Source organism: Pyrus communis, chromosome 15 (assembly GCF_963583255.1).
Source record: "Pyrus communis chromosome 15, drPyrComm1.1, whole genome shotgun sequence".
NCBI classification, from domain to species: domain Eukaryota; kingdom Viridiplantae; phylum Streptophyta; class Magnoliopsida; order Rosales; family Rosaceae; genus Pyrus; species Pyrus communis.
The window spans coordinates 18,401,468-18,472,722 of NC_084817.1; the positions used below are offsets into that span (position 1 = coordinate 18,401,468).

General features: G+C 36.8%; 7 protein-coding genes and 1 long non-coding RNA gene across 10 annotated transcripts in view; 4 read left to right on the forward strand and 4 right to left on the reverse strand.

The window, feature by feature from the left end:
• Positions 1-5,965: 5,965 nt before the first annotated feature.
• LOC137718458 (uncharacterized) lies at positions 5,966-9,286 on the forward strand. Its single transcript, XM_068458012.1, has 3 exons — positions 5,966-6,397; positions 7,662-8,413; positions 8,553-9,286. Exons 1-3 carry the CDS (start codon positions 6,110-6,112, stop codon positions 9,079-9,081), a joined length of 1,569 nt encoding a protein of 522 aa, XP_068314113.1. The 5' UTR covers positions 5,966-6,109; the 3' UTR covers positions 9,082-9,286.
• Positions 9,287-9,324: 38 nt separating this feature from the next.
• LOC137718459 (uncharacterized methyltransferase At1g78140, chloroplastic-like) lies at positions 9,325-12,925 on the reverse strand. Of its 2 annotated transcripts, none has more exons than XM_068458014.1 (8): positions 12,533-12,925; positions 12,158-12,261; positions 11,932-12,051; positions 11,355-11,439; positions 10,633-10,829; positions 10,377-10,488; positions 9,788-9,895; positions 9,325-9,645 (listed from the first exon to the last, which is right to left on the reverse strand). In XM_068458014.1, the coding sequence occupies exons 1-8, from the start codon at positions 12,710-12,712 to the stop codon at positions 9,505-9,507; spliced, it is 1,047 nt and encodes a 348-aa protein (XP_068314115.1). In that variant the 5' UTR covers positions 12,713-12,925; the 3' UTR covers positions 9,325-9,504. The 2 variants fall into 2 exon arrangements, with proteins under 2 accessions (XP_068314115.1, XP_068314114.1); XM_068458013.1 differs by having other exon boundaries at positions 11,932-12,072; positions 12,533-12,923.
• A 14,713-nt stretch (positions 12,926-27,638) lies between these two features.
• On the forward strand, positions 27,639-30,018 carry LOC137717906 (uncharacterized). The gene is made up of 5 exons (XM_068457410.1): positions 27,639-27,981; positions 28,096-28,169; positions 28,803-28,932; positions 29,056-29,376; positions 29,478-30,018. Exons 1-5 carry the CDS (start codon positions 27,865-27,867, stop codon positions 29,748-29,750), a joined length of 915 nt encoding a protein of 304 aa, XP_068313511.1. The 5' UTR covers positions 27,639-27,864; the 3' UTR covers positions 29,751-30,018.
• A 5,945-nt stretch (positions 30,019-35,963) lies between these two features.
• LOC137716877 (putative pumilio homolog 7, chloroplastic) lies at positions 35,964-39,724 on the forward strand. Its single transcript, XM_068456235.1, has 5 exons — positions 35,964-37,426; positions 37,525-37,687; positions 38,756-38,919; positions 39,282-39,537; positions 39,620-39,724. The coding sequence occupies exons 1-5, from the start codon at positions 35,964-35,966 to the stop codon at positions 39,722-39,724; spliced, it is 2,151 nt and encodes a 716-aa protein (XP_068312336.1).
• A 728-nt stretch (positions 39,725-40,452) lies between these two features.
• On the reverse strand, positions 40,453-41,199 carry LOC137717129 (annexin Gh1-like). The gene is given in 4 exon segments (XM_068456434.1): positions 40,453-40,746; positions 40,828-40,860; positions 40,862-41,014; positions 41,134-41,199. Coding segments are annotated over 4 exon segments (546 nt in total).
• A 157-nt stretch (positions 41,200-41,356) lies between these two features.
• LOC137716810 (uncharacterized) lies at positions 41,357-43,254 on the reverse strand. Its single transcript, XR_011065747.1, has 3 exons — positions 43,146-43,254; positions 42,854-42,937; positions 41,357-41,682 (listed from the first exon to the last, which is right to left on the reverse strand). It is a non-coding gene; the product is annotated as an uncharacterized lncRNA (long non-coding RNA).
• Positions 43,255-53,328: 10,074 nt separating this feature from the next.
• LOC137717603 (serine/arginine-rich splicing factor SC35-like) lies at positions 53,329-57,235 on the reverse strand. Of its 2 annotated transcripts, none has more exons than XM_068457018.1 (7): positions 57,048-57,235; positions 56,779-56,937; positions 56,632-56,698; positions 56,436-56,513; positions 55,089-55,280; positions 54,760-54,976; positions 53,329-54,647 (listed from the first exon to the last, which is right to left on the reverse strand). In XM_068457018.1, exons 1-7 carry the CDS (start codon positions 57,121-57,123, stop codon positions 54,642-54,644), a joined length of 795 nt encoding a protein of 264 aa, XP_068313119.1. In that variant the 5' UTR covers positions 57,124-57,235; the 3' UTR covers positions 53,329-54,641. The 2 variants fall into 2 exon arrangements, with proteins under 2 accessions (XP_068313119.1, XP_068313118.1); XM_068457017.1 differs by having other exon boundaries at positions 54,760-54,997.
• Positions 57,236-68,651: 11,416 nt separating this feature from the next.
• Positions 68,652-71,255, forward strand: part of LOC137718567 (sugar transport protein 5) — a 9,109-nt gene continuing 6,505 nt past the window's right edge. The window contains exon 1 of the mRNA XM_068458119.1: positions 68,652-68,947. Coding sequence (XP_068314220.1) covers positions 68,809-68,947 — 139 coding nt within the window. The 5' untranslated portion in view covers positions 68,652-68,808. The remainder of the gene's footprint in view (positions 68,948-71,255) is intronic.

Here is a 71,255-nt window from a genome sequence, read left to right on the forward strand (position 1 = left end):
GCGCTGCAGTTTTGTAGATTTTGGAAGTTCTAATTAGAAAAGTGGATTTTGATGACTAACTCGTTTCCTTGGCTCTAGAAAGTTTCAACTTGTGAACCACATAGCGGCCAACAGCTTTTTAGTCCATCCTGTTTTTTTTTTTGTTTTTTTTTTTTATTTGAAAGCTAGGAATTCACATTCCAAGGCTAAGAAGCAAAAACAGGTACAAGAAAGCCTACCACGAGGCAAACACCATGATAGACCAACCTGTTTTTTTTTTTTTTTTTTTTATTTGAAAGCTAGGAATTCACATTCCAAGGCTAAGAAGCGAAAACAGGTACAAGAAAGCCTACCACGAGGCAAACACCATGATAGACCAACCAAGAACAAGGCAGTGAAATGGGATACAACCAACAGACACTTCAACCAAGTAAAAGTGTCACCCCAAAACACCACCACAACAAAACTAATGAGGACACGAGAGACCATCATTACACAAGACATGAAGAGGTTGAAGTAAAAGTGTCACCTCAAAACACCATCACAATAAAACTAATGAGGACACGGAAGACCATCATTACACAAGACATGAAGAGCGACCACAAGCATTGGACACAAAAAACAATCAAATACAAATAGGCTAAGCCGGGATTTTAATTCATTGGGTACCCTCATCAAGCTAATTCGTGATACTAAATTGATTTAATAACATGCATGTCGACGTTTATTACCCAGAAAAAGAAAGAAAAAACTTGATATTTCTCATAATGAAAACCACGAGAAATTGTTATAGCAAATAAAATACGGTGTTGTGCATATGGCGTTTTACCACAATGGTGGAAAGTAATGATGTCTATGCACTCTAATGTAGATTTGATCCCGTTGATTCCCCTTATACGCAACATTTAACAATTTAACTCTTTAACGCTATTGTTAATAAATAAATAAAAAATAATATTATTTGCACTCTAAACTTTTTATCTATAGAAATAAAAATACATTTATGTGAGAAATGAGAATAAACATCTAGAATGAGGATAAAAGTTGTTTCTTGATTTACCATATCAATAAATAAATAAAAAACAAAAACTCTAATATTATAGGGAAAAAAAAAAAAAACAATCAATCGTCAACTACTCCAACTCTTTTTAACTTTTTCCCATTCTGATCAGAGGTAATCCCTCTTACTCGCTTCCCTCCCTTTTCCTTTTTGTTTTCCTTCTTGTCGCTCTTTGTTCTGCCGAAGATATCCGAGGATCATTTTCCTGAGGTCCCCGGGAATCCCATAATCAAAGTCGTTTATCGTGCATCGTGCGGTCAGTTTTCGTTAGATACTATTTATATTTAATTTTAAATTTTAAATTTCAAATTTCAAATGATTTATAACCGCACGATATACGATAAAGGACCATAATCACAGGATTTCCAGAAAAAAGATTCGGCGAGGATCCTTCTTGGTTGTAATCTCTCTCTCGCTTTGTCGATTAAAACTTTTTAAAAAAGTAAATCTAGAGACTACTACTTACTGCTCAACCTCAAATCTTAAAGCAACGATTGTTGTTCATATTCGACATTGTGGTTTTTTGTTAATTCTTGTGGTTTGTACGTCTGACTAATGACAATAAGGATGAAGCTCGATATTTTAAGGTTACTCATAACAGTGGCTTCTTTGTTGATGGTTACTCATGGTGCTTTTATGGTAGTTATTCAGCTTGCCTTATTTCTCATGAGTGTTATATTCTATGTTGGTTAGATATGGATCATTTATGGCTAAGAAATTGTATTTTATTTCTAATGAGCTTGTAATGTGGAGTTGCCGTGTTTATTTTGGCATATGTGGCTTCTTGTTCTTGTACCAAAGATTTCATGTGTTTTTTTCATAGGTTAGTTTTGCTCCAACTTCACATTTGGCATGCCTAATCCTATGAGTTCTTGATCGTTCTTAATGAAGTTTCATATTATCTTTATTAAAAAAAAAAAAAAAAAAAAAAACACTAGCTAGCTAAAACTCATTCATTCCAATATAAACATGACATTCCTAAAGAACAAAATACATTATGCAAACAAAGTAAACATCTTTTATCGTCAAAGACATTTGCCAGTTGGCACCTTATACAACAAATTGTTAACTATATGCTAAAACATATTTTTCGAGAAGTTAACAAAGTAACTGTATGCTAAAGCATATGATTTTACTTTGTTATGACACAAGTACAGCCAATCTAGTAGTTCAACAATCGTTTTCATAGAATAGTTTTTAGGTTAAAACTTTGACATGTTTGATAATAAAACCTGCAGAGGATTGTAGTTTTCCTTTTTCTTCAAAGAAAAAACAAAGTAAACTGAGAGAGAGAGAGAGAGAGAGAGAGAGAGAGAGCGATCACAGATGTTTTAATTTTGAATGCTTAATGAATGTCTCAAGAATATATGATATACAACTTGGGAGGTGTGGGGGTTTCAGTTTCAGTACTGCAGACATGGAGACATTATCCATGTCTGCCTCACCGGGTCTCAGGTAGTTTTCGTTAACCCCACATGTCCCCCACTACGTACATACATATTTCTCTTCTAGATTGTAGAAGATGCAAGGCCCTTGGCAACAATTAATAATCCCAATTGTAGTTCTCCTTCCTAGATTGGAATCGTTCGGACCTTTAGCGAGTATTCCTCCAAGAACAAGCACACTCGAAGGCACCATGGCCTCATCTGCAATTCGCAAGCTGTCTGTAAAACAGTGCGATATGATGTATTCAACTTTAATTTTATCAAATAACATCATAAGCTCTAAACACACAATAGGAACTAACTGAACCGACTAAATGAACCAAGAAAAAAATATTTGTTATATATTTTAGGGTAGGCTATAATTTTCTGGTAAGAGAATGGGAATCTAGTTCATGATTTCACCAACGTGACGCACAAAACGACGTCAGAGCCACTTCATACATCTTAATCATCATGGTTCACACTTGCAAATCCAAACGGTAAAGACGCAATTGGAGGCGTCGTAGGCGCTCCGGAGCCCAACAAAGAGGCGGGAACTAAGGAAGAGCCGTACACGTGTATGGTGAGATGTTGCACACCACGTGGGAAGGTGGTGAGAGTGGGTCTCCACCTTGTCACCTTGATGTGTGGGGCCGTGGGGGCGGTGCGGTAGGAGCCTATCAGCTAGGGCTTCGTCTCTCAGCTTGTTCACAGTACACCGTGAGAGACAGAGAGAGAGGGCAAGTTGTGGAAAAGGCAATCATTTGATGGGTGCTTTGCAGCGTCTGCTCACTAGTCCCCATGGAGATTATGTCTGATGCTGACACCTTTTGGTCATTCCTTGTTTGCACTCTGCAACCCCAGCACCATAGCTATCATGTTTACATATTCTTCCACTTCTGCAGTCGCTAAACTGGTTTTCTCGTTCAATACAAATCGTATTGAAGATGTTAGGATGCGGAGAACTTTCCCATTTCAGAAAGAAACTTTGCAACAACTTTATCACAAGGTGTTGGGTTATTGTCAATTTAATCAATTGGTCTTTTTGTTGTGCGAGTAGGTTATCACGCATGCTAAGCGCAATGACATGACTTAATATGTTTATCTCATTGTGTTGTTTAAACATTTAACTTGATGTCATTTTATTTTAAAATGTAAAATATTATCCATATAAAAAAGTTAAGAAATTCTATAGACTTATGAAAAGTTTAACTACTTAAAACTACAATTAATTTATAGTGCCGTAGTGAAACTTTAACTTCCTTTAGAATATTCACAACCAGAATTTTTTTTAATAAACGATATTATCAAAACTAAGGGGGTGGACTAAGCCTCACACTGAACTAGCAATAATATGGTTCAAGTTTACCTTTACGTGAGAATCAAATCTAAGACCTATCATTTGTAAGTGGATAGGAATATCACTAGACCGTAATACTAAGTAGCTATTCACATGCATAATTAATCGTCTTATAACTCACAACCACAAGTCAATCATTAGGCCATCTCTAATACTAAAATTATATTATCCTACTTATATTCTTTTATTGTGATTGAAAAGTAGTGGTGGGTTTAAGCTTTTAGTTTTCTATGCATATATTCATTTGGTGTTTTTATTCAACAATCAAGTTTGAGTTTTAATGGTTGAAGTTAAAACTCAAATGTTATTTTTCTTGTTGGTTTGTGTGTATCTCTTTCTCTCTCAATATGACTCAAAAGTTGTATATAAGTTTTCACTTTAAAAGAAGAATATTAAATTTGAACTCCAATATAATATTTGAGTAAACATTTGGGATGTGATATCCACACACTCCATTTTACTTCTTATATACCTTTTTAATTTTCGGCCGTCGAATCGGATGAATTGAAGAAGATCAATGGACAGAACTTATCAAGGGTGTATGAGAAGTAAAATAAGGTGTGTGGATAGCACACCCCAAACATTTATGTGCATGTTAGGTTGATTTTACATATACTTTCTACCTCTTTTGCCTATTATTTAGTTATGATTTCTGTTCGAGTTTTGCAGAAAATATGATTTGAGAACAAAACATGAATTTCATGGTTAATATACGAGAAAACAAAGGAATTCATGAGATGGGCTGCGTGAGGTTTGCTGGACTTGTGCAAGTCAGTCTAATATTGGGATATGGGGCAGCGAAAAATAGTCTAAATTGTGTACATTGGCAAGCCCAGGTTTCTAATCGAATTGGTGGGCGGTGCTGCTCTAATTTCCTAATCCAAATTAGTGCTTATAATGTTTGCCACAAGGATTGGTATTAATCTCCCTGTTGCGTCAGACAAAAGGAAGTAAAGAAGACAACATAAAAAGGACACCAGCGCCCAAATTGAAGGAACCTCCAAGCACATTCACTCGTATAATACAGAGAGGGAGAGAGAAGCCGAGAGCGAGGAAGGAATTGGAAAATTCAAGCTCTGTTGTGGAGCAGAGATTGGAATTCCGGCTTTTTGTTTTTTGTTTTTTTTTTTTTCCCTTTGTTTTTGAATTCCAGCGTTGTGTACTTTAATTTTATCATAAACTAAATTTCTTTTTGCTAAGGCTAAGATATGGCCTATCTTCGTTAGGTCAGGTCGGTGTTCTTGTATTTTGTCTATCTTGGTTATTTTCATTCATCTTTCATATTTCCTTGCATTTTGTTTCTTGGCAGATCTAATTTTGTCATCAAAATTCTTGTAATATTTTTATAATTTAAATTATCACAATTAGTAAATTTATATTAATCTGATCCTTGTTGGAACAACATTCTACTTGAAACATATTGTGCGCTTGCGATTATCACAACAATGCATTGAAGATGGCCTTATAATGAGATAGTGTTGTGTTACAAATTACAATACAATTGGTGTTTCATGAAAGGACATATTCGATTACTATACTTCAATGTTATTAGAAGTAATATGATCAATAATATTACAAACACACAACATATTGTGTGAGAGACCTCAATTTCGGTTCCGATAAAGAACAAAAAAAAGGTATTACCAAGAATGTACTACCATCAAGAGTGTACTACTACTTTAATATTTAATATTAAATTGTCATTTCAATGTTTTCACTTGTGTGAGAAGTCAGAAGTTCAATTCTAATAAATAATAGAGCTCGATACAATATATAACGTGTGGTATAGATAAGCCAAAATTCGTACTAGAAGAAAAAGAAAAAGATTTCCACTTTGGGCCCTTTTATTGGTTGGGAAACCCAAATAAGTGTCACCCATCTATTTAAACCCAAAGCCCATTCTAACCTAATCTGCCTACACAATATTCAAAAAATGTCAAACGAAGCCTGAGTAGGCTAGTAGTTCTTGCAGGACGCCGTGATCCATAAATTCAAATCCCGTCGTTAACTAATTCAATATTTAATCAGATAAAATCTAAACGGTTGACCCGACATACCCAGCCGGCACAAGCTTAATCTCCCTTACAAACCCTGCAACGTGTCAGTCACCCTCTTGCCCCAACGTCACGCCGTGGACTTGTCCATCGGTCGTCCCCTGCCCTTCTCACAAAACTCCGAAACGTAAAACATCAACTTCAGTTCTCACCATTTTTCTCTGAATTTCTGCGAATTTATTTCCAAAACCAAGAAAAATTAATATCCAAGAGATCCCAAGGAAATCGGAAAATGAAGGCGGAGGCTTTGACTCTGGTGCTGGTCAACTTGGCCGGTATCATGGAGCGAGCCGACGAGTCGTTGCTTCCCGGCGTCTACAAGGAGGTCGGCGCCGCTCTCCACACCGACCCGACCGGGCTTGGCTCGCTCACTCTCTTCCGGTCCATTGTGCAGTCCGCTTGCTACCCAATCGCGGCGTACCTGGCCGTGCGCCACAACCGTGCCCACGTCATTGCCTTCGGCGCCTTCCTCTGGGCCGCCGCTACTTTTCTCGTCGCGTTTTCCTCCACTTTCACCGAGGTAACTTGGACAGAATTGGTTCTGTTTGGCATCCCCCGTGTTGGATTTTGTTTTGTTTCTGAAATTTTCTCGGTTGCCAAACAGAAAGTTAGTGTCTTTATTGGGTCGTAGCTGCTGATTGTGATTTCAATTTGAGAAGTTGTGGATTGGGTTTTCCAGTAATGGTGGTTTGATGTGACTGTTGAAGATTAGACTTGGATTGCTATTTATAGTAGTAATGGGTTCTTTTTTTTGTCGAATTTAGAAGAACTGTTGAGAGAGTATATAAATGCATGAGATACTAGTATGATCGAATAATCGAACTTGGAGCAAAGAGTTTGGGGATGTTTTGTGTCAACTTCTAGTTATAAGTGAAGAACTGCTTGAAAAGCTTAGGGAGGCAAACAAAAGGAATTTAAACATAATGGTTGCTTGTTGCTTCGGTTTCTAGCTAAATGAATGGTTTACAGTACCTACGCAAGTAGTTGATTTAAATCTTGGTTTGTGTGTGATTGAGTAGTTGTGGTGGATGAATTTCACTTAACGGACATATTTGGCCGTTCTAGCAGAGACAGTGAGATTTGGTGATATTGGTCTTTTCATAGAAATTATGGTATCAATAGTTGAACTCGTATGCAATGCATGTGTTCTCTGAGTAACTCAAATATATAGGTATGGTTTCAATAGTTGAACTCAGATGCAATGCTTGTGTTCTTGAGTAACTCAAATATATAGATGTGCAATCACAAATTGTTTCTTGTGAAACAAGTAAAAGCCTTGTAGAAATGAACGCATAAGTTGACCCCAAGAGGAGTTTAAAATTTGGTGGAAGCTTGATTCTTTGGCTCAGATTTTGGATATATTGACATGATAAAAGAGGATTCGTTGGTAAAGTTTATATTTTTTTTGTTAAAATGATACCCAAAGTGTTGCTTCCTTATTGTCATGCACAACCGCTATTGACAGTTTCACTTCTATCCTGCCTCTTATTTGTTACTTATCGAATCAGAAAAGAACAGCCCATAGGTCATGCATGAGAATAAGTTATAGCCGTATAAAATCTTGTCACAGAAGATAGAAAAGTAAAGTGTTCGTTATGAAATAGGGCTTTGCCAAGTTAATTTATTATAATTGTCATTTTACAAAGCATGCATTTGAACTTAATCGATTAGAAAGGGAGTTATTTACTAAAGTTATCAAAACAAAAGGACAGAAGTATCATTAAGTTGAGCGCAATTCCAGCTTGTTATATCCGCTTTGAAGTCCTTCAGCTTTTATTGATCAGGTGGCTATATCCAGAGCTTTGAATGGGATTGGCCTTGCTCTAGTTGCTCCGGCTATGCAGTCCCTTGTAGCTGACTCAACTGATGACAACAACCGCGGTATGGCTTTTGGATGGCTTCAACTAACAGGCAATGTTGGTTCGATAATTGGTGGCCTTTGTTCGATATTGATAGCTCCAATAACAGTCATGGGCATCCCTGGATGGAGAATTTCCTTTCACCTTGTTGGATTAATTAGTGTTTTAGTTGGTGTTTTAGTCCGTCTGTATGCTACTGACCCACACTTTCCAGACGGCGAAACAAAAGATAGCAGTCAGAATTCCAGTAGTTCCTTGTGGTCACAAGTGAAGGAACTGGCCCTTGAAGCAAGGTCGGTTGTTAAAATTCCTTCTTTCCAGATTATTGTGGCGCAGGGCGTTACTGGTTCGTTTCCCTGGTCAGCATTGTCATTTGCACCCATGTGGTTGGAACTTACTGGCTTCTCTCATGGGAAATCCGCTTTCCTCATCGCCTTGTTCGTGATTGGAAGTTCCCTTGGTGGCTTGTTTGGGGGTAAAATGGGAGATATCCTTTCCACACGTCTTCCAAACGCAGGAAGGATTATACTAGCACAAATAAGCTCCGCATCTGCCATTCCTCTAGCAGCAATTCTTCTGCTTGCATTACCTGTGGATCCATCTACGCCTATCATCCATGGTTTCATGTTGTTCTTCATGGGATTCTTTATTTCATGGAATGCTCCAGCTACAAACAAGTAAGTATTTGAAATTTCTTTTTGACAATTAGATTAGATTTATATTTCGTAGTTCTGTCTGTCTTTAATGTCCCTTACTCTTTTGCAGAAAGTAATTGAAATGACTAATGTGTTAAATTTGATGTCATGGTCCATGCAGTCCGATTTTTGCGGAGATAGTTCCTGAGAGATCGCGAACAAATGTATATGCTTTGGACAGGTCTTTCGAGTCCATACTCTCATCATTCGCTCCTCCGGTAGTTGGGATATTGGCTCAACACATGTATGGTTACAAGCCAGTTCGTCAAGGGTCCAGTGCATCTGAAGAGATTACCACGGACAGAGGGAATGCTTTGTCGTTGGCAAAAGCACTATACACAGCAATAGGAATTCCAATGGCTCTCTGTTGTGTCATCTACTCATTCCTATACTGTACCTACCCAAGAGATAGGGAGCGCGCTCGGATGGAGGTTTTAATAGAAGCAGAGATGCAACAAATAGAATTAGAAGATTCGCCTGCTGGAGAAGAATATTCACGTGCTCGGTTTCCAGAGTCGGAAGAGCTGTATGTGAATGATGAAACTGTCATTGAAGTGGAGTATGAGGGTGAGGATGCTGCTGGTTCCGATACTGATGAACAGACACTGCTGTACCGCCAGTTAACGTTTGCCAATTTGAGCCCGGAGTAATCAAACCGCAATCTCACTGAACACTACAACTTCATTTATGGACATCCAAATACTATAAAATGTACAGAAGAATGGTACCCGTCCTGTTTTGACGTCCGACCGGAAAATGAGCTAGAGAAATGAGTCATTGATACTAACCAACTGCCTGAGTTTGACAACAGAATAGTTCTTGTTTTCTTTGTTAGCTTTCTTTCCATTGTAACCGCATACTTTCTCGAAAGAAATATTTGGATAAAACGGTCATACCACGTCAATTTTTGCGTATGTGATACAACAAATTGATAATGAAATGAAACAATCATTCGTAGTGAATCATGACATATGTATGTTTCTTTACATAGGAACAAATTCGAATGCTTACTCCCAAACCAACCCTATACAAAGCAGGGGAGATTGCTTGTGGCACAAGAATACTGTAATTAATTAAATGGGTTTCGTGGCAGAAATCATCACAAAACGCCTATTCCTCACTTTGGTAAAACCTACCAGTCCACATGCTTGGCAGATATCTTCTAATTCACTTTCTGACGTGAAGAGTTGGTTGCCCGACATTTGCTTTGTTCTCTACGAAACAAAGGGCATAAAATCAACACCCAGTGAGAGTGAGATAAAATAGAGTCGTAATTCCAAACCATTCACTACATAACACACATTCAGCGGAATCCCGAATCTGCAACAATGAAACTTTGGAGTGGAACAGAAGTACCTGTGCTATGTTCCCTTGAAATGGGATGAGTGAAAAAGGCCCGTCCCATATGAAAGTAGTTGCAACAAACATCCCGCCAGGTCGCAGGACTCGACTAATTTCAGCAACCTTCAAAACCACAGCTACCAAATTACTCAGGAGAAACTACCAGGTTAAACTAAAACTGGAAAACTGGGGACAAAACACATTTGATTCTACCAGATAATATTACATCTGCACTAACATAAGCACATTTATAATTAATCCATGCCAATTTGGAAATAACTAGTAAACCAGCGAGGAATGGAGGAATATGAAATTACTAACAAATTCTCTACCAGTATCAGAAAAATTAAAACATGCAACGCATACTATGTTTTTATCCTCCAAAGCCAGGCTGGCTATTTTCTTATTTTTCTTTAAGAAATCTTAAAGGTATGTTGTTGAATGTGCCCAAAATGCAAAATGTTTCATTAACTTATTAGAAACAAATTTATTAGCATCAAGGACATGTAAATACTTTTCACCGCTGCTAATATGTTAAGATTTGTGCCTTACAGGTAGTCAAAACAAGCAGCACAGTTAGCTCTAACACCATATATATACTTACAGCTGATGATGGTGAAGGCCAACAGTGTATGGCAGCACCAGCATGCACTGCATCGACAGAACTAGTAGCAAAGGGAAGCCTAGAAATATCAGCTCTGACCAGGATCATGTTTCTAATAAAAAAACAAACTTAATCAGGCAAAAAACAAAATTGATAACAAAATTTCTGAAACATCCCTAAGAAGTTCAAACCGGATAGTATTTTAAACTTTGAGCTTTATCATCTAAATTTGAATGAAAATTTCAAGGTTCTGTACTCTTTGGGAAGGTTCTCCTCCTGCTGAATGAATCGATAGCACTCCTTCAACATGTTCTCTGAGTAGTCCAAAGCAACAACAAGAGAAAACAATCCGCTCTTAGCGAAAAGTCTAGAAAACATCCCACTCCCGCAACTTGCATCAATGACATTTCCACCACCCAAGACTGGCTTTAAGAAATCCTTAATCAACTCAAACTGCAGTCAAAACTATACCACGGTTAGCAACTCAACAACCTCCTTTGGCAAGACAAATGAGTACACACTGGTAAAATATGACTTTTTTTTCAGTTTTTCAAACAACTACATTGCAACACAATGATTTTATCTGTTTTTCGATGCCGTGATCAGAATAAAGCACTTTTTCTACCCTTTCTTTTCTTTTCAAGAGAAACATTAACTGGCGGTCATTGGCGGTGGAGCTTCTTAGTTTAAGTAAATACTATCCTAACTTAGGCCCGAAATAAAATACTTCAATAGAAAATTGATTTTCACTTCATAATTCATATGTAACCAAACAAAATGGACTATGTCGTTCCCTGTCCAAAACTCCAATATTGTATGAAATATTCTCCGTCGGCACACTTCATAACTTTCTAAAGGTTGTATGACTGTATGAGTTACAACGCAACCTATCAAATACTCTATTTTGAAATTTAGAAAGGACATTTGATACTCCATTGAGATGAAAAAAATCTGAAATAAAGTAACTAATCATGTTACCTCTTTCTCTGGGCCAGGAAATCCACCCCATACAGTAAAGCTTTGACGCCAGCCCCTCTCATAGAGGTACGATACCAATGGAGTCCTGATGCAACAAAAAGTCACTAATCACCATATAGAGATGCATAGTTTCAACATATTCATGAGGTGTTAGGAAGTACTATTGGTAATGCTTTGAAAATTGTAATTTGGTAGATGCAATCAGTTCAACTAGGTTCATGCCCCATCTATGCCAGAGAGAATAAAATTGACCACAACGGGTCTATGAGAACAGAAAGAATCTCATTCACATAATAAGAGTCAAAGAAGATACATGATCTCCGAACATATGTACCAAATCAAGCCGTAAAAGATCAATATACTAAACATCAGATGTTATTCTGCACAGGAAGCCCATAACTAGAGCCTAATTTTGTTATTCCTATGCGAGTATATTCCAAGAGATGGAGAAACTAAAAGGATTCAGGTCCGACTCTACTTCAGCCATGTTTATTCACCATCCCCATTTAAAAATCATTGCATAACCATGATTACCACATACGATTTGTACAATTAAACCTAAATACAATTTCAATACCTAAACATTTCTGTGGAAATGGGCTTTGATTCCCCATAGTCCTTGGCGCCACTTGCTGTTGTCAGGTCAATATGTGTTTCGTTGCCAAAGTAAGTCTTCTTACAAGTCCTACATTGAAAACTAGACCCAGAAACAGACTCACTGCAAAAGCATGCACTCCCAAAATGAACGAAAAGTGAATCAAAAATATACAATGCAACCTCAAGTAATTATAAATACAGCTTACACAGATAAGCCCGGATCACCGGAACTGGAAAATGGATCGTAGCATATCGGACAAGCTAAAATGTTCTTGGTGCTGATGCCATCATTTTGCACCACAACTGGTTCCTATTGTTTATGAAGCAAACAATTTCAAACCTTAATCTCAAAAATAAACATTAACTCAATCAAAATTAAGGCTTTTCAAAAGATTTTAACTCTTACTGAAGGCAATATAGTACCAGGACAATAAAAGCTCTAAACTTTTACACTTTCCTACCGTTTCTCGGCAACCAAACAGACGAAACTACAATTGGGTTTTCAATTTTCTATTCCATGAACTGATTCGATTAATTGAAATGATGAAATAAAGCAAGAAAACAAGCTAAATGCAACGTACGGTTGGCTCGACTCCGACGCTGGCGGAGTAAGCAGCAGCTCGAACTTTGATTGCCGCCGCGAAAGAGCGCTTGAAAACCGGTGAAGCGGCAGAAGTCCTGAGCTTTAGAAGACAAGGCCTCGAATTACCGAGTTGAATCAGAAGAAACGGTGAGCAAAGGTTGCCGACCACCGTCTTCATGACCGCTCTGTTTTGGTTTGTGGTGGTGAGTCCGAGTCTGAGTACTAATGTTACAACTTTCGATTTTTTTTAATTTTTAATTTTTGTTAATTTGGTTGGAATTATTACAGCTTTTGGTTTTGTTTGTTCGAACTTCGGAAAGATAATTAGCATGAGCCGACAAAAGCCCAGGATTATTTAACAGGGCTGCTGGTCTCGTCTGGATTATTTTACTTTGATGATGGACCGTCAGGAGAATAGATCCATATGCCGAATGAGCGCTGGTTCTCGGTAGGGAATCTGAGTGGCGATCTAAACAGTATAACAACAACAAAGTCTTATTTTATTAAGTAGAATCAGTTGTATAAATTTTAAATATTACTGTGCTCAATTTTGTGTCAAATTTTTTGTTAGCTTCAAGTAGTCTTATGTTTTTTTCCTTAAAAGCAAGTTCTTCCCTCCCAACTACAAGAGGGGATTGGGTGATTCAACCAACAAAAACCAACAAAATGAGCTCCAGCCAATGCCAAATAAGTCGAACTACAATAAAAAGGAGAAGGCATGACTGCTCAATCGGGACAAATCGCCCAACTCAGCGCCTAAGGCAGTGTGACGACAAGGTGATGTCACCCATGTTTTAATTTTTTTTTGCGCTAGGCGTGTGGGCTTCAAGCGCTCGTGAGCGCAAGTGGACTGATCAACCATGTAGCAATAAGGCTTGCACTGCAGATGCTCTCACGCCTCGGTCATTCTATCCTATGGTTCATATTTTTCAACAAAAATGTTTTCTTTTTAAAGAAAGAAAAATCTGAAGAAAAAAAATAGTAATTAACTATTATGGCCCATGTGGCACAATATGGGGTGGAGAAGCACTTAGCCAGTTAAAGTCAATTGCCCGGGCAATTTCTTTATGGGGTGGAGAAACACTCAGCCAATTACTATTTGCTAAGGCAGTAATTGCCTTTGCTAAATTGCCCGGACAATTTATTTTACGGTGTGGAGATGCACTTGGCGAGTTACTGTTCACCAAGACAGTAATTGCCCTTACTCAATAATTGCCTTAGTTGGTTGAAGTTGCTCTAAAGTCTATTTCCAAGTTTTCCTCTACCCTTTTCACCCTAAGGTTCTATTACATAATCACTTTTTCTCACCGGATCATATGTGAATCATTGTTTCATATGTCCAAACAACCTTAACCTACTTTTTCTCATCTTATCTTCAAATGCGACCACTTGTACTTTACTTTGGATCTCGTTCTTAATTTTGTAATTCTCATATGCCCACACATCCAACGAAATATTATGCCTGACCGATCAACGTTCCGTGTAATAAAGTATTGTAAGCCTTATTGCCATATGATAAAAATTTTCCTTGACCTTTAGTGTCATACAATGATTGTACAATACACCCTATGCACTCTTACACTTCATCCAACTTGTATTTTATGGTTTAGATCTGTATCCAATTCCCCGTTCTTTTGCAAGATAGATCCAAGATAATGAAAGCGCTCACTTTTTTATACTTCCCGATCTCTAATCCTCACCCCAATCTCATTTGGACCTCATCCCACTGAACTTGTACTCATGAACTCTATTTTTGACCTACATAGGCGAAGCATTTAGATTCCAACACTTCCCGCCAAAGGTTAAACTTCACATTTACTCTATCTCGCTTTTTAGTCTATCAACACTAAATCCTCTACGAAAAGCAAACACCGTTAACTCATCCATTACCAATGAAAAAAGGTAAGAATTTATAGTTGAGTCTTGCTCTATCATACATGTCTTTTATTGTTTGAATAATGCTACTCGTACTCCTTTCTTCTCTAGAATCCTTCAAAGAATTTCTCTTAGGACGATATTAGATGCATATTCTAGGTCTATAAAGACCATGTGCAAATCCTTTTGCATATCTTTATATCAATCTATCAATCTCTGTAAGACATATTTTGCCTCCATAGTGGATGCCTTGACATGAACTTGAATTGATTGTTTGAGACTCATGTCTTTGGATGGCAACGGTTCGGGTTGGGGATGATATACAATCCTTATAACCACGAAAATTAAATATTCATAACTACAAATTAACCATCGGGGATTATCCATAACCATACTAATCGGGTAACGGATTCCTCATTGGTTAACGGGTATAGCCTTCTATGCTTATGCAAAAAAAATTATTTGTTCAACTGACACATTATATTTTAATAGATAATAATTATATTACTTAATATCCACATCCAAATCTTCAAAACCACAACAATAAATTTTGGAGATGTTCATGATAAGCCAAATATAATAGCAAATTAAGGCAAATTGGTTGCATGAAAAACAGAAAGGGATGACAAAAACAAATACATAAGCGACTAAGGAAAAAAGACAAAACAAATTATCAAATAATTTCAATACTTGTGGATATACATTTATATATATATATATATATATATATATATATATATATATATATATTATCGGAGTTGATTCGAGGACAGAGATGGATCTGAGACCTTATAACCATATCCAAAACAGTAATCGAATAATATCGGTTTTTCCCCTTATCTAAAAAGTACCCGGATGTTCATACCCAAATCCGCCCCATTCGGACGGTTATCCATGGTTATCGTGTTTAACGGTTGAATTGCCATCTCTACCTATGTCCTTTTGCGTCTATGCTCACTTAATCTTTCCCAAGCTTCATTGTACGACTCTTTAACTTAATACCCATATAGTTAATGCAAAGTATGTCGCCCTTTTTTTTTTTTTTTTTTTTTGTCAAACTAAGTTACTTTCATTAAATACAAGACTAGTACAAGGAGAAGAGAGCCCAAAAATAAAAATGAGAGGAAACCAGCATCCACCACCAAGTTAGTCGACACGCCTTCATCGCAAAGCCACCATCACCAAGAGAAAGAACCAAACAGAACAACTAGATCAACGGAAAATGGGGGTGAGCAAGCCACCCGCGCAGTGAGCGGTTCCATAATCCTACCAAATAGTGCTAAATGCACTTTAACAGCCACAGAAAACGCAAGCACATTCCAATCAGATTGGATTATCTCAATCCCTATTGATAGACAATAGATGTAGGAAGTTGCTCAAATGATAAACTTCAAATGAAGGGACAATTCCAATCAGATTGGGAAATTGCTCTTCTAAAAGGGAATGTACCCTTTTGACTCCCAAAGAAGCATAATGTGTAAATAGAATCTTTTATGCATACACAAAAAGATGATTTACGTATTTCATATTGTATGAAAAACGTTGATATGAGTTGTGCCAAGATCAGTACAAGATGATATCAATGCAAGCCCAGGATCAGAACCATGACAACTGTCAAATGAGTCTTTATGTACTTAAGAAATACTAAAGGATAGATTCCTCAAGAATGAGGAAGAATTAAAGTAATGCGGTGGAAGCATAAATGTATTAGATTATGAATCTAATATCGTATCCTTAATTGGATGTCTCTTCATTATGAAAGAAGAGATAATTGGATATCTCTTTATTATGACTAAAGAGATGTTTGGGTGGAAACGTTAAAAGTAATGACTTTTGTGTGATCCATCATGCAAAATATACCGCCATATAGAAGCTTACAACAATGTTGTTTAGATGGGAAAGTTCATTTATGAACTCTCCATTCGGTTCCAACCAGAAAGTGTCTTTAGTATGCCGACACTACGACACGAATGGGGCGATAGCTCAACCTAGGGAATCAAGGTCTCATCAAGATTCGAACTCAAATGAGAGACCGAACCACATGATTGAGAATCATGTATAATGGTGACGTTATTCTCAAAGTTACTTCTATGGATAACATATGGATATCCATCATCTAGGCCTACTACTCAGCCTTTTTTTAAATGAATTCAGAAGAGGTATCATCACTGATGACTAAGCTGATTAGCTCTAGTGCAAGTGGGAGATTGTTGGAAATGTGCCCTAAAACCAATCATATGATGATACTTTACGAACATTTCACATGTTAAACTAATCTAGTTTAATATAAAGAGTAAAGATTATTGTTTTAAGTCGTCTCATATAAATGTTATATGCTTAAACAATAAGTCCAAGGAATATGCAATTGGGAGAATGTGATCTAAAGAAGTTAGATTCAAGAGACCATTCTCTTTCATTTGCATATCCTAAACGTTCCTGATGTGCACTAAACTGGATCTTAGTTAACTAGGAACTTATTAGTAAACTAAGCTTTAATTTGACTTCTTTTGATGTGAGTAAACTAACATATATGAGCTTAGTTGAGTGTTGCTGACTAGTCAAACAAGCACGTATATAAATTTTACATTGACATGCATGACTCTGTTAAATTGGAAAATACGGAGCTAATCAAAAAGGTGTCTAAGCTACAAGAAGTTGAGTCTCTCCGTCTAGTTAGAACAAAGTTGAATGAGAAAGTTACTTTTCTTGAAGCTCAACTTTATGGACTGAATGAAATGGTTTCTATTTGCATTGGTAAAGAAGAAAGAGATGATTTTATTACCTCTTTTAAAGCTCAAGTTCAGGAATTATGATATCTCAAGAAAGATTACTACAACAAGTTTATGAGTTAAAGGTCAATAACAAAATGCTTCATGAGGTCAACTTGGAGCTATCATTTGAGTTGAATGAGACTATGCACAAAGTGGATTATTTGACTCTTGATGGTAAAAGATTCAACAAAGTTGTATGTGTTGGAAGTCCATATGATGCCAATAATGCTCTTGTTTTTGTGGAAAGTGGTTCATGTTCAAAGAGCATAAACTCTCAGGTTATAGAGGAATCTTTGTCTATGACTCATATGGTCAGTACCTCTTCAAAGACAATTTTTTATTCCCACGTGTCATCACTGTGGTGAATTTGGTCATATTCGACCTAAGTGCAAAAAACTATATTCCTGAAAAGAAGAATGACTTGAAAAGTAAAGTTGATCGACTTGCTGTGGAAGTCAATACAATGGCTTAATTGGTTGATTCTTCTAGCTATACTCATGTCCAAGTCGTCTTCAAAGGGTTTATGATAAATGTCTGGTAATTCATTGTGCCATTTATGTTTCTAAACTAGATGTTTGGTACTTTGATAGTGGGTGCTTCTGTCGTATGACTAGTGACAAAGAGGCATTCCTATCATTTGCATATGCTAATGGTAATATGATTAAGTTTGGTGGAGGTTGCATGGCCTACATTACTGGAAATGATGTTGTCAAGATTCCTAACCTTCCCCAACTTGAAAAAGTCTGTTATGTGGCTGGGTTAACAATAAACCTTATTAGCATAAGCAATTGTGTGATAATGTTACTAATGAAATTTGTTTCTCAAGAATGTTGCAGAGTTATTGGTAAAGATGGAAAGAACATGCTAGTTTTTTCAAGATCAATGGGTAATTGCTACTCTCTTATCATTCCTAAAGGTGGTAAGCATACACATTGGAATAAAGAAACTAATATATCATGGCTTCAAATGGGGCAATCACATCTCTCATTCTCTTAATGTTGTTTATGTGAATCATGCAACTTGGAAGACTACTCTCTAATGTCTCACATAGGAGTCACTTACTTTGGAATCCCAAAACCCCTCATCTAGCTGAAATTATCTCAACTGATCAAACTTTAATGTTACTACATGGAAAAATGAAGACAATCTCTATTGCCAATTGCATTGAAAAACAAAGATATGTTTCTCTCTATCATGCAATTGTGAATTGTGACATTGTCTTATTTCCTTGTGATATTCTGTTGTGGTTATTGTATATGTTGAATAATTCTGGTGTAAAACTATTGGCTACTTGCTTTCACTGTGATCGTATGTATGAAATTGCTTTTTGGAATGGCCCCATCTTGCATTTAACAATAAATCATTTTGGAACTTAATTACATTTCATTGGTGAGTTTATGGGAAAAAAGGCGTGTGCTTAATCTTAGTGTCACTTGAGAAACAACTAACTATCTCACAAGCACTTTGGACCATCGATGGCATAAAAATCTTCGATGGTCTGTTGCTCTTTATGCCATCAACTGAATAGGTTGAACAACTATACTTCCAATTTTCTTTATTGCATGTGTAGTTTAATCAGTTGTATGTGACCAGACAACCTTCTCATCAATCAATTTTGTTGTTCTCATTTGGCACCTCTCAAATGACATACATGGGTGATATTTTGCGAATTAACCTTGAATAATATTTCCACTGTGATGTCATAGGTTCTCCCTTGTATGGTTGATGGTCTCTAAAAAATCATTCTTTCATTTAGCAAAAACTTATGTTGATTTTGGGATTAGGCTTACTTTGGTGTTGATTGGGTTATAATGACAATTTGCTCCGTAAATTGAGTTTTAGGTAGTAATTCCAATGCAAAACACCACTAGTTTCTCTTTTGCTATCTTGGTAAATGCTCCTCAAAAGAAAATCATTTGTTTGAGCATCAATATCACCACTTATGGTTAACATACTCAATTTGCCAAAAAGGAAATCTCAATCATTCATCCTTACAAATATGTTCTCACATGTAATGTCATGTTCATCATATCATTCACACTTGTCATAAAAAATTCAAAGTGTTTTTGGGTGCTTCAAATACATCTTGCACCAACCATATCAAAGGACTTGGGTTTCTTATTTCCTTATGCCATCTTAAAGTTTCATTTGGCTTTGACTTTCCATTGTGTGTAATTTTTTTTATTTGCTCATTTGCTCAATTTATGTTCCAAGTGTTGTTTCTTGAATTTAATGGATTATTAAAAGTTTGATTAGCTTTCAAATTAACCTTGAGCCTAGTGGAATGAAGTTTTGATTTAAAGATGGCTATCTCCATTCTCATTCTCATACCTTGACACATCATGGATGCTATATGAACTTGGTATGCTTTATTGTCCATGCATCACTTTGAAGACTTGTTTCTATAGTACTGCATATCATATTTTTCTTCAAGTATTTAGTTAAGGTTAACTCTTTTGCTTGAAAGCATAGATATTAGACCTGTTTTCATCTTGGATCTCCTTGAGAATTGTTTAGATAATTGTAGCTTAATGGTGTCAAGATTATGCTTATCTTATGTGTTCCTCTAGTCCTAAGTGTGATTCTTTCTCAAGTTATTGCTTTTAGCACCAAATTGTGTTCAAACTAGGTGTTTTCTCTTTTTGTCTAGTGTCAGGTAATCTTCAGAAAAGATATGCTCATTAAGTGTTTTTCTGTCCTTGCATTTTATGTGTTCACCTCCAAATCTCAACCGCTAATGTCAACTCTAAGGCCCATATTAATCTCACAGTATCTTAGGCTTTTTACCTTCTAACATTTCTAGGTTCTCACTTTCACGTTATTTCATCCGGGTGGTTTCTCTTACTAGGTCCTTCCCTTGTTTGAACTTTATATTCTCTGTGCTGCAAACCCTAATCAAGTATGTGAGAAATGCTTCCTCCCAGCATTCCAGTTCAATCTCTCTACCTACTTGTAGGCGCACACGGTCTTAATCTGCCAAGGCTATTGTAGATGAATCTGTTGTCGTCGATCCTCAAATTTTTCCAACTACCAAACCTTGAATTTCTATAAAGTTGTTGATCATAAGAAAGTGGTTCCTGAAAGAAGAATCATCTGGGATGATCTTCCTCTTCAAGATGCAATGCTCTCTGATGATCTCATCAATGATTATCGTTTGCAGAAGGTGAACTATCCACCTCCCTCTTTCAATCTTTCGGTTGTTCAAGAATTTTATGCACATGTTCCTTCAAATTTCCCCGACTCTAGAGGTAAAGTCTTTGTTTGAGGCATTTATGTATCTTTTGATTCCCGTGTTATTTGTGATATCCTAGGTCTAGATTTATCAAATGCTTCTAGTATTCATGTCTTTGACTTTATCACATGTTACTATGACAGCCTATCATCGTGAAGCTTATTTAGACCTCTCCATTCATTTGATACAAAATCAAGCATCCACGTCTCGCCTTAAGCTTTTCCATAGGAATTGGTCTAATTTCCTTCGTGGAAATGTTCTAGGTACATTCAATAATGGAAATCCCACCTTAGAGTCAACCAAAGTTTTACATGCTATGTTGAGCCTTTCTAATGTCCCATTTGGATACTTAATCTTTCATTCAATTATGTCCAAGATCAATTGTCCCGTAAAAGAACAGTGTGTCCATTATCCATCCTTGTCTAATTACATTCATTTATGAAAGTGTTAGGGTTCCATTTCAATCGGATGATGTCTAGCCTCGATCCATTAAAAACTTGGGCAAAGGTTTCATTGACCTAATCATTATGATGTGTGTCGTTGCTTATAGTGATCATAGTGATCCTCGTCCTTCTCAACCACCAAATGTCTCTCAAGAAAGAAAAATTATTTATCTCGAATCTGAACTTAATTCTCTCCATAAGCAATTTGTGGATTTTCAATCCAAGTTGGGCCAATCCTCATCCTCACCTCGTTTAAGTCACTTATCTTCACCACAATCCTTAAGTCAGTCATATGGGTCTATCTTCGTTTGTACCTCAATCGTCAGTCTGTCCATCTAAACTTGCACCCCAACGTCTTGTGGCCCCATCATCTGCTTCTTATTCCTCTACTGCTACATCTGATCATTCTGGTGTTGTTGCTGTAAAAATGGTTGTCATCTTTGCTGCCAAGGGTAAATGAACCTTTCATGAAGTTCATCAATTTCCCTCTCATCCAATTCTCATGGCAAAGCATGTGAGGTTTACATACTCAAATAATGAGGAGAATGAAGTTGAAGAAAACCCTGAAGAAGACTTTGCTGAGGAAACCGAGGCTACTGGTTCACCACTTCACTCGAATGCATCGTCTTAATCTAAGGAGTTATAGCGTATGAGGAATGAACCAATGGGGGGAATGTAGTTTGTGAGTGTAGGTTGTTAGAAGAGCACATCTTATGGGGGGGTTCATTTTTTTGCTGCTAAGTTGTTAGATTTATGTGCTTAAGTTGTAATTTGAAACTCCCTTTTTTTTTGGATAATGTGGTTGTGCTACTCTTGGGTTTTGTTGTTGTTGGTAATCCTGAACATATCCCTTAAATGGTAATCCTGAACATATCCCTTAAATTGATTAGTGCACTACATGTTTTGGTACTGAGAATTGTATCGTGTGCTTAAACTTCGTTATGTTATGTTTTAGTTGATAATTCTTGTATATTTCTGGTTGTGGTGGTGGTTATTTATTTGTTGAACGCAGTTGATATATCAATTTCTTTTGTTTAATGAAACTGGCATATCATTCATTTTACATCCTTTGTCTTTGCCATGACTAAATTGGGGAGAAAAATAGAATTTAAAATTTTGTGTTGTGTTGCAATCATATACAATATGCTATACAATTTACTTTCTTGCAATTGGTTTAACCATGATAACTTTTCACTTGTTCTTTGTTAAGAGTACTTCTTTGCAAAATTCATCATTTGTGTTCTCTTGAGTGAGGTTAAGTGAATTTAGATATAGTGTTTGGGTTATTTTGTCAAGAAAAGCCAAATGGGGAGATTGTGAAGTCTAGTTTTAATGTTTTGGCTTTCCTGGTCAAATGTTGTAAATTGAACTACACATGTTCTAGTTAGATTTTGGGTTAAATTACTACTTTTGGGATCATGCTGCTGGAAATATCACTTTAAGAGCTTAACTTCTCATATCAAAAGTTTGTTTATAGATATGCACTTCATGTCATTATTTTCAGTACATTCTGTCTAGTGGTTCTGTCTCGTCAAAACTTCTTACTACTTTCACGCGAACTGGGCACCCACTTTAAGACAATCCACATGGGCCATTAGACAACTTTTTTTCTAAGAGCTTTTTTTTTTTTTTTTTTTTTTTTTTTTTAACCCTAGATCTTTTCTGATTGCCTTTGCACATGACACATGGCCTTTTCATCCCCTCTCTTTGTCTAAAACATCAGCCCACTATAAAAGCACAATCTAGGGTTTCATTTTAGATTGGCTAGAAGATTTATATTTTCTAATAAGGATTGTTTTTAGTTGTGAGCTACCCCTTAGTTTTTACTTGAAGACTCTAGCCACAAAATTACACTCATGCACTAAGTAGCCACATCATTGCATATTAGGGTAGCATTGATTTTGTGATTTTGATCTTTGTTTTAGGTCAAGTTTTTCTAAGTTTCAAATCTTTGAACTGACCTCTTTTTGGATTCGTTTCAGTTCCATCTTTTAAGTATTTGATAGGTGAAACTGACTAGACATTGAATACAGATTTGCATCAACTTCATCATAACATCATTTGCATAAGTTGAATAGATTTCAGTGCCACAAAGTGATGAGCTCAGGAGGAGTTGCCACTTCGTGTAGACCGAAGGAATTCATCTCGTGAAAGGCAACGTTGCACAAAGGTACAAGCTACTCCATAGATTAGGATTTAGGAATTAAGCTTGTGTGGTTACTTTGTAAGAATCTTGATTTCACTAACAGATTGGACTTAGTGGAAAGTCTCCGGTTTTTCAATCCAGAGGTGGGTTTTTTCCGGCCAAAAACATCTTATGCAATTTATCGTTTTACTAGTTTACTCATCTTCCTTTTGCTTGTGATATATGCTCATCATTATCCACAAATAGATAAGTCATTGCAACTAAACTTGTTAGTATTAAAATGTGCACTAAACTGTATCTTAGTTAACTAGGAACTTTTTAGTAAACTGAACTTTAATTTGACTTCTTATATTGTGAGTAAACTAACATATCTGAGCTTAGTTGGTAAGTGTTGCTAACTAGTTAGTCAAGCATGCATATAGATTTTAAATTGTAGGTTATTCCACTTGGTACCAATTTGAATTGAGAATTATTTTAGAACTTTATCATAGTAGGCAACATCGCAACAAATTCGTAGCACTATTTAGAATATTTTTTTTTTCCGGTGCATAATACATTAAAGTAAAAAAAATAAAATATTAGTAATAAATTAATTTACATCGTAAAAATATTCTAAAAGTTGATACAGACTCATTAAGACACTTCCTACATATCTTAGGCTATAAATCATTATTTTGGTGTTTTAAAAAAATAATCTAGTTTCCCCAAACTTGAATTTCAATACGTAGGATTAATGGTCATTTGCTACTACAGTCTAGTAATATTCATTTTCACTGGTAAATAAGATGTCCTATGTTCAATTTTCGCCAAATACGAATTTGAACCATATTATTGCTAGCCCATTTTAAGGCTAAGTCTACCTCCTTCCTTTAGTGTAGATAATATTATTTATTAAAAAAAAAAAAGTAGGACTAACTATATCATAACTTAATTAAACTTCCTCGCCCCTATAACGCTTCTTTCAATTCTAACTTTTTATACTTGATTAAAAATTATTTTAGGACTTTTTCATAGTAAAAAAATCGCAACAAGTTCATAGCACTTTTCAGAATATTTTTCCGACATGCAGAACGTATTTATTATCAATTTTTATGAAAAACAAAAGAAAGTATTAATAATAAATCCATTATATGTCGAAAACTTTCCTGAAAGTTGCTACGGACTCGTTGAGACGTTTTTCACTTCTCTAAAGCTCTAAATTAATCATGATTTTGGTGTGTAAATATTAATATATTTCCCAAAACTCGAATTTCAAAATATAGGACTAAGGGCTGGTTTGGTATTGCTGTGCTTTGAAAAAAAACTACTTCTGCTGTGCTGTGAGAATAAGCAGTTGTGAAATAAAGCAACAAAGTGTTTGGTAAACTTTTTTGTAAAAGTGCTTTTGAAAAAAAAAATAGTATTATAGTGTTTGATTAACTTTTATGTAAAACAGATGTGAAAAAAAGCTGGTTTTTCAAAGCTGGGTTTTACAGCTTTGTGTTTTTGGTTTTTTTTCATCCAAAACTGTGAAAAAAAGTTGAAGCTGAATGTTTACTAAACATAAAAGCTTTTTTTGATAGCCATTTTTTTCAGAATCACCTCAGTACCAAACTAGGGCTAAGTGTTTCGTAACTTAATTTATAAACTTCCTTGCCCTGTAACGCTTCTTTCAATTCCATTTTTTTTTACTTGATTAAAATTATTTTAGGAATTTATCATAGTAGACAATATCGCAACGAATTCTTAGCACTTTTCAAAATATTTTCCCGGCGTATTATGTATTTATTGTGTAAAAAGAAGGTAAATATCAATATTAAGCTCATGCATCGGAAAAATATTCTGAAAGTTGCTATGGAAAAATTAGGATTGAAAGAAGCGTTGTAGGGCGATTAAGTTTAATTAAGTTACGAAACAGTTAGTCCTACGTTCTGAAATTCGAGTTTGGTGAACTAGATTAAATTTTTAAAACACCAAAATCATGATTTAGAGCCTTAGAGATATAGATAATGTCCCAACGAGTTTGTATCAAATTCTAAAATAAATTTTTTATTTGTGAAAAATTTGGTGTGACCAAGTAAAATCAATGATCAGAACTGTTCAATTTATAAATCTTCATTTGAAGATCAATCCTACAATAAATCATTCGAATTGGAGATCGTTTAATCATCAAAATATATCAAATAAATGAACGGTTCATCATTAATATTTTACTTAGTACTTACACTGTTGAATTTTTTTTTATACATTTGAATGACTCAATGATCTTCAATTGAAATGATATTTTGGAGGAGTGATCTTCAAATGAAGATTAAGAAATTTAATGGTTCCAATTATGAAACTTGTACTATCAAGATACATTATTTGCAAGAAGGGAATGAGCCCTGACAGGAAATGCAAGTATTATCCTTTTAGAATTCTCTCTAAAATTTTAGTCGAAATTTTCTAGGGGGCTCCTAAAGTAACTTTATAGTCTTTTAGATAAATTTTGACTTAAAAATAGAAAGCATGGTCGGAGATGCACCCCTACCTTCATTTTTATTTGTTATTAGTTATTTTTATTTCTTGAAACGTAATTTTTCATTAATAGTGCATAACACTGAGTGGTATGGAAAATGAATGACTAAGATTAAAAATGAAATATCTAATAGTTGTGGAAATCCAATCTATAGACTCTATAGACTAAAACATTGAAACCACACCCTTTAAAATGTGAATGAGTACCGCTATACGTACGGTGAAATTAGTCAATTATAACAGTTTAGTTCACGAGAAAATCTGCCAAAATAAAAGTTCAAGAAAAAAATCATACGTCGATAGAAGAGAGGGGCAAATTACTATAAAAAGAAAAAGAAAAAAAGAAAGGAGAATTCTCAGACGAAAGAGAAACCGGGAGAGAATGAGAGAAGCTTTACGCGGGATTTAGAGTACACGTGAAACACTGGCCGGCAATACACATGACATTGCCCCACGAATGAGACCGAGATTTTGCACTTCTGGGTCACGCACTCACAACTCAAAATACACATGGAGGGAGGTGGAGACCTCTCAATCATGCAGTTTTTCCTAGTTCTTGCAGAACAACTCAATAGTGTTCAACAAGCTTTTTGACTTTGTTTACATAATGATATTACATACATAGAGTTCACGAGGATTTCATCGAAAAGAATCTTATTGCGTCATTTAGATATTGTACATACAATAATTACATTACCATATCATCGAGAATTCTCTGCAAATGTGAAGATGTCAAAGAGTCTTCTTACTTCCCAAACGAATATTCCTATATTTGTGTACATAATTTTAATCGAGAAGGTTCCATGAGTCGAGTCTTTCCAAATGTATTTATCATCGTCGAAATTAATAAAATCGAGTATTTCCAAATGTATCTATCATCGTTGAAATCAATAAGGCCCATCCCTGTCTTACTACGGCTACTAGAACGAAGTTAGCCGGGGGCATCTTCCTCGAGTCCTATCATAATCGTGCACTTGACAAAAGAGCTTCACAATTGACATTGCCCTAATTCACTCACGCGATATTGCTAAAACGGGCTTCCATCTACAGGACGATTTGTCTCATTTAGATATTCACGACCAAAAAGTACTGAATTCTGCTCTGAAAGGAGTAGGAAGACTGTAATACCATTCGATTACAAGACATATTGTCTCGTTTTCAAGAAGAATGTAGTAGACCCTCCTACTTGTGCACATGATCCTTGAGTGATGGTAATTTTAACTTTCTTTTTAAGGATATCTACTGTATTTCTCAACTGACATGACATCATCTAAGTTTGGTAATATGCTTCAAGTATCTTATGCTTAAAACCATGAGTTTTGACATAAGGGACTTGAACTCAAATTAAAGCCCAAAATACATCATCCCGCACAGGATTAAACCCACCTGTGTTCAAATAATTGGATAATGCGTTTCAAATCCTTCGCACACTGGGGACGTCATCTCGATCCGACCGTTGATAACATTATCTCCTACACCCACGCAACCAAGGGCCGGATTTCAAAATTTCAAAAACCAACCTTTCCTAATCAAACCATAAGCAGCTGAATCGCGGAAGTCTAAAATACCAAGGACATTTTTTAAAAAATCTTTATTAAATAAGGATTAGAACGATAAAAATATTCTTAATTTTTATTTGATAAAAATTAAGGATATTTTTATCGTTTTATCTTTATTTAACATAATTTCTCACAAAATAATTCAAATAATTAATGATAAACAAACATATACTACTTCTATTAATTTCAAATCAAATCAAATTAACTTAACCACTACGTGCCTGTACAACGGGTGGTTATATCTTAGGAGAGAGGATCCTCGCTGGATTCTTTTTGTAAGGATTCCGGGGATCCTCAAATCACATTCGTTAATTGTACATCATGAGTTCATAAATCATTGTAAATTTTTTTATTTAAAATTAAATATAAAAAATATCTGATAAAAACTAACCACACGATATATAATGAACAAATATAATTAAAAGATTCTCGTAATTCTCACAAAAATAATCCGACCAGAATCTCTTTCATATCTTTGTACGCGGTACAAGTTTTCAAATATTTTTGCGTATAAATAAAACCCGACCCACATTAATCCTTTCGTTTTAAGAAAAAGAATAAAAAAAGGGAAATTAGAAAAAAAGGAAGAGTCAGTGGCTCACTCCAAGTCACCTCCTCCTACTCTCCCTTCAACTCCACCCTTTCCAAAAAGGCCATTAAAATACCCCCCACTATACTCCGTGCCCCAGAGCAGACACAGAAGAACGTTCCGGAACGAGGTTAGTACCGTCATTTTGTCAGCAAGCTCCGGCGACAGTGGTGGTGGTGGTGAATCGGACGGTGTGAGAATCCGAAGGCACGACCCGAAATGGAGAGGAGCACTCCGGTGAGGAAACCCCATACATCCACCGCGGATCTGCTCACCTGGTCCGAGACTCCCCCTGCTAATTCTCCTCTTCCCTCCTCCGCCTCTCGGCCTCACCAGGTGACATTCCAAATTCTCCCTCCCTCTCTCTCTCTCTCTCTCTCTCTCTCTCGTTTTGTTCTCTGATTTGATGATTCATTGTTTGTTTGGTGTTGTTTTGGGGATTGATCGTAGCCGTCGGATGGGATCAGAAAGGTGGTGTTTGGAGGGCAGGTGACGGACGAAGAGGTCGAGAGCTTGAACAAACGGTCAGATCTGCTTCTTCCTGCTTCTGCTTTTCCAATTCTCCTTCGCATTTTATTTTCTGGGATTTGTGTTTTTCCAAATTTTGTTTCTTTGTTCTCGTTGTTTGTGGCCATTAGAAATCTACCTGCAACAGATATTTCTCCTTCAATGCTTATGAATTTGAAAAAAAACGAAATTAAGGATTTTTTTTTTTAAATATTGCTTTTTATTAAATATATATATTTTTTGTTATTTGGATATTCTATTGGAACTTTTACTTGGTATTTTCCAGTAAGTTTCCCCTTCTTAATATGGAAATTGGATTTTTAAACTTGAAGATTGATTGAGTCAATGATCTGTGATCGATCTACATTAATTGGCCTATGAATCCACATAAATAATTCAAATTTCCATATTGTATAAATTTTGCAAATTTCACCCAAAAAAAATTGTATTTTTTAATCACTGAGTTATAATTTTGAATTTATGTATGGATTTATGATGGGTTTTGTAATTTTCGTAAAATGTTAAATTTGTTTTGTTTTGGGGAAAGTTTGAATCACGTTATGCAGTGAAAATATACAGGATGTAGTAAAAATATGTAATGGAATGTAATATGGAAGACCTCTAACATTGTTTAACTATGAAATTTCCAGCAAACCTTGTTCAGCGCATAAGATGAAGGAGATCACCGGGAGCGGCATTTTTACACCGAAAGCAGAAAACGATGCCGCGGAAGCTGATGGTGCGAACCCTACCCCAAAGCCCGGAATTCGTATGTACCAGGTACCAATCAATATGTGGTCAAGTTTTATGTTCATTATTAAAACACAGATGTTATAGCGTGGTATGTCTGTTTAGCACAAAACCCTCTTGCTGAATTTTTCTTCTGATGGTCGGAAATGGCAGCAAGCGGTTGCTGGAATCAGTCATATCTCGTTTGGTGATGAAGAGGGTGTTTCTCCTAAAAAGCCTACCACCATTCCCGAAGTTGCAAAGCAGCGCGAGCTAAGCGGGACCTTGGAAACTGAAGCAGAGAGAGAGGCAAGGCTGAAGAAGCAGCTCTCTGAGTCTAAATTCAAGGAGCTTAGTGGGCATGACATATTTGCGCCCCCTCCTGAAATTTTACCCAGGACTACTACTGCCCCGCGTGCATTGGCCTTGAAAGGAAGCATCGAGATAGGAGAACCTACTTCACCCAACGGTCGCACATCTGTTAAGGTTTCTAATGTAAGTGAACTGCATTACTTTACGCCTGATACATATCATTATCTGTTACCATTATGTGGTAGTTAAGCATCTGACTTGTGAATTTGGTTTTTATGCAATAGCCTGGTGGGGGTCAGAGCAATATAACATCCATCGAGGAACCAGTGCCCAAGACGGCCAAGAAGATATATGACAAGAAATTTTCGGAGCTCTCAGGAAATGATATATTCAAGGGTAATGTTCCTCCGTCGTCAGCTGAAAAGCCACTGAGTTCGGCAAAACTACGAGAGATGAGTGGCAGCAACATCTTTGCGGATGGGAAAAAGGAGGCTCGAGACTACTTAGGAGGCGTACGCAAACCCCCAGGTGGAGAGAGCAGCATTGCCTTGGTTTAACATCATGTTAGGTCTAACTTGGTTATTTTATTTGATCACATGGTGTCTGGTTTTGTTTCTGGTTTTCTCCTAGTGCCGGGAGGACGTGATACTATATTATTTGACCTTTTCTTTTGTTCATTGTGGGTTTTGGGAGTTATGTTTTAGGTTATAACGGGGTCGACCAGAGCTATGGACTATCTGCTAATTGGGTTGTCTATGTCCATATTTTGTGTTCTTTCAGTGTTTTTCTTAATGAAATGCTTGGGCTGTTTTACTGGGTTTTAATCTATGGATTAGTAGCTCTAAATTGATTACTGGTATCGTTTTGGCTATTTTGCGTTGTTTGTGTTTGTACTTTGAACTCCGAAGAACCCTAGATTAAGTGGCATTAAAACGGAGTTAGGCTAGTGGTGATAGGTCAAGAAGTGGAGATGATGGATCATCGGTTCAAATCTTCTTGTATGTCAGAAAGATGAAGTATTTCGGAGGAAACCGCTTCTCGGAAATATATTTTGGAATCTGCTTGTGAGCTTGTGCTTGAGGAAGGTTGCCAGAACTGATGTGAATTGAGTGTTTATGGAGCTCTGGATTCCCCATAGAAAACCAACCTCGTTTCGGATAAGCTTGCTTCTTGTACTTGTTGAAGTTGCTTCAATCTGTGAAACATATCTGTGAAGAGCACAACGGACCATTTTGATCCGACCGGTAACTGGAGGAGTTTAAGACTTAGCAGCTGTAGCCTGTACTGGCAGTAGTGGAACGGCTCAGGTTCATCCGTTAAATTTACATTAAGGGGAGGGGGAGTTTGGCTAAGGTACACAATGGACAATCTATTTGGGTATTGAATTCGCCATCCACAAGATTCGAACCTAAGACCTCTCATTTTTAAGTGAAGAGGAATACTATCAGATTGTAGTACTAAGTGGATCAATTGTTAAATTTAGCAATGTATTGTATACACAAGCATAAGCTGAAATCTCTATTTTCCTCAATTCCACAATCCCTGTATCTGTAATTAATAAAGGGATGTGCTATCCACACACTTCATTTTACTTGTCACACATCGCTTGATAATTTCTATCTGTTGATCTTCTTCAATTCATGCAATCCGACGGCCGAAAATTCAAAAGATGTGTGAAAAGTAAAATGAGGTGTGTGGATATCACACTAGGGGTGGGCATGAGCCGAGCTGGGCCAGGCCCAAAATTGAAGGAACCGAACCAGATCCGTTCGTAAATACAACGGGGCGGGGCGAGGCGGGTTTTGGATTTTTCAAAATAGGATCTGGACCTAACCCGACCCTTTTGAAACAGGCCGATTCTTACGGGTCCCCACGGGTCCAAATCTTTCACTCACGCCTCAAGTCTGGTGGTCTTTCCTCTTTGTTTTCCTCATTTGAAGATTCACTTCTTCGAACAACATCGTTATCGGCGGTTCCATCAAAACAACCACCGCAATATCTGCACTCTCAAGGCAAATTTGGGATTAAATTAGGGTTTTCACATAACTCTTTCATACAAACCCACGAATCCAATTTCCCTTCTCATCGGCTATGAATTCAAAAAATAAAAGAAGGGGAATACCTTAGGGTTTCTGAATCTAAGCAATTTCAATCAATTCCCTTGTGATTTCCTCTTCCTACTCATCGACCAAAAGGTTTTGCAATTAGGGAAAAAAAAAAGAAGCATTGATCTATATTTCAAGTCCCAAATAAAACATAAAATTTCAAGTTCACAAAACCTAAATAATTTCACCTTGTGATTGGGTTGCAGATGCTCTCCAATTCCATCTTGTCTTCGAACTCATTGGCATCTGACAACTGGTTGTTGTCCAACCACTGGATGGCAGTCTCTTGATTGAGTCCTCAATCTTCTTGTCCTTAATGGAGTTTGGGGTTCGTGGGTCTCTTGGGATGGAGAAGAAGAGGGTCTGAGTGGGAAAAAAAAGGAAATAAATAAAAGTGAAATGAGTGAAAAAAATAAAATAAAAATAAAGAAAGAAAGAGTGAAAAAAAAAAGGTGAAATGAGTGAAAAAAACTAAGTGAAATGCAGTACAAGTACTAGTGTACTACACAAAACCAACGCAGTACTTGGACTTTTGGATCGGAAAATTGAGTGGGCTTGGGAGAAATGGGTTTGGTCGGGGCCCTATTTCTTGGGCCTTTTGGACCCGCCCCGCCCCATTAATTTATTGAACCTGCCCCGACCCGTTCTGTTTGTGTTTTACAATTTTAAGATCCGCTCCGTACCTGTCCTGAACCGCATGTACCCGACCCGCCCCGCGGATCTAGTACCCGTTTGCCCACCCCTATATCACACCCCTTAATAAATCTCTAATTCCATAATACAAATAAACAAAATAAAGAATTTTTGTTTGGGGTTGGTTTGAATGGGTTGGGTTTGGATTAAGTGGGGTGGGCTTGATGGGCCTACTATAACGAGCTTTCTGCACTGGACACTCTTCGGTTGGGGTTGAGCTCACCTCAGCCACGTTCTGGGGCCGCGCCTGCAAATTATAACGGACGAGTTAGTTCAGTTTCGGGGAGCCTCAACGGTGCTTGGGAAGGCGAGGGGTGTGCAGGTGCCGATTGATTGAAATTGAACGCTAAAAAAATAAGAAGGCAATTAGTAAGAATAATCAATTTTTGATATTTAGTTGCAGAAATGATTAAGTGTTGTTATGTTATCGTTGTGTTGTCGATATATAATCAATATGTCACGTTATTAAAAATGATTATTTCTGCAACCAAATGTCAAAAAATGATAATTTCCCAAAATAAAATAATGTGTAGTGCACAAGCCGGACCACTGATTTGGTACAATACAATGAACTATGTAATTAGTGACAAATATTTGAACTAATAACTATATAGAATCAAAAGGATATTAGCAGACCATGGAATTAGTGACATATATTTGAATATTTAAGGAGGTTCTTTTCTCATCTAGTTGATTTAGGTAAAACAAATTGTTGGGGACTTTTGAGTAATCGGGAAATCTAAGGTGAAAATTAACTCTTGAAATCAAACAGTAAGGATTGTTTAAAATATCGGACTATTTGATAAGTTGGATTACCGAAGACAAACTTAAATTGAGTTCAAATCTTTATGTTTTACACACTGTACTAGAAATCCCCGACTAGCGCTGCCTAGGCCTAGGCGGTTGGTCATCGTTTTGATTAATGCTTAGGCGTTTGAAAATTAAAAAAATGGCGCCTAGACCCACTGAGGCACCCGCCTAGCCCGCCTATACCTGCCTAGGCACCCAATTAGATTGCGACTCACTTGGATAGAAAATAAACTTTCATTTTGCATTTTATTTTTTTAAATAAATTGTAAAGACTTGTTGAATACTTAAATGAACACACATTATATGCTTGTTTCCTATGTTTTCATTATGTTCCAATATTTCATAAAATATATGTCATTCTATTTTGTATTTTATGATGAAATTATATATATTTTAATTATAAACAAGACACTTCTTTACATGAAATATAATATATTTATCTAAATCCGCCTAGGCCCCAACCCGCCATCCGACTAGTGCCTAGCGTCTTTTAGAGCATACCCAATAAAGGCTCTATCCTCCATGAGACTACTACAGTTCAAGCTTTAGCGAGAAATTTCATCCCCAATGAGCTGAAAAATGGGGCTAGATCCGCCAATGGGGCTAGCAACTTCCTTTTTTTGTAGCATAAAATCGGGTTACATCTAGCCCCAAAAAATAGTGGGTCCCCCAAAAAAGTAGCAACTCATGTGAGTAAAATTCTATCACCCTCTCTTACTTGCGAATGCACTTATACTCTCCTTTCATTATTTTCTTAATTTCTTTTTTGTTACTTTTTTTTTCTTGCAATTTGGCTAATTAATGATTGTTTTAAATTTCATAAGAATTAAAATTTCAAATTGATTTAACGTTCATGGGCACTAGTGGGTGAAATTTTCAAATACATTTTTTTCAAAATTGTATGATACTAATTTACCAATTGGTGCTAGGTAAATTGTTGTGTTATACGTGAAAATCAAATTATTTCAGAGGGCGAAGTAAGGGTTTATTTGTTTCAATAGATGAGATTGAGAAAAGAGAATCTAATCCAACGAACGATTCATAAGTAATGAAATCTAACTTTATCACAATTTGAACTTTTTAGGTTGAAAGGTTCATAAAATAAAAAAAAATTAAGATATTACGTCAAAAAATCAACTTAAGAAAAGCTAACACAAAAAAAAAAAAAAAATCGCTTAATCAAATTACTATATAAATAAATATATATAGTCTCATATAAAGCCTGAAAGATATAGCCCCAAAGATTCTTCGAAATTCTAAAATGAGCTATATTCACCATTTTTCCAGCATCATATAAAAACCCTTACTGAGAATGCTCTTAGAACCTTGATTACATCGAATGAACCATTTATTCATGTGCCAAGTAACATACAATCAATGATAATTTCCGAACAACTCCCAATTCCAATTTGGGAGAAAAAATTAATACAGTTCCAATTTGGAGGTGCCCTACCCCCTAGGTGCCTGGTCCCTATGGCACCAGCCCCCTATACCCTCGGAAGCTGGAAAGACAATTTGTTGGGCTACCAACAAATTCCTGGGCCAATCATGGATTAGCTTCTGAACACTTTATTTTTAAACGCGGGGCCCACTTGCATTTGGGTCTTTAGTTTATTAACTTTTCTGAATTATTTTGTGTTTATAAAAAACAAAAAATGAAATAAATTGCAGCAGCCAATAGGAAGAAGCGATTCCATTGCTTAAATTGTGCTCCAATCCAATGGCAAACATTGACCTGGACTGAAAGTTGCTTTTTCTAATTTTGGTATAAGACTTGGCCAGAAAGGTAACGCAGCGCAGGCAGGCAGTAGGAAACAACTGTAAAAAATTAAAAAGAATTATCATAAATAAATCTATTAATTAAGATTAATTGATTAATTACTTTTTTTTTCTTCTTCTAACAATGTGCATATATGTGTTTTTTTTTTTTTTTTAAATTCTGGAAATCAGCTGCAAATATGTTTTTGTAAGAGAATATAATGGCATTTGATTCGAGAAATCTCCTGATAATAGGTGATTTGTTATTAATGGATAACATTAACATGTGATGTAGATGTGAGATTTTTTTTTCTCTTTTGGTTGGGTTGAATTCTGGAGAAAGATTTTTATCGAGGTCTATGTGAGAGGCTCTCTACCACAGTGGTGGAAAATAGTTTTATCATTGCACTACGGTGTAGGTTCGAACCATGTTGGCTTCCTAATCTAACAAATCTATTGTTTACAAAAAATGAACACTATTATTCTATTGTACTTATTCATTTACTCTTTTGTAAGTAGTGAATTGTCTTGATGAATATGATAGACCTTTCCTCTTACTCTTAGGTTTTTTTTTGTTCGACTCTTACTCTTAGTTTACTTGTAATTAAAAAAATACATTCACCCTATTAATATGGTACTTCAATAAAAAAAATGAATATAGTACACACTCTAAAAATAAAATAATTAATTTAGATTCAGAAACAAAATCGAATCGGATTAAGTTAAGAGGAAACAATAACAAACTAAACTTTGAGACGACAGAAAATCAAGCCGATTTGTTAGAACAATTTCAAAGCTCTGTTTACGAAGTAGATACTGTTTAATAAAAAAGATCAAATATTAAAAAAACTTGATTAATTAAGGAACAACAATACAAGAAATAAATTAAATATTCTTTCGGGCCCGAAAATTAGAAAAAAAAGAAAAAGACTGAAAAATAGCCTTTGCCTAGTTCCTAGTCAGACTCTCAGACTTTCTCCCTCTCCTCTTTCCCTCTCTCTCTCTTCTCTCTCTGTTTTTTTTTTCTGAGTTGTAGTGAGTTGTGGGCGGTGAGCGCTGTAGTGCGACTCTTCATTTTAGGGTCTAATGGCGTGAGTGTGCGAGGCGGTCGCAGACTGTACTACCACATACACTCACAGAAAAACCCAAAATTCGAAACCCTCTCTCTCTAGAAACCCCATTGCCGAAAATCCAATCCCCAAAACGACATTGACATACAAGCAGTGATCGTCCTTCACTGATCGTTTTCCGTGCTTCCGAATCGTTTTCCGACGTGGGGTTTCGGATTCTGAATCTGGGTTCTCGTTGTTTTCCTCTGAAAAAGTATATATATTTATATATTTCTTGTTCTCTCACGTGTATTTTATATTAGATATATATAATATATTGTATGTTGTGTGTTGTATGATGTTCAAAATATCTGAGGAGGACAAGAGGGTTTTACAGAGGGAAGGAGGAGAGCTGGAAAAGCTCTGGAATGAGAATCCCACTAGGAATCAACATTATTCCAGTCTTTTCCACCTCCTTCATCCTCCGCACCAACACCACTTTCTCGGCGACTCTCCGGTGAGCAGAGCCTCTCTGCCGTCGGAGTTCTCTCCGTCGAGCTCTTTCTCAAATGGGTTCTATTCCTCCGGCGACGGTTCTCCGTCTCCGTATTCAACCCCATTTGAAGGGGCAAAGTATCAAACACCTTACGTGAACGGGTTGTGCCTGGACTCTAAGCCGCCCCCGGATGATCTGGGTTTGGCTGAGCGTTTCTATAGGATGCATATTGGGGAAGAACAGGAAAATGGGACTAAAAGGTGGGGATTTGAGAGAGGCCCAGATGGGATTGGACTCGGTGGTGGGTTTTTTGGGGGGACTAGTCCTTGGAATGCTGAAAACTATGGCCTATTTGAGAGTTCTAAGAACAATGTTTCGGATTTTGATGGGTTTCAATCTGCGGGTTTGGGAAGTAGAGGGAGATTTGGTAGGACTATGGAGTCAGCAATACTTGGATTGCAGCCGAAATGCACTGTTGGCGATTCAATGGGGTCTTTTCGCAATCATATGCAACCCAATGCTTTGTATTCTGGGCCTAGTTGTGTTAAAAGAATGGAACAGGGAGATGGCTGGTATCAGAGGAACCCATCTAGTGCTAGGTCTTACCCAGATGAGGACTATTTTTGCTTACAGCCACGTGAATCGGGTTCTAGTGACGGAAAGGGTCTTATGTATCCGATGAGTTCCCCTCAGTTCCCCTCGGCTGCTAAGTTGAATGTGGACAATCTTTCACATAACCATTCAATGATAAAACAAAGGACTAGAGTGAATCCAACTAGTGGGCTTCCTGAATCTTTCAAGTCCATGAATTGTGCACGGGACTTTGAGGGTTATGGTTGCGAGGATAGTTCCATCATGCAAGGAAACCATTTGAATCACACCACCAGTAAAGGTAGCAAGTCTTCAAGGGGCTACAAGAAGAACTCTTGCTCTAAGATGGCAATGTCGACAGTAGAGAAAAGCTCCAGACTTGATTCCGATTCATATGATGGTGGAAATGAATGGGGCCAGAGTGACAATAACTCATTTTGGTCAGTTCTAAGTTTGAGTTCATTGGCTGAGGAATATATATATTTCATTGCAAAGGATCAGTACGGCTGTCGGTTCTTACAAAGGATGCTTGATGAGGGGACTAGCCAAGATTTGCAACTAATATTTGACAAAATAATCAACCATGTTTTCGAACTTATGACAAACCCATTTGGCAATTACCTTATGCAGAAGTTGTTGGATGTTTGCAATGAACAACAAAGAATGCAATTTGTAATCAAGGTGATAAAAGAACCAGGACAGCTTGTCAGAGTTTCCTTAGACACACATGGGTATATTCTTCATACTGTATTCATTTGTTGTCACTAAATTTGTATTGTTCTTTCTTTACTGATATCATGTTCCTGAATACAATTGGCTATGGTTTCAGGACTCGTGTGGTACAGAAATTGATTGAGACTGTGAAACCTGGGAAACAGATAGCGTTAGTTAAATCGTCCCTTGAATGCGGTTTTCTTGATCTTATTAAGGATCCAAATGGCAATCATGTAGTACAACGTTGCTTGGATTGCTTTAGCAACGAAGACAATAAGGTATGATTCTACTCAAATATATTTCTTGTTAAATTGACCAGGTTCAAATAGGCTCTTAAGAATAAATATCTTCTGAATGAATACCGTCTGATTCATGTTTTCTTCTTTTTCTTTTGTGTTTTCTCACAAGTTTTATGTGGTAACCATGCAAATGCTAATGATAGTCAAGCAAAATTATGTTGATCATTACTATTATGCAAAATTGCAAATACAATATTTTGTAAAGTCATGTATTTGCCATAGGTAATGCACTGTTTTAGTACATTATTTCCATAAACCTTCACATGTTCGCCGTATAATTTATTCTAATGCAACAAATAATGTGAACCTTAATGATGTTCTTACTCATTACTTGGGTAGCTGTAGAGTGTTTTTGTATAATACTGCTGGAAGTGCATATTCAAGGTGTGAACTGTTTAATCTGATGTGTTCTGAAATCCGTTGGTGAGTTTCTACGCTAAAAAGTCAGCGGGGCGGGTTAGATGTATGCAAGAAATTTTCATATATACTACTCTCCGTAGTATTGAAGACGTCAGTCTGAATTTAAGGACCACAACCGAAGACTCAGTTTTCAGTAGCAGTGCTAAAACTATATGAATCACTTGTTACCTAGCTGTATATGGGAACAATGAGAAGAACCAGAAAATATCAACGCAAAGAGATAAACTGGGGCGTTGTTACCAACATGTTTTGTGCAAATCTAGTGTTCTATGGATTAGCCAAATTGCAAATTTGCTTCTGAAAACCTTAATGAAAAGGAAAGAAACAGAGCTTCTGATTGCAGAGCAATGAGACACTTCTAAAGAATGCTTGATCAGATTCAATATGAGACTGTAAGCCTGCTCTTAACGATCCTACTTGTTAGAATTGCATCACAAGATTGGCGGGATGGACTGGAATATATGTTTACTTTACAAGCATTTTACAGACAGATATGAGATTAAACTACTGAAATTCCAAACAAAGCTTTAAGGACTGGTTATGTGCTTTCTGTAGGATCTACTTTGTTTTTTGTTGAAAAGACTCTGAACTTATTCTGTTCATCTTTCTGTTAATCATCTCTTGTAGTTTATTTTTGATGCTGCTGCAAGATATTGTGTCGAGATTGCAACTCAACGCCATGGATGCTGTGTACTACAAAAATGCATTGCACATGCCATTGGGAGACATCGAGATAAGCTGATCATTGAAATTTCAAGAAATGGACTTCTCCTTTCACAAGATCCTTATGGGTAATCATTTACGAGCATCTTCAAACTCCCATAATTTCTGTTCTTTGCTGGCCCATAAACCCCTAATATGATATTGTTTGATAAATTTTGTTTCTCGAGTAACCAAAAGTTTTCCAGTCAGCAATTTCTTTGATCCACTTCAATGCAAACATAAGGCTGATCTCTTATATATTTACATCACCTTTCCAACCATTGTGTTACTTCATTCGTTTCCTCACTTTTCTAATCTAACTTTCAGTTTAGTATTTTACAAACTTCTATTCAAAATCTATCGAAATGACTAACGATTTATCCTTATGCAAACTATGTGATTCGGCTTTATGACTGAAGTGAGGGTTTGTTTTGTTCCATTTGCTCCGCAGGAATTATGTTGTTCAATATGTGATAGAACTGAAGATCCCATCTGCCATGGCCAAACTGACTACTCAGTTAAAAGGAAATTTTGTACGCCTCTCCATGCAGAAGTGCAGTAGTCATGTTGTTGAAAAGTGCCTCAAGTATTTTGAAGAGAGCCGACCTAAAATCATCCACGAATTGCTCTCATTTCCGCGTTTTGATCAGTTGCTACAAGACCCTTATGCGAACTACGTGATTCAATCTGCTCTTGGAGTTACAAAGGTTTAGAAATTAATCTCTCTCTCTCTCTCTCTCTCTCTCTCTCTCATGTACACACGTCCTAATCGTTTTGTTTCGTTGGCAGGGCCCTCTTCATGCTGCTCTGGTCGAAGCAGTGAAGCCTCATACAATCTTACGCACCAGTCCATACTGCAAGAGGATTTTCTCAAGGGACCTTCTGAAGAAGTGATGTGTTTTAGTCTATATTGGATTGTTTGTTGTTGTTCTCTATGTTAATTGCTAATAACTGCTCTCTTTTTGGCCCTAGCTAAGATACGGGATGTTCGTCTAAATCTCTTACCGATCCTCAGATGAAGAGTGCAATTTTGGTTTTATGGATGGCATTAAGAAGTCTGAAGGAGTTAAAACAGAGTTTTGATTCGTTGATGCGGTTGCTTCTTGTAATATTCTGTTGTTTTTGTGTCTTGATCTGAACTTTGGATGTATGATATTCCACTGTCAAAACTGTGGATTTCTGATTCGATGTTGTATAAATTTGATGCCGGGATTTCTTTCTTGAGGTCGAGATAGTTTATATATGACCGGACAATCATCTCTTTCAGGTTATATACATAAACCGCTGGGTATTCCTCTCACGTTCAACTCCTCTTGTGCTGCTTGTAAGTGACAGGTCTTGTGGGCTGAAAGTTGTACACAGCGATTCTATCCAGGAATTTCTTGTCTCTAAGAAACCCTTCGAGGTGTACTAATAAAACACTAATGGTTTTGGTGCTATGAACAAGAATGTTTAACTTGAGCTACAAGAAAGATGCATTGAAATAGTGAAAAAAAGACATGCTCTTCAATTGTAAAACAAAAACAAGCTTCCACTATTACTAACTGTCGTAAGTAGAACATATTGGATTCAAAAATATTGCCTTCCTCGGAAAAGAAGTACAACCGTTAGACCGGAACGGATCAAGCATCCTCATGCCCAACCAGGGCCAGAAGCATTTTTTCATATTCTCCATTAGTGTCTTCTTTAATGGCCTGATACAGAGGGACGCTGTTGCTTTTGTGGTACAGGTCCTTGATAATCTTCACGTCAACCTCAGCCCTCGTATCGACAACTCCAGTGAGGGCTCCTTCATCTGTTCCTCGTTTGTTAAATGCCAGACGAAGAGACTTTTCAAAATACTTGTTAGGGCGGACCAATCACTTTTTCGTGGCGCTTAGTATTGCAAGGTACTCGTTGGGGTCAGCTTTCAGATCCTGGGCATAGAAACACTCATCAAATCCAAGCCTCAGAGGATTCCGGTCAAAAATGGGATTGCGTAAAACTCAACTGCATACCTTGTTGATGTCACTTCCGAATTCTTTTTTTGCAGTGATCGAGAGTTGCATTGGTCTGTGCTTTGCTCCGCGTAGCCAGAATCCTGATGATATCGTCATCATTGTAGGCCTTGTTGTCTGAGATCTTTTCATTGAGCAGCTTAGCCGCTGATTTTGAAGGTGTGAGGTTCACCTTATCTCCCTCATACTGTTTGAACTAACAAGAGGGGCCAAAAGCTGGAATTCCGCTATCATTTCTGACGTTGATTCGCCGAAAAAAATAATCATTCGGAAAGGATATTAACTGCTCATGCACATTGCATGCACAAAAGATGCACATGTCATGCGCATTGCATCCTCGTCATGTACATTGCATGCTCCTGTGTATGTCATGCACATTGCATGATCAACACATGCACATAATATGCACACTACATGTTGAAAACATGCACATCCCAAGACGAACACCATTCCGCTAAGTATAAACACTGTGAAGTGTGAAACACAACCTTTTAGACTTGAACTAAGATAATTTACCCCTTGACAAATCAAAATACCTGTATTTAATTAAACTATCAAGTTTAGGAGTGTTATTTACGTACATCAAGCATCCAAAAGATCACAGCTATCACATTCCATTTATTAACCGAATGGAATACACAACACAATATAGCCGATTTTTTTCAAGTTTGAGCACGCACGTGTCATAGAAACTACTCGCTCCTTCTTGGCTGGTTCCCAAGTTTAGTATGTGGTCCGGTCTCTCCGCCCTGGATTGAGGCTGTGCCCTTTGGAATGGTAAATAAATTCATCACCTTCCACGGTGGAATTTTCTTTGTGTACAATGTCGCACCTCTTTGGTTTTAGCATCAAAAGCTGCAAGAGAATTTGAAGAAGAACGTCGTCGTTGAAATTGTACTGAATTTGAAGGGGGGAAATGTAGAAAACACTAAGCATATTAAGTGTTAAGCTTCTCATAATATTTATTGCCAACACTATCAACACCTACAAGCCTTGGTCCAATATTGTAGATCTTAATTTGCCTAAAGCAATCAAATAAAATTTGTTAGATACACTAGAGAAATAAGAATGACAAATGCACCACTCGAATTCACAAAAATACTTACCCTACAAATGCACCCGACGTTTTCTTGTCAAATGCACGTTCTCATTTTACTAGCGTAACCATGCTTAATAGCCAACACTGGACATTTCATAATCAGGTAACAAAATATCATTTCTCTAAGGCCCAGGACAGATGCACCCTAACGGGAAATATGAATGTAATTGAAGTTACAAATCCAAGACCTAACATGCATATGGAAGTTGAAAGGTCAGTTATATACATTGTAAAACCAAAACAAAACAGAATCACTGAAAACAGATGTTTTGACAGGAAACTAAGCATATTGTGTATATATATCATGTGCATGTAGTACACATGGTGTGCATATCATGTGCACGTCGTGTGCATATAGTGTATATAGTGCGTAATTACATATTTGGTACTCTTTGCATTAAGGTAGTTTAGGACATGGTAGGCGCTCAAGATAACAAGAATACAGAGTCCTCATGTTTGTTATCACAATAGTTAGCAAATACATTGCACAAGTATATTACATTGCTTAACATTCTAGTAGTTGTTGATAATTTATGGTTGTCACAGCCCAACGCATTCAGCTAAAGTTACTGAGCAGTTAATTCATTCAATGGAAAAACAGAGATAATACAATCAAAGAATCTAGTACATTAACATTCAATTCAACCATCTTTTGCAGAGTAAAGTAATATGGTTTTGTCCCCAGAGAAGTGGGTGGATAAACTTAAGCATATTTAGTAATTACAAAAGAATCATTTACACAGACTTTCTGTCTAAAAATAAAATTCCCAATTTATAATAACTTGAGCTATATTTATTAACAATAGCACAAGCTTTACAGATTTGATCTTTTTCAATACAGAGCTATAAACAATTGTTTTATGTTACATTCAAAACAAAGGAAACAAATAACGAGAGGGGAAAGCGTTAAAGAAGAGAAAATAGAACCTTTTTGAATTGGCAATCTCCAAAGGCCCTACAAAGTTCAAGGCGCTCCCGGAGTCGTCCATTTGAACTCGCATTACCACCATCCTATGTGACAACACATGTTTCAATTAGATTCAGATAGAAGTAATAAAACATGAATTACATGCACAAATAAATGTTATATGGAAATAAAACATTATCATCCGGACTTGAGGAAGAATGAAATCATCAGTCCCCTAGAAAATAGCAGACATAAAAAGCAATATAAACTCAACTAAGTCTTAATCCCACTTTACATATACGCAACCCTTACCTTCTGAATACAAGCACGCTCCTGTGCATAGGTGGCTTCGGGTTCCCTAATTAAAACAATCTCTTTCAGATGACATGCTTCATTAGAACCATGTAGCAGTCCCTCAGTGTTAAACTCAACTAGTTAAAACGTGTGAGATAATTGATTTTTACATTACAGGAGAATAATGGTTACAAAGCTGATTAAATACTCAGATATACATAGATTAACTAGAAGACAACTCAGCTAAACAAAGTTAAAAAACTCTAACATATCTTTGACTAAAAATTGACTCTAACATGTACGAAACTAACCAAGTCTTGACCGTTGATCTTTGATGATCATCAGGAGGTCTTTACTCGTAAAAATTGATAAGGTTGGTCCATCATAAATGACATAGAGATAAGGAACAAGTAGAAAACTATAAGCTTTAGTCATTTGCAGCACCACAAACTCGGAAGTTATATCCTTATTACTATTGAGATTATTAAGGTAAATATTGCATTCTTATAACACCATATGCTCCTTCTATTGAACTGAAATCAATGACATGCAACATTATGAAAACCATATCAGCTCATAAAGAACCAATCACCACGCGGTACACCGGTACCAATAGTCTGTACTTGGTTAAGGTATTATTGAATTTGTTCTGTTATGTCCTCAACTCGTTCAAGCACAAGCGCAGTTAACAAGTTTGATTACAATACTTAAAATAAACACAAGTATACATGTCGAATGAGAGTTAACAGAGTAACAAAATCACATGCTTTTCCTTTTGACAAAAATAAAAAATTATCAAACCTTTGCTTAATCTTCCCTTCTCAGCCTCTAACCACATGCAGATTCTCAACGTTAAATTCCTAAGAAAACAATAAAAGTAACCACCCACAAACATTAGATACTCAAACACTTACAGAAACATGATTCCTCAGACTTACAAAATTGGATCAGACCCAAGAAAAACAACTAACTATTAACAAAACGGGTATGAGGAAACCCAACAGCATCCTCAAGATCAACCTATCCACAAGAGGAGGAGGCTCACAAAAAACATGAAGACCAATGTCAAACTTATGGCCTAAATCTACCATACCATCAGCCACTCTATTCTTCTCACGATAAATATGAGAAACCGAGCAAATCCAATCCCTGCTCAATAACTCCCGACAAGCAGTAATGAGATGAACAAGAGGGTGCATAGAGGAATTAAAATCCATTACTAAAGTAACAGCCACAGCGGAGTCCAATTCAACAAGCACTTTTCTGTAACCCAATCTCCAAGCAAGAGATAGACCATGAAAAAGACCCCATAACTTAGCATTAAGCACACTCCCCACACCAATATTTATAGTGAAACCAGCAATCCACACACCTGCAACAACACGTAAAATCCCACCAGCACTAGAGCACCCCTTGCCACTCTTTCTACTGCCATCCACATTCAACTTGACATAATTAGGAGGAGGAGGATCCCAGGCTAAAAAAATCCTACTCTTCACAGGCTTAGCACCAACATTTTGCACCTCAAACCACTCTTTAGCAGCTTTAAAACTGAAAATCTAAGGTTGACTTGGGAAAATGAAATTAGACGCAAAAATGCTTAAATTCCTCCATTTCCATAACCACCAACAAGCAAAGGCAAAAACACCCCACCAAGGCAGATTATGGCAAAGCAAACTTCTCGAAAAAAGATTCACTCTCATCCAATCATGAAAGTCAATATCAACCGAGGACATAACAATTGAATGCATACCCAATTGATTCCACACTAACTTTGCACGATCACACCATCGAAGAATATGATCAATAGATTCAACACAACCATCACAAAAGACACAATAGGAAATATTAGTCATACCTCTCTTAGCTCTTTGCTCATTGCAAAGCAATCTCCCATGCAAAGTCAGCCATAAAAAATGAAGCACTTGAGGAGGTAGCTTAAGCTTCCATATATTACTCCAACTCCAATCGGCAAAAACTTCATCATCAATACTTGCAAGATAAGTTGATTTAACACTAAAATTTCCATCATTTGAATGCTTCCAAATAATACAATCACTATCTCCATCGTTGAGACCAATAGGAATCGCAGAAATCTTCCAAACATATTCCTCTAGAAGAACAGCTCTCAAGGCAAAAATATTCCAATGATTACCATAGCAAAAGTCTATAACCTTTAAAGCTTTAGCAGAATCATCCAAAGGAATCAAGGCCTTATCAGCGAGAATGCCATCATCAAGCCAGGCATCAAACCAAAAACTAATATTAGCACATGGGCCAACCCTCCAAATAAGACCATTTTTTCAACAATTGACCACCATAAACCACAGCCTTCCAAGAGCTAGAAGTTACCCTACCAGTTGGCCATTTGAGAATATCGGAATTCACCCCACTTAGGTACTTACCTCTGAAAATACTAGCCCAAAGACCATCATCACGTTGTAACAAACCCCAACTGGACTTGGCCAAAAGAGCAGCATTCATGTACTTCATTCTCTTAAGACCCAAACCACCTTTGTTCTTCGGAAGACAAACAGAACTCCATCTCACCAAACAAGTTTTACTTTTGACTTCAGAAGAACCCCACAAAAATTTCCTATTCAATCCATCAATTAAATCACAAGTGCTAACTAGGAGCTTTCATGTCTGCATCATATACACTGGAATAGCTGAAGCAACCGTTTGAATAAGAGTAGTTCTTCCAGCAATAGATAAAGTGTTGGCTTTCCATGCAAAGAGTCTACTCTGAACCTTGTTAACAACCTCCATATAGGTGCTAGAATTAATTCTAGAATGAATTAAAGGCACATCTAGATACTTTCCCAAGTCCTGAACAATTGGAGAGCCACAACTTTCACTAATTAGATCAGCAACACTGCTGTCCACATTAGAAAAGCAAAAAATTTGAGACTTCTCAAAGCTAATTTGTAGCCCAGACAAACAACAAAAAGTGTCCAAACAACATTTAACCACTTTAGCTTGAGAAGCAGAAGCCTCGCTAAAGAGAATAATATCATCTACAAAAAACAAATGCGAAATGGCAGACCCTTTTTTAGCCACTTTGACAGGCTTTCAACATTTATTAGAGACAGCTTCACTGATAAGATGCCCCAACTTCTCCACACATAACACAAAAAGATAAGGAGAGAGAGGATCACCCTGCCTAACACCTCTTTCCAGCCTAAAACTGGTTGAGCATTCCCTATTAACTACAACCTTGTAATCCACTTTACTTACACAATCCATAATAAGCTTGACAGTCAAATCATCAATACCCACTTCAACAAGCATTTCCCTTATAAAATCCCATCTAAGTTTGTCATAGGCTTTAGATAAATTAATTTTCCAAGCCATATAGCCTCTTGCCCCTTCAGTGATGGAAAACATATGCAAAACTTCCTAAGCAATTATAATGTTATCAGTAATATGTCTTCCAGGGATGAAACTAACTTGATTAGGGCTGATAACGGATTTCATAATAGGTCTCAATCTATTAACAAGAATTTTGGTTACCACCTTATACAAAGTAGAACATAAACTTATAGGACGAAATTGGGAAATATCTTGAGGGCCATCAACTTTAGGAACAAGAGTGATTAAGGTACTACCAAGACCATTTGGAATAGAGCCCTTCTTAAAACACTCAGTAATAAGACAAATGATGTCAGAGCTACATAACCCCCAAAAATTCTGAAAAAAATGCAGCATGTTAACCATGTAGCCCAGGAGCCTTAATATCACCAATAGAAAACAAACTATCTTTAGCTTCTTGAAGAGACACATCTTCTTTTAAAGCACCAAGCAAAGACTAATCGACATAAGGGAAAAGATTAGGCATCACACCATTAGAAGTCCCATCAAAAGAATCAGCAAATAAAGAACAAAAGTTATGTACTGCAATCTGCTTGAGATCCTCCGTATCCTCCACCCACACGCCATCATTATTCAACAAACCTTCAATTTTGTTCTTTCTCCTTCTAACGATGGTAGAAAGATGAAAGAACCTTGTATTCCTATCTCCCTCCTGAAGCCATTTAACTCTTGATTTTTGCTTCCAAAAAATTTCCTCCTACTCGAAGATTATTATAACCCTTAGATAATGAAGTGTTGAACCTCAACAAAAAAAAGCCTGCAATTATTACATAGAGCCTTTTGAACACCCTCAATTTGAGCAAGTAACCTTCTTATCTTCCACTCAAGATGACCAAAAATATTTTTATTCCACCATCTCAACTTACCAGAAAGAAAACCAAGTTTCTAATTTATACCAACATCTTGGGACTTCCAATTAGACTCCAAATAATGCTTGAAATTCTCATGCTTCATCCACATAGCCTTAAATTTGAACGGTTTAAACTCTGGATTGGGAATATACTTGCTTTCCAAAGTGATGAGCATAGGAGTATGATCAGAAATAGTTTTTGCAAGGTGTTTGATATGGGCTTCAAGAAAAATCTCCCTCCAAGCAAGATCACAAATTGCCTTATCAAGCCTTTCAAAGACTCTTACACCATTTTTATTAACACCATCCCAAGTGAAAAAAGGACTTGAAAATCCCAAATCCACCATAAAATTAGCATCAAACCAATCCTTAAAACCACCCAAACTAAAGCTTCCAGAGCCCCCCTTCTTTTCATCACATGCCAACAACTCATTAAAGTCTCCAGCAAGAAGCCAAGGAAGATCACATCTAGACTTAAAATTATAGAAAAAATCCCATAAGGCATTTCTCTTTTTAATATCAGGGCTGCCATAATAGCAGAAAAATACCAACTACGCTTACAATCATAAAATACTTGAATAGTAAGAGCTTGCTCACAAGCTTCAACAAACTTCACCTTAACTTTAGTCTCATTCCATAAAAGCCAATTACCCCCAGAAAAACCTGTAGCATCCACAATCTCCCAACTACGGAAATCGAAATTACGAATAATCTCTTTCGCTTTATCCCCACTAATACGGGGTTCCACAACAACCAACAAATCTACTTTATATTGCATCATCAACTTCTTCACAGTCGTGGCAGCCAAATCTATCCCAACTCCTCTGATATTACAAGTTAAAATATTCATAGCAATTACTATAGAGGAAGGGGCCCAATCAGGTAAATCAAGAAGAAAAGAATGGTCCCTCCCCAACATGGGAATTAGGACCACCCTTAGAAATCATATCATCCATAGGTAACGAACTGTCACCCACCAAATCATCTTGACCTTGCATATGCAAATCATTACCAATGGTCATGTCCATCTCACCACAATTACTTTGAGCATGGATGTTAGGTGGTTCATGACCATTAAATGAAGCCTAAAAACCAATTGAGCGACTAGCAACAAGTATCTGCCAATCCTCACTGCAAAACCAATCAATTGAAACAGATTCACCAAATTCAAAATGAGGATGAATCACACTAGAATTTTCCACATCAGTGCTCTTCATAAAACCTTTAAGTATCACTTTTATGCACAAAATTAGAAATATCAACCAGATGAGCTCTATTAGAAATAGTGGTCTTCTTGACTTTAGGAGTCCAAACTTTAGTACTTGAAAACTGGAGGAGAATTATCTTCTTTCGATAACACAGAAAAACGAGACTAGTAGCTCCTTTATTACTACCAGAAGCTACATCCCCACTCATTTTCTTACTGCTTCTCTTTGTTTGAAAAATCATCCAAGGTCCCAAAACAGATTCCTTAACAGAACCATCAACGCTAGTATTGCAACCATTAGTATCAGAATTAACAATACAACCAGCACTTGCACCAATCTCTTTCCCACCAATATCAACATTCATACCATTTACATCACTAGAAACATTACCAACCACCTCATTAATGACAATACAACTATCTCTTCTATGACCATACACTCCTTATTTGAAACAAATATCAGGATGACCCTCATACTCTAAGTTGAACCATGCACCATTCAATTACACATAAGCATCCAAAGGTTTAGTTAGATCCAATTCAACACAAATTCGAGCAAATTCCTCTAGCCCGAGCCAAGTTCAGTGCATCAATTTTCAAAGTTTTACCAAGAAAAGAACCAATTCGTTTCAGAGCCCAAACATCAAGAAATTCAGCTTGAATTCCTGAAATTCTAACCCAAACAGCAATCCTAGTAATTTTGGAAGAATTAGCATCAAACCCAGGTTTCCATTTATGAATTACAAGGTACTGACCCGAAATAACCCAAGGTCCTCCAATAAGAACAAATTCCAAATCCTCCTTCTTCTCAAAAGTTGCAACAAAATAGCCATTAATTAAATCTACAAGCTTAAAACCAACATTCAGCCCCCATTTTCCTTTTAGACGATTATACAAAACAGCAATTGAGAAAGGCTTACCCAACAACTTGACAATTAATGACTTATCCCATGGCTCGCACATCTTCTTCACTGCTCGTTCAGAAAATTGAAAGCTAGGGCCATGTTCACCCTTTGTAACTGCACAATCCAACTCATCATCAAGATCGCACTTGAAATTATCCAAATCCAGAACATGTAATCCATTCTGAACATTCAGACGTTTGTCTCTCCAACTCAATTTGACACCGTCGACAACCATCACTAGCCTGGTCGTCTCCATCGCAACTTGTTGATCATCATCATTACCAACAGTCGCAATCTCAGGCTCAACACGATTTCGTTTCAAAACCCTCGAATCAGTAGACTTAAACTCGAAAACAGCAGTCCCTGACAGTCTAAAGACTGCCACTCCACTACCATCCGCCAAATCCACCTTGCCGCTGAAAAGCACAAAGCAAAACTCACCTGGAGAAAGAAAAAGGAAGAAACTGACAAGGCGTGTGAGGCGCGTTCAAATTCAATTCTTTTTTCCATGCACATGTTCTTTGATTTGCCGCTTTTCACATTTTCAGTGTATTAGAGAAATCACGGAAATCCAAAACCCGAGATCTTTATCTCTGGCCTTGATTTTGTATATAGAAATATGAATATGAAATTTTACGTTGGTTTTCTTGTGCAAACGCTACTCCAAATTTTTATTTTTATTTTCTAAGAAAAACACGATTTTTGTGTTATTTGTGTTCATTTTTAAAGTTTGATTGAGGTTGCAGGGCCTTTCTTCCCTTTTGTATTGTTTTCGGACTTGAAAGAAGAATTTTCGTTCTTGTAATCAAAACCTTAATATATCACATCTCAATCACCACCATGCCCAAATAAGAATTCTCTAACTCACTTACCAACTCAACTATGGTTAATTATGTCAAAATAACAGTGTATGAAATGTCAAACCATGAAATTGGCAGAAAGAAATTTCAATACCAAATTGGACAGAAAGAAAAGTCAGAAATACGAACTTCATATGTATCATCTAACAAAATGTCCTTGCTGGATATGTCTCGATGAACATTTGGCAGAGACACGTTAGAGTGCATATAGGATAAACCATGAGCCACACCTTTAATGATATTCACCCTCTTACTCCAGTCCAACTTCCTAGCTTCCACATCATTATCCAAGACTGAATACAAGCTACCCCTTCTAAGGTAGTCGTAAATGAGTGCTGCGAATGTTAACAAAAACCATAAAGCTTAACAAGGTTCCGTCGGCGTATCTCAGTTGATGCCCTTACCTCGTTTAAGAACTCTTTCGATTGCTCTACTCACCACCATCACACGGACTATGGAGTCCTTAACTGCTACCAAGTCATCTGAGGGCAGCATTGCTTTGTAAACACTTCCAACTGACCCTCTCCCAATGCAATATTTAGCATCAAAATCCTCAGTTGCTTTTACGATTTCTTCGTACAATATTTTCCATCAAATATTGATATTGCGAGCAATTCAAATCTTTGGTTGAATGTCGCTTTGTTCGTTTTGTTCCTTTTTCTTCTCAAAATGACATAGATTGCATAGAAAGCAATTATAAATGCCCCAACAGCAGGAAGCATGATCAAGAAGTGCACAAAACCAATTTTCGAGTTAGGCTTCTTTTTTCTAAGACAATTATTTCAGGGCTGCAGCAGACTTTTACAATGGCGTAGGATCGACAGTCTGTCTTGTAAAGACTCAGCAACGGTTTTTGGTGGGCAAGTCTTCAAATTATTGGCGTAAGATCGAAAATTGGACCAAGTCATACCTTTTAAAGGCTGCACCTGTTGCAAAAAAAAAAGCATCTCGCATTTACTACATCTCGCATTTTCTCCTCTTAGAAGCTTAAGGTTAGTTTGGTATTGTTGTGATTTGAAAAATAAATAAAAATAAGGGTAAATTACACTTTACCACCTCAGGTTTGAGGTCGATTTTAATTCCTTACAACATCTTTAAAACATTTCAATCTCATACCTCAAGTATTATTTTATTTCAATATAATACATTCGTTACATTTTCCATCCATTGATATGTTAAGAGCTGATGTGGCTGTGTCATGCGGTAAAAAAATATTTTTTAAAATTTTTTTTTTAAAAAAACCTAAATCTTCTTTAAAAAAAAAACAAAACAAAAAAAAACAAAACAAACGGAAAACGCATAACCCAACCCCCAACTCCCCCATCTATCTCCTTCTTCTCCAACCCGCTAACCCTTTACTCTTCCATCCTTGCCCACTAACGTCTCCATCCCCGCAAACCCACCGCCTCGCCACCGCCACATTTTGGTCTCGGATCTTCGACCTGGATCCCCATCGACAAAACCTTCTTCCTCGCTGTCGACTTTGTCGTGGAAAGTCAGATTCGAGACGGGCCTCTTCGCGGCATCACTAGGTGGGTTGAGAGGGAAGAAGAAGCGGAAGAAGAAGAGAGTGGAGGAGATGGGTTTTCCGATCTCGAAGTCCTGCAAGGACCATTCTTTCTTCTAGGTTTCTTGCACTTTTGTGGGTTTTTGTTTTTGATTCCATTGCCCTTTGATTTCTACAATGGATTTTTTGGAATTGAAAGGCCAAAGAGATGATGTGGAGTAGCTCAAATGGGCTGGGTTTTGGGGTCGGGGGAGGTGAAGAGAGTGGAGGAGAAGCGTGGAGGGGAAGGGATGGGATTCTGGGTTTCTTGGTTTTTTTTTTTTTTTTTTTTTTTTTTTTTTTTTTTTTTTTTTTTTTTTTTTTTTAGAAGATTCAGTTTTATTTTTTTCAATTAAAAATTTTTTTTTTTTGCTACCTGGCATAAATGTGGCAGCCACGTGGCACAAATGTGGCAGCCATGTCAACTCTTAAAGGATTAGTGAATGGAAAATGTAACGGATGTATTATATTAAAATAAAATAGTACTTGAGATATGAAATTGAAATGTTTTAAAGATGTTGTAAGGAATTGAAATCGACCCCAAACCTGAGGTGGTAAAGTGTAATTTACCCTAAAAATAAATAAAAAATTATTTCTATTGTATTGTGAGAATAAACAACTATACAATAAAGTTGTTAAATGTTTCGTAAAATTTTTTGTTGTAAAAGTGTTTTTAACATAAAAAACAGTGTCTGAATGTTTGGTAAATTTTAATATAAAATTGATATAAATATGTTAAATGACTAAAAATGATATAATATTTAATGTAATATAATAATTGCCAAAAAAAATAATGCAAAACAAAGATTGTCATTTTGTAGAATATACAAAGATATACACGTCCTTTGAACGTTTCATTAAATGGGCACTTGTTCACTATGTTTTGAAAAAGAAAAAGAAAAAATAAAAAATAACTTTTTTAGAAGCATGGTCGCATGGTAGACTATGCTTCTATTTTGCTATGTTTCTCTACTGGAACCGGCAACAATTTTTTAAATAAGCTTTTTTTTGTTTTGTTTTACTATATATATTTGATGTTCCAAATTTTTTAATAAGCTACTTTTTGCAAAAACACAACCGCAAACCAGCCCGAACTCTTCTATTAGTTGTGAGGAGTCGGAAGACCCAGTCACACGTATACAAGGTCAATCATCAGTGTAACAAAAATCCCGCAAGACGCAAGACTTACACCCCTGATCACGCTACAGTGACATCCAGTGCCAACATCGAAATGCCTAGTGTCTTTAAGTTAAAGTAACACTACTTTCGGCCTAAGATGCCACAGTGAGGTGTAGCCAGGTCCTTCCCCTGTGAGACTTTGAATAACGCAGCATTACTGCAATACAGAACCCAATACGCAAAGGCCTCCTTCAACGTAGAGTGAACATGTTACATTGCGATTATAGCATCTAGGAGTTTTAACAATGATATCGTCGTACCAAGACCCGAAAGAAATTCAAAGAATTTAAAGAAAAATTGCACAATAGTAGAATATCATTATACAAGCTTAACTTCAGTTGAACATGAACTAAATATTACCTAAATATACCAATCATTGCATCAAGGGCATGACTAGAGAATATTCATAGCACTGCGGCGGCTGCCAGCAACTAGCTAATGATCGATCATAACGCGCCCACCACCCAGCTACTTTTCTACTCCCAGAAAAGAAAACAAAAGAAAAACAAAAATCAATGTGTTCCTATAAACTGCATCAGCTCCTAAAAATAATTAATGCATCAGCTTATACTGCATCGGCTACATGCAATAGCAAGTGAATTCCGACCAACTTTAGGCAACCACAGCATCCCCGATTCCTTTACAGGACCAAAACTTTACAATCAGTGAAGCAAAATCAGTGTGATCAAGGGAAAAACAAAAAACTGAAAAACCGATGGATATAAGACTGGAAACATGAGTTTTACTCTTACCAACCAGAGTTTCATGAAAGCAAAACAGGTTAAGAGCGGACCGCAATCAGCAAGAACATGACATTGACATCTACCATTTGTGTAGTTAAAAAAGCACCAACAGCTACTACAGCATCTCGTCAATCAGCAAGTTCACTCTTCCTGATACCACTACATAAGGCCAAACTATCGACCATTGCAAGTAGGATAATAGGATAAGACCAGACTGCAATCAGCAGAGACACGACACATTGACATCTACCATTTCTGTAGTAGAAATAGCACCAACAGCTAGTACAGCTACAGCATCTCACCAATCAGCAATGTTCACTCTTCCCGAACATCACTAATAAATAAGGCCAGTATATGGTCCGCCGTAAGTATATGAACAAAGCAAGTTTCAGTTCAAGGAAAGAAAAAACAAACATAAGTAAAAATAACGAAGCAGAAAAAATGCCAGCAATAAAAAAGCTCAAAACAAATACGAATAGAAAGAAAACAAAAAGATTAAATATTTTGAAAAAAATAAAGACGCTAATTATAGAACCTAAAAAACTGCAATGTAAAACGATACTCAGAAGACTCCCATTCGCATGGACTGCTAAGGCCATTATAAAAACTACAGCAAACCCTTAATATTGTACCAGCCCAGTAATAGAATACAAAAGGCTACCATCAGACTTAGATGAGTTAAAAAACTCACTGAGTCCAACAAAGAAATGTTTAACCTTCAACAAAACTGCAGGAAGTCAAAAGTAACATTCAATACTTTGATCCAAATATGAAACTCATCCTCCAACTAAGAATGCAGACACAAGGCGTCAAGCCAAAGGTTATCATCTCGGGCCAATAGATGAGGGTCCATCATTCCTGCAGAACAATATAACATCTTAAACGACTCATACAGACTTATTCATGCAATAATATGTTGCAATCCAACAATAGGAACAATTAAATATCTACCCAAAGTGTATGGGCTTACATCAGCATCAGATTTACGAGGGGAAAGACTTGGAGAATCATCACGTCGTCCATGTGGTGAAACATCTTTGGGGGTAGGAGAGCGTTCCTTGCGGTTGCGTCCATGAACATTCTCAACCCTAGAAGGTGTCGTACGAGGAGATGTACTCATGCGAGGAGAAGGGCTCCTGCAAGGAGATGAGCTCCTACGAGGAGAGGGGCTCCTGCGAGACTTGGGACTATTCCGAACAGGAGAGGCACTTTCAAGTACAAAAGGTTAGCATCAAATAACACTTTAGTAAGGCACAATAATTCATGATAAAAGACATTATCAGAAACAATATTTTATACCTTCCATATGACCGGCTTCGACTCCGCCGCTCATCATCATATCTGCCCCTCTTACGATTATCAGGACTTGCACTGCGGCTCCTACTTCTGTAGCGATGCTCTCTTTCACTCCTATGGTGCCTGTCACGACTATATTTATCCCTACTTCGACTGCGACTTCCGTAATCCTTTTCCTTATATTCATCTCGATACCTGAAAATTTTTAGGGTCAGTTGCTGCAACATAATTTCCACAAATTTTATACTCATGTCAGTGATACAGCTTTCCAAAAGCACACAATTACTAACAAACACATATGGCTGTATTAGCTCCCAATATAAATAAATAAATAAAACACCCTAAATCCATGTAAAATCTGTTCAGTGAGAATAGAGGCCTATGTCATAATAACTGTACTAATAAACTGAATAAAAAAAATTTATATAAAAAATAAAAAAAATACACCAGCTTCAAAGAACAGCTGTACCGTTGCAAGAATCAAATAACTGAAACAGAGACATCACCCTCCACCCAAAGCATCATGTAGCACTAAGAAATAGTTAAGAGCTCTTCGTCAACATGAAAAAAGAAAGAATGTTGAGGATCGAAAGAAGTAGGTATTTCGAATTCAAAACACCTGAGCCTTGTTAATGAGTCCTTTGGTCCTCTGCCATTATGCTAGGACCCCAATCATTAAAAAATAAAAACAGAAACGGATATGCAAACCCCCAGTAAAAAATGAAGAAAAGAAAGAAAAATTATGTACGAAGGTGTAACAACAACAACAAGAACAAAGCCTTTTCCCACTAAGTGGGGTCGACTACATGAATCCTAAAACGCCATTGCGCTCGGTTCTGTGTCATGTCCTCCGTTAGATCCAAGTACTCCAAGTCTTTTCTTAGAGTCTCTTCCAAAGTCTTCCCAAGTCTTCCTCTACTCCTTCGGCAGAAAATTTCACCAAAACCCCCAAAAAGTTGTAGGATGGTGAAAAACGCCAATACCAGATAGCGTTTAAGAAACAAAAATCAACCAGTCCAGACCGCTACACTTATCACCCTATGATACAACTATCACCCCATGCTACAACAGCATACCCCTTGCATATATGCAGTCCACTTCAATGGCAACTGATAACCATCAGCTGCTAAAATTAAATGCGTAGATGTATTAAAGCAAACAGTGAACTGTAAATACCAACTAAATACAGCACGCACATATTATTCAGAAGCACACTGCAAAACCAATATGTGGTAATGCATGACTAGAAACGCAACATTAGAACACAAGATATCGGTATTACCCAATTATAGTTAATCAGAATACAACGATTTGTGCTTTACCCAATTCCAGCAAATGAAGAAACCTCACCTAGGACGAGGGCTCCGGCTACGGCTTCGGGACCTTGATTTGAGCTTAGAAGTTGATTCACTTACCCTACCCTTGTGGCTAGAAATCAAAAACAAACCAAACCAAAATTGTTAAAACAGCAACACTCCAATAAAAAAAATCAAAACTTGCAACAAACACAATTCTCAAAACCCATTACATCACACGAAAAACTTACATTCGCTCCGCATTGGGGCCGTATTTAGCAAACTGAACCATAATCTCTCTACCATCGACAACTCTCCCTGAAATCAAAATTCAATTGATTAATTAAAAAATCCCAGCTTCTAATTAAGCTAATAAGCGGGCAGAGTGAGAGAGGAACCATCAAGTTTCTCCACAGCCTTCTGCGCCTCATCCTGATACTTATACCGAACGAAAGCGAATCCGCGGGAATCGCCAGTTCTCCGGTCTCGGGGAATGAAGACATCGACGACCTTTCCGTACTTGTCGAAGAGAGGGAAAAGGTCGTCCGCGGTGGTTCCTGTAAACACACAAAGAGAGAGTGAGAGAGAGAGAGTGTTTCAGAGAGAGGGAGAGAGTTAGGATTTTGAGCAAGGGGATGATGGAGGAGGAGGGCAAAAGGGGAGTTACGGAAAGTGATGTTGAGGACGAGGAGGGAGTAGGTCTCTCTGATGTCCGGAGGTCCGGATCGACCGAAGTGCGACATCTCCGAGAGGGATTGGAGCGGCGGGGGTGCGTGAATCTGCGGCGGTGTCCGAGGGCTCGCGAGCGCTAGGGTTTGTGATTTGAGGTGGGGGATTTTGCGAGCGTAGTGAGGAGGAGGTCAAGTTATTGGGCGGTATGTTGACGAATATGCCCCTCTTTTTGTTTCTTTATTCAATGTGGTTTTTTGGTTTACTTTGTTTACCGACTTCTCCCGGTTTTCTCCGCTTTTCCGCCCATATGTAAATTCCATATAGGTGCAAAGTTCTAGTTTTTTCTTCTGCAATATAATATAAACTAGGGGTCGGCATTTGGGACGGAAAATCAAAAACTGAACCGAGACTAAACTGGACTGCATCGAACGATTCATTTTTTCGGTTTGAAAATAGTTTCAGTTTGAAATCACACCAAAAGCTAAAATAACAGTTTGGTTTCGATTCCTAATATTTGGAAACAAAACGAAATAGAGCCGAACCGCATTATAAAGAAATATTTAATTTAATTAGCAAGTTAGGTGTTGGGTATTGGTTATTTGGCGGAATCTATACAAGATTTAAATTTGGATACTTGAATCTTAGTATAGTGGTCATTGGTTGTTGGAATTTATTTTTCCCTTTTGATTTTGAAACAAACCCAAAGGAATTTCCTTGAACTTTGGTATAGTGGTTGTCAGTTTTGGTTTTACTTACTTTAAAATGTTCTTCTCTCCCATTTGAGGGCTAAAACAAACTGGAAAAAAAATTGTAAAATTAAAATTTGAAAACAAAAAAAAGTTGAGAACCCGAAATCAAAACAGGCATGTAAGGGAAGTCCAATTTTTTAACATGCCTATAAGTTAGGCCCAAATTAAAACCAAATTGAACTAAACCTGAATGGTTTGATTTTACTTCGATTCCAACAGTTAAAACAAATAAACCGCAAAAAAATTCGGCTTTGATTTTACCCTAAAATAAAACTGCAAAAAACTGTGTACTAGCCCTAATTAAAACGCACAAATAATGAAACCAAACGCATAGGGACATATGCTTAATGATTTTTTCAAGTACAAACGATATTATACACTAATCTACAGTAAGAAAAAGAGTAGGGTGTGAAGTTGGGACGTAGTTGTGGGACCATGATTTTCTAGGGCCGGAGTAAGGTGGACCAGAATACAAGTATCTAAGAAGTTCGGTCATGGACTCAACAATTCCGAGCGGAGCTGGATTAACTGAGCAATGGGCGAAGTCTGAATGACTTCACTAAGAATGATCATACTTGTTCCGTAAGTTACGGGAACTTGATCCAACACGAAATCAACCAGGTTTCGTATTTGGAGTTCCTACATTGAGGAATTGGCGTGCACCACAAGTAATCACACCCCCAAAGGCATGCAATATCTACTCCTAGATATCCTCTGAAATTCTCCTGGTTTAATAGAGGATTTTATCTTTAAAAGGTCTCTCTCCCAATTGGTATAAATACATCATTCTAGGGTTCATCTCTGGTAACACAATTATCGTACTCTAACTCTCTTGCCCATTATTTGAGTCTTATTTTGCTTACTAACTTGACTGTTTGAGAGCCTTTGACCAGCACACACCAAGTCTTTAGCTTGCTCACCGTTGTCTACTATTTTACATGTTACTTGGATTTATGCATCTCCAGCACTTGTGGCGGTGCACGAATTTGGTTCCAACAATTGGTGCTTTCATTGGGAGTGAACTTATATCCATCTCGAGCATATCATTATACCCCTACGGAGGCCCTTCTAAAGAGATCACGCTATAACTGCACCACTTCTAGGCACGGCGAGAACGAAGATGTTTCTGTTCTGGACCGAATATGGGAGATTATGTTGCAGATATATATGTCTGTAAAGGATCTCTGAATAAGCTCACTATCTAAAGAACGAGTGAGAATCGTTGACCTCAAGATACGAGTAAAGGCTCTTGAAGATGTCGTCTCCCGTTTTAATAAGCAATGGTGTAGGTAACGCCTACTCAAACCCAACAAGAACCGTTGATCTAAGCTATGCGCATAGCCCCAACAACCTACTCCCAAAATGCGACGTAGAAAGTTTAGAAAGATTCAGGACCTTCGCCCAGTCCGATGGTCAGGAAAAGAATCACTATCCAGGATCAATTGCATAGACGGAGAACAGGAATATTTGGGAAAGACTTGAAAGGAAAGGAAGGCAGTAAGCAAGAAGCCTCGAATGGTGGCTTCAATCAACAACCACTACCTATCGATTCTAACATCTTGATGTTCTCTGATCGAAAGTTAGAAGATGTTTACTCCCCTCGCAACGACACTCTTGTCATCAAGGTATAGATTTTTAACATTATGGTTAGCCGAGTTTTGGTGGATAATGGATCATAAGTCAATGTCTTCTTCAAAGACGCAGTCGAGAAGATAAGAATCCTCGACAACATTAACAATAGAAAAAATAACCTTCATACCTTTAACGGAACCTCTGTCTGGTTTTTGGGAACTGTGAAACTTATGGTTCAGGCAGAGCCATACAACCATCTAGTGACCTTCCATTTTATGGTTGCCCGACTCTTCATAATGCCATGCTCGGTCAAAACTATCTGAACAAGATGAGAATCGTTCCCTCAACCTACCACCAGCTGATTCGCTACGCCATTCCGGATGGAATAAAGAAATCAAGGGAGACCAAGCGGGGGCACACTGATGCACTGTTGAAAGCAAGAATATGATTCGGAATGAAGAGCGATGCTCCTTCCAAACTCTCATAGACGAATCAGCATAGCAGTCACAACCTCGGAGTCAACAAACAAGTTATAAAGAGTTCGACCTAAATCTTAACCACCAAGACGACAGCACTCCGAAGTCAAAGACGGATGAAGACGCTATGTATATCAACCTCAATCTCGACAAACCAAAACTCCAAGCTAGGATCGGGTCAAAATCGACCGATTGAAAGAATGAACTATTCACCAACTTCTTATGTGACAACAAAGACGTGTTCGCTTAGTCCGCAAAGGACATGCCTGGGATTAACCACTTCGTGATTTGCTATCGCCTCCACTTGGACCCAACCGCCATACCAATTATCCAGCATAAACGAAATCATGAAAGTAAACGAAGTAAAATTATAGAAGCCGAGATCGACAAGCTCAAGGACGCCAACTTAATCGTCAAAGTACACCATCAATTGAAGCTCAAACTTGAAACTCAACTCTTTTGCACGAATATTTTAACAAATTCAAAGACAAACAACAAATATAAAGTTGATGACAGGATTGGAGGTGTGGTGAATGCTGTCAAATTGCGACAAAGATAAGAAAGGTTAATAATAGTTAATTTTATGTCAATTCAATTTCTCTCTCTACTTGGTTTAAGGTTATTTATAATGCACTGGCGTATGAGATGTACCATTGTTTAAACTGTTATATTTTTTGTTGAACGAATTAAACTGTTATATTAAAACTATTAAAATCTAGGGTAAATCTCAGTTTACTACCCTCAAGTTTCGTGGTTTTCAACATTTAGTACATGAAGTTTTTTTCGTCTTAGAGTCATACCTAAAGTGTTAATTTTGGGAAAGTCTCATACATCCATTAGTCTGGCTATTAAGTCTCTCGTTAACTAATGACATGGAACCCATGAGGACAATGATTAGGCGCCATGTGTCATTAAGAGGTCCACGTGGAAATTAAAAATTCAAAAAAAAAATTTCCCACCCAAATTTAAAATATTAAACTAATTAATCAAATAAAAGTATTTTTTTCAAAAAAAAATCCCAGAACCCTCTTTGTCTTCCCCACCCGACATCCCTCCATCCCCTCCACCCGACATCTCTCTCTTCCTTCACTCTCCCTCTCTATCCTCTGTGTTACTTGCAGGTTGATTAAGGGCTTAGAGATTTGGATCTTATCAATGATATCATCATTCTCGAATCCTGGTTTCCCTCATGTGCACGCCCACCTAACCCATCTTCCTACCATGGATGCACGCCTCTCAGCTGTAATTGACTCCCTTGAAGCTTCGATGTGTGCTGAGTTCCGTGCAATTCGGGATTCTGCCCTTGCTTTCTGCAAAGCTGTGGATTCTGCAGTCGCACCAATCTGCCGTAACCTTGCTCTCTTACACCATGACTTAGCTCTTGGTGCTGGGGACGATTATGATCCAGCCCCGATGTGATATCCCATCCCCAAAATTATTATTTTATTTTATTCTTGACGTATTTCGAAGATTTGATTGGAACTAGTTCTTTATTTCTCCAAATTTAAGAAAAACGAAGTGAGGGGTACTTTAGTCATTTCTAATTTTCTTGACCTTTTCGGTCAACTCTTGAATTGGTTAGGTAGAGTTCGATTCCATGAGCGTGTAGACATAAACAGATCTTATTTCCGAGTCCGAACGGAAAAGTTAGAGTCGTTTGAAGTTGGTGGCATTTTGGTAATTTTACCAAAATGCTATAATTGGAGTGAAACCTCCAAAAAAGGGGTGAGGTTTTCAGAAAATGGAAAGGGGAGCTGCCTAACCCGTTTTAGGGAGAATTGGACCCATAAACCCACCAAACTTGACTCGCTTGTATCTTCTTCATCCGAGCTCCGTTTTGGGTGATCTTGGTGTCCATGGAAAGCTCTTAACAAGCCCTACATCTCTATGATGTTAGATTTCCCCATTTCTTTTCCATCTTTGCAGTTCGAGGTCGCAAAGCCCACGACTTTTCCAGCGGTTTTATCATTTTTCCGGCGATTTCGGCAACGATTTCCTTCGAGTAAGGTATGAAACTTCATCTACTCTTCATAATCTTCAAGTGGGTATGCTTAGTTTGTGCTTTCGAATTCATTTTAGAGTTGGGTGTTTAGAACCCTAAAAATCCCGGTTTTTCCTGTGAAATTGGACGGTTTCCGGTTAGAATTTATTGTCGGCCTAGTTGTGAAAAGTGTTTCTCTTGTTAAGCTCTAGCTATCACGTAAATTTGAGCTCATCTAGTTAATGTTGAAAATTCCGGGTTTCTAAACCCTCCATCTTGACTTCCACCACATGTGGCGGTGCGTGGGACCATTCACGAGTGTTGTCTAGGTTTCAAATACCTTCTAGTGACCATGTGAACCTATGTCTAGCTCGGTTTCCAAAGATTCAATTGTTTGGTGTGGTGATCAATTTGGACCGCCACTTGTTTGTGTGATTGACGACAATCCGACCATTGGATCATAATGAAACTTTAGTATGTCATTCTCGAAGCATAATGTGGACTTTGGGAAGTTATGGATCATAAATCTAATTTGAGGATCGTTGTGGACCCCATCGTTGACCGAGAGTTGAATTATGGTCAACATGTCTCGGAACGTTCTAAATAATAAAATTAGTACTATGGGAGACTTAAGTGAAGTCTAGTGGGCCTACATTGGTTAGAGAGTGACTTGAACATATGTGATATGGTTATTACCTTGATTTCTTATATTGGTATCATCTGTGAATTTGACTTGGTCTTATAATGTGATTCTATTGAAATATGATTGTGTATATATATATTTAGCCATAGACATATGTTTATTAAACATGATTTGGCTTGTGTACTGATGATGATCGTGATATGTGATTTGACGTGCATATTCGAAAGGTGGTTGATTTACATAGATGGTATGATATGATGAAATGTGAGTGACTTTAATATATGTGAATATGAAATGGTTTTATAATCATTTTTCCTATAAATTGTTAATTTTCATATTTAGCCAATGATATAGTTATATGAAGTGGGATTTGACGTGCATATTGGAAATATGGTTTGTTTTGTATGATTGGCATGATTTGATGAAGGTGAGGGCTAGTGGTGGACCGTTAACCCATTGTCATGGGGTTTGTTGCTCTAAAACATGTGTCAATGCTCGTTTCATTATTTCATTTCTTGTTTCGTTGAGCTTTTATAACTTGAGTAACTTGATTCATGTGTTGTTTCATTGATTGGTGGTTATGCAATGTACTCCGCAATTCCGTTGAGTGATGGTCCGGAATCGTATCCTGGGTTGGATTCCGTTGAGTGATGGTCCGGAATCCTTCCTACTCCACTCCGCGATTCCGTTGAGTGATGGTCAAGAATCGTATCTTGGTTTGGGTTCCGTTGAGTGATGGTCCGGAATCCCTCTTACTCTGCGATCCCGTTGAGTGATGGTCCGGGATTGTATCCACCTTAGTTCATTAAGTTTAGTTTAAGATGGTTGCAAAGGTGTAGGCTTTGGATGAACTGTGTCGCCCTAATTCTACTTTCATTGTGTGTATGTGAATATGGGTGTGAGATGTTATGGTTGTTTGAAATGAACTTTTGGATGTCTGGGTGACTCCCTCGGAGTTTTCAAAAGTTTGGTATTGATTTCTTATGAAATATTTATATTCAAGGTTTATAAATTATGATTGATGGCTGGTTTTATTATTGTATCACATGCTTATTTTATTGTCCCTCACCCGAGCCTCTCAGCTTATCTGAGTGCCTGATTTGCCAGTGCACCAATTCCATAATACTGGCATTGACTTTACATATGACAGGTCTGGGTAGATTATGAGAAACCGCTTGATATTTTGGTTCCATTGAGTGGTCCGGAACCCAATGTTGTTGGATTCCGTTGAGTGGTCCGGAATCCTTGCTTTTGTTCATTCCGTAAGGTGATCTTAGAATCCTAAATTCGAGTAGATGGGAATTACCCACAATAGATATTGTGAAAATAAATTAGAATTACCATGTTATTATTCATAACCCAAGTTGGGAATTATGTAGATTTCTTTAATTAAATTCGTGAAATGATATGTTATCTCACTGATTGATTAACATAATTAAATATTAATATTGTGCTTCGTGATCCCTTGATATGTTACAAGCTATGTATTGAGATATAATGTTGGAAGTATAGTGATTGGTATGATGAAGTGAAATGTGATTTGACTTGTGTATTGGAAATAGTTGTGACATGTGATTGAAGTGCATATTGAATTGCTTGGGAGATGTGAGGTCTAGTAATTGACCGATAACCCATTGTGATGTGGATTTGTGCTCGATATTGCTTCGTTTCGTTGAGTTTTCGTGAATTGGGTAACTTGAATCATGTCTTGTTCCTTCGAGCCGTTGTTATGCTTCTTGGACTTCCGTTCAATTCGGTTGGGTGGTCTGGAACTGAGTTCTATTTGGATTTCGTTGAGTGATGGTCCGAAATCCCCTTTGGTGCCTTGGTCCGTTGGGTGGTCCAAAATCCCCTTTTCCAAAGATGTAGTCTTCAACCGAATTGTGTTGCTCTAGCCTTGCGTTTCGACATGTTGTATGTGTTAGTGATGATGTGATGGTTGACATTATTGATTGATGTGATTATGGAATGATGTTGGATATGAGTATGGTTATCATGAGTATTTTAGTTGATTAATATTTCTAGAGAATAATGTGTACTTCGTTAATTCTTAACTATGTTACACAGTATGAAATGCGATTTTATGTGGGAAATGTGATGAATTATGTGATGGATAAAGTGGAAATGTTAATCGTCATGTGGGATTGTTATGTTGGATATCATGGTTATTGTCATGATTAGACTTGTTGATAAATGTGGCTAGAGAATGGTATTGTGCTTCGTTGGTTCTTTGAAATGATATATGTTGTGAATTGCGATATCATGTTGCGACATAATGATTTATATATAGATGGAGGGGAAATCATGATTTTCAGGTGGGTTTGTTATGTAACCCTGAGTCGAGTAATTTCATGCTTGTCAAGTTCTATTGATTGATTGAGAAATGTTATGCCTTTCGACTTAATCGAACTGTGTTGTATGTCAATTATTGTGCATGACGAATTACGAATGGCTTGATCCCTGTCTAGGGTACATAGACAGTCTAACAGGGAGGTTAGATGCAGCCATAATGCATACGAAAAATAATTATGCGATTCGATTATTGAGTTGTGCTTGCCCATATCCCGGAGGTGGGGTATGATAGATACGGATTTTTGGTGACGTCACGTGTCAATTCTGGACATATGTCGGGATTAGGGCGTGACACCCGATGTCTTCTGATGACGTTGAAATTCCTGATCTCGATCACCAAAAACTTCCACGACTTGGGATACAAGAGAGAAATGGCAACCCATAGCGAATTCCCTTGAAAATTCAAGTCCATTCCATTCCTCCGTTACTCATATCATCTCCATTGTTGAGAGCAATGACAAATTCACCCGTCTAGCCGCCACACTCATTTACAATTTGTCACACGGGAAGCGCAAATGGCATTGGATTTTGAATAGGTTACTTGTGTGTTATACTGATGGTCAGGTGGGATGGATGATGTTTATTTGAATGAAATTAATGGGTGGGTTGGCATGTATGAGGTTGGCAAGTTTGTGATGGTTTTTGAATGCAGAGAAAGTGTTTGATGAAATAGCTAAGAGACAAAGTGAGGACGAAGGGGGTGGAGGGGATGGAAGGGTGTCGGGTGGGGAAGACAAAGAGGGTTCTGGGTTTTTTTTTTAATTTTTTTAATAATTATTTTAATATTTTAAATTTGGGCGGGAATATATATATTTTTTTTAAATTTTGAATTTCCACGTGGACGCCTTAATGAAACGTGACGTCCAATCATTATCCACATGGGCGCCACGTCATCAGTTAACGAGGAGATTAACAGTCAGACTAACAGATCTATGAGACTGTCCCAAAATTAACATTTTAGGTATGACTTTGGGACAAAAAAAACTTCATGTACTAAATGTTGAAAATCATGAAACTTGAGGATAGTAAACTGAGATTTACTCTAAAATCTAATAATACAAAGGATTGTGATTTTCATACACCCTTAACTACTTTTCCCACACCCCTTCCTATTTTTTAATACTTAATTGGTATCGTACTATTTAATCTTCCATATATACTCTTCATATTTTTTTATGGTAATTAATGAAAGATTAAATAGGGAGGGATATGGAAGATTAAATAGTAAGATACAAATTAAATATTAAAAAATATGAAAGGATATGGAAAAAGTAGTTAAGAGTGTCTGAAAATCACAATCCTAATACAAGTCCACCCATCCACTACAGAGGTTCAACGCCCACGGCAGTAGGTATAATATTGTCCAGTGTGTTTCCTTGGGGTTTGGGTTTTTCTTCTCAATATTTGTTCATCTGCCACCGCTTATATGTTAAAAGTCAACTCTTCGCACGAATCTTGTACAATTTTGCTTCACGATGTGAAGTCAAATCTATCATGAAGAAGAAGCTTTTGTGATATGTTATTCATGAAAAACTCTGTCGTATTCTCTTATGGTGAGTTGACATTCCATAACTTTTAATGCTGCGTTTTAAGAGTTTTATTTTAATTTTATTTATTTATAAACAATTAGTATATGTCTCACATTTTGTGTGTGAAAATAATTTTTATTTTTATTTTAAAATGGGAAGGAGAAAGAGAGAAAAAATGAATGTGGATTACAGAGATGTTTTTCTTTTTATATTTTATTTTTCAAAATTAGAGGATGTTAGAAGCACTCTTGGATAAGCTTTTGACAAAAAAACTGTAAAATTTAGTTTATGTGAATTTACTTTTTTATCCATGATTTTGTTTTCTGGTAGAAGATAAAATTATCTTTTCACCCTCTTTCGGTTGACAAAGAATATTTTATTAATGTAGTTTAGATTATATTTTAAGTTTTACTAAAAGAATGAGATAAGATTAAAGGTAATGTTAAGGAGACAAAATTTACAAACTAAATGATATGTTACCAATAGGATGAGCACACTTATCAACGTTTAAGTAATAATTCAATTGACAACTTTATGTCCTTTGGTTTACAAAATTTTGTTCACAGATTTAATCTCTTTAGCATTACCCAATATTTAAACTCAGAACACAATAAGCAAAACGGAAATCCTTATTCTCTATAGCAATTCACAACTTATTGTTTTTAGATTTTTTCTAGTAGTGCTAGGTAGGTTACAACTCATACTAATTACCACCTAAACACATATCAACAAGAAAATACTGATTAATAACCACATAAACACGTATCGATAAAAAAGAAAAAGAAAAATAAGGGGTAATTAACACATTTCCATCGGTAATTCCCTTTAATTGCAAGTAGTGGAAGCCATCTCATCTGCCACATGTCACATCAAACTTTGCATACAGCGGAAACAGAAGGAAATAGTGGAAGGGAAGGTGCACGTTTTCGTTTCATCACCAACCACCCACCCCCAGCTAATTAACTTAATCTATAAACAATTGCATGCATGTGACCTTTTCGTTTTTCTAATCATTTTGTTTTTGGTCAATTCATTTTTCTAATTCAAGTGAACGTGTTGAAGCTTGATACTCCATCACTAAAGGAATATCATGATTTCTTTTCTAACATGATTATTCTTTCAAAATTTACTTAAAAATCCTAATTATGAATGTCAAAGAAATCATACGTATTCGATCAATTTGAATATTTGGCATTCATAATTAGGAATATCATCAAGTACCCGCTCTTTTTAAACCTAATTACGAATATTCATATATGGATTTAGCTGATGCGTGTGATATGATTGCATCTTTTTTGAAGTTTACGTAAAGACTTACATTTGATAAAGTAATGGACGATGGTGTTGTTTTTTCTCATCAGGATTTTCTTGGGAGCTGATTTTTATTAAAAAAAAAAAAAAAAAAATCAGCCTCTTACACCATCTTTGTTTATTTCTAATCATTGTTAATTACATTGAAATATTTGAGAATGGTAGAGAAACTGAAGAAGAAAGAATAACAGAGAGAAAAAGTATAGAGAGAGAAAGTTTAGAGAAAAAAAATGTGAGACTTGTATTCACCTTAGAGAATTACTATTACAACTCTGTTTTTATAATAGATGCTAACAAATCTAACAAATATTAACAAATTTACTAATTAATTGTTGACTTGTACAATCACTTTAACTAATCATCTAACTAATGGTGTGGAACCCTTAATAGCAATCAGATTGAATCACTCAAACAAAAATAACAAACGTGATCAAATATGGATGTGTAGAAAGAGGAAAATGGTGTATATGTCACATCCTGGTCCGGGGCGGATCACTTCCCGGGCTCGCTCCACCACCGTAGCACGATATTGTCCGCTTTGGGCTTATCATTCCCTTAAGATTTTATTTTTGGGAACTCACAAGCAACTTCCCAGTGTGTCACCCATCATGGGATTGATCTAGCCCCTTTCTTGCTTAACTTCGGAGTTCCTACGAAACTTGAAACCAGTGAGCTCCCAAAAGGCCTCGTGCTAGGTAGTGATGAGAATATACATATAAGGATCACTTCTTTGGACGATGTGAGATCTTACAGTATAGTTATCATTTTTTTCCCTCATTAGGATTTTATTTTTGTAGGGAAATGGATATTATGCATGCATAATGGGTTTACAAAATGACCTGTAATTTACAACTATATACCTGCTTACTGGCAGGTAGCTTTTCTTGTTACGGACCTACGGTGGCAGGTAACGTGGGCTTTTGGTCTTTTTAAATACAAAAACAAATTAATTATTGCAACGCCATTAGTCTTTGCTTATAAGTTAATCACTTTCTTATGACCCCCAACTCTCGGGCAAGCAGCACATGCATACTCTCTGCAAAACTGCAGCTGTCCAAGAGCGGACTACTTGAGCGATACCTGCTGTTTGTTTCCTGAGAAAATAAGAGAGGAAAGGAGAGTGAGAATTAAAGAGCGGAACAAATGGCCGTGGGTGGTTTCGCTGTCGATGGACCTCTGGCCGTCACTGGCGTTGACGGGAAGATAACAGTTTCGGTGGTTATAACGTGCATCGTCGCCGCGTCTTGCGGCCTCATATTTGGTTATGACATCGGAATTTCAGGTGCGTTCGTTTTGATTATATAATTTAGTCGTTTCTTTAATTTTAACGTTCGAAATTTAAATTGTTATCTGAAATGCTTTGTCTCTCTCTGTATGTCGCTGTTACAAATTACATTAATCATCCAAAAACTATTTTTATTCTTATATTTTAAGAAAAAAGAAGAAGAAGAAGAAGAGACGATGAATGAAATTAACTTCAATATTGTAGCCTGTAAATATTCAGAAGAGAATCATGGATAGTTACACTTCACCTAATACCAATATTAGGTGGGTAGCAATTTTGGCATGCATTTTTCTCATGGTCGGAATTTTAACACTCGTTCTAGTTTTCTGGCACTGTAAAGATATATTGTTTTAATTTCATGTTTAAATTTTTTTTATAGTAAAGTGTTAAACAGACTTAAGAGCAACTCCAACCCACTAAGATAATTACAACTTGAGCTATTGAGTAAAGGTAATTACTACCTTAGTTAATAATAACTGTCCGAATGCATATTTACCCTTAAAACAAATTTTTCGGACAGTTGACACTAAAAAATATTTTTTAAAAAATAAATAAAAAGATAAATTTATGTATAATTTCGAAAATAAAATTTTGCCAATTCCATTACGTATCATGGATAGGTAATTACATTTTTTTAATATATAATTTTTAATATTTATTTCTTACTTGATTAATATGAACTGTTGGATGACATTTTTTTTGTAATTCAACAACCCATATTTTGCCACTTGGGTGGCAACAGCTTATAAGTATTTTTTTATTTTTCCTTTTTTTTAAAAAAAAAATTGTTGAAAAAATCTGGACCATAGGATAGAAATCTGTGCAAATAGAACGACCGGACTCTCATGCACGTGAAACCCATGCATCTATCGGAAAAATTATAATAACGTGGTGACGTCACACTCCCTCAGGCTTGGTCGGGCTATTTTGACCTGAGTGAGCTGTCGGGCCGCCCTCGTTTTCTTGTAACTCGACTTGTTTCATCTGGGGTGGAGCTCATTTTGTTGGTTTCGGTGAGATTATATTGAATCGCCCAATCTCCCTTACAATTGGGAGGGGGTGTAGTTGCTTTAATAATTCATAAGTATTAGCTAGCTACGATTCCTGCATTATATTTTAAGGAGTTTTAACGAAAAGTTCACAGTACTGTTTACTTTAACGAAAAATCACATTTTTACACTAAAAAATCAATCCTGGTATTATTCACTTTACCCTTTATTTTGTCCTTATCATTAAAACTCAAAATTTTCAAGCCATTTTCATTAGTTTTCCTTATATTTTACTCAATCTAGTTGACAATTCATTTATGGGTTGTAATGTTTTTATATGATAGCCTCTTGACGTTTTGGCAGCCAAATTAAAGGTTTGGTTTATGCAGTTGACTGTTAGGCTAAATTTCTCCATAATCTCCATAAGAAGATACCATAGATATTAGATCGGAACATTTTTTTAATGAACGATATACCATGCGCCCCATAAAATTTGTAAAACTTTTGTAAAATCTAAACCGGTTTGGGTTTGCAATTCGATGATTTTTAAGGTTGTCTCTTTTTTTAGCACAATTTTAAAACTCAATCATGAAAACATTTTTTTATTTATAAAAAGTTCATGGCACATTTTAAAAACTAATTCATGTCACGATGGTTTATCAAGAAAATTTCTGTAAGCACCTGAATTTTTATTTTATCAGACATACCTAGATCTTATAAGCAACAAAAATAAAAAGCTTTACCCATATTCTTATAAAAGCGCAAGTGATGGATTGCTGTTGGTTGTGGTCTTTCTCGTTAACGCACTGCTTTCTAAGTTCAAACCCTTCCCTCACGCTTATTAGCATATATTAATGTAGATCATTGTTTGTGAAAAAAAAAAAAAATCTTATACAAAAAAAAAAAGACATCACTTTATATAAAAGAAAAAAAAACTTCAACTAGATTAATGTGTTTATAACTTTATTATACACCATAAGAGGCTGCTAGCATCACCCACTCATGACTTAATGCAAGGGAGAAGTGTCCCTTTAATTTGTTAGGGACAATGTTATTCATACATTCATTTTTATCTTTCACATACCTTTTGGTAATTTTTTGTCATTGATTTTCTTCAATTCATTCGATCCGACGATCGAAATTTGAAAATGATATATAAGAAGTAAAAATGAGTGTGTGGCTACCCTATCCATTTGTTAGTTTATTAGTTGATTGACATGTACGTTGCCAATAACAAAATGTTAAAATAAAAAAAAGAATAAAATGTGTTTTTTATAAAAAAAAATGTTTACAACTAATATTGTTACTATTAAATA

Coding starts and splice junctions, on each gene's coding strand:
- LOC137718458 (XM_068458012.1), top strand. CDS start 6,110: ATGAAGGCGGAGGCTTTGACTCTGGTGCTGGTCAACTTGGCCGGTATC. Junction 6,398..7,661: donor TTTCCTCCACTTTCACCGAG/GTAACTTGGACA, acceptor TTTATTGATCAG/GTGGCTATATCCAGAGCTTT. Junction 8,414..8,552: donor AATGCTCCAGCTACAAACAA/GTAAGTATTTGA, acceptor TGGTCCATGCAG/TCCGATTTTTGCGGAGATAG.
- LOC137717906 (XM_068457410.1), top strand. CDS start 27,865: ATGGAGAGGAGCACTCCGGTGAGGAAACCCCATACATCCACCGCGGAT. Junction 28,170..28,802: donor GTCGAGAGCTTGAACAAACG/GTCAGATCTGCT, acceptor TGAAATTTCCAG/CAAACCTTGTTCAGCGCATA. Junction 28,933..29,055: donor CCGGAATTCGTATGTACCAG/GTACCAATCAAT, acceptor CGGAAATGGCAG/CAAGCGGTTGCTGGAATCAG.
- LOC137717603 (XM_068457017.1), bottom strand. CDS start 57,123: ATGTCGCACTTCGGTCGATCCGGACCTCCGGACATCAGAGAGACCTAC. Junction 56,938..57,047: donor CGTCCTCAACATCACTTTCC/GTAACTCCCCTT, acceptor GTGTGTTTACAG/GAACCACCGCGGACGACCTT. Junction 55,281..56,435: donor AGCCGGAGCCCTCGTCCTAG/GTGAGGTTTCTT, acceptor AAAAATTTTCAG/GTATCGAGATGAATATAAGG.
- LOC137716877 (XM_068456235.1), top strand. CDS start 35,964: ATGATGTTCAAAATATCTGAGGAGGACAAGAGGGTTTTACAGAGGGAA. Junction 37,688..38,755: donor TTAGCAACGAAGACAATAAG/GTATGATTCTAC, acceptor CATCTCTTGTAG/TTTATTTTTGATGCTGCTGC. Junction 38,920..39,281: donor CTTTCACAAGATCCTTATGG/GTAATCATTTAC, acceptor TTTGCTCCGCAG/GAATTATGTTGTTCAATATG.
- LOC137718459 (XM_068458013.1), bottom strand. CDS start 12,712: ATGAAGACGGTGGTCGGCAACCTTTGCTCACCGTTTCTTCTGATTCAA. Junction 10,489..10,632: donor GAGGAGAACCTTCCCAAAGA/GTACAGAACCTT, acceptor TTTTTTTATTAG/AAACATGATCCTGGTCAGAG. Junction 9,896..10,376: donor GGCCTTCACCATCATCAGCT/GTAAGTATATAT, acceptor GTGGTTTTGAAG/GTTGCTGAAATTAGTCGAGT.